The sequence below is a fragment of the Pongo pygmaeus genome, chromosome Y, assembly GCF_028885625.2.
Source record: "Pongo pygmaeus isolate AG05252 chromosome Y, NHGRI_mPonPyg2-v2.0_pri, whole genome shotgun sequence".
In the NCBI taxonomy this organism is placed as follows: Eukaryota; Metazoa; Chordata; class Mammalia; order Primates; family Hominidae; genus Pongo; species Pongo pygmaeus.
The window spans coordinates 15,793,412-15,865,500 of NC_072397.2; the positions used below are offsets into that span (position 1 = coordinate 15,793,412).

The following is a 72,089-nucleotide window of genomic DNA, read 5'->3' on the forward strand; positions in this document are numbered from 1 at the left end:
ACTCATTTCTTTTTTTCCCTATTTTTTTAAATTATACTTTAAGTTTTACGGTACATGTGCACAACGTGCAGGTTTGTTACATATGTATACAAGTGTCATGTTGGTGTGCTGCAGCCACTAACTCGTCATTTACATTAGCTATATCTCCTAACGCTATCCCTCTCCCCTCCCCCCCACCCACAGCAGGCCCCGGTGTGTGATGTTGCCCTTCCTGTGTCCACGTGTTCTCATTGTTCAATTCCCACCTATGAGTGAGAACATGCGGTGTTTGGTTTTTTGTCCTTGCCATAGTTTGCTGAGAATGATGGTTTCCAGCTTCTTCCATGTCCCTACAAAGGACATGAACTCATCATTTTTTGTGGCTGCATAATATTCCATGGTGTATATGTGCCATATTTTCTTAATCCAGTCTATCATTCTCGGACATTTGGGTTGGTTCCCAGTGTTTGCTATTGTGAATAGTGCCGCCATAAACATACGTGTGCACCTGTCTTTATAGCAGCATGATTTATAATCCTTTGGGTATATACCCAGTAATGGGTTGGCTGGGTCAAATGGTATTTCTAGTTCTAGATCCCTGAGGAATTGCCACACTGACTTCCACAATGGTTGAACTAGTTTTCAGTCCCACCAACAGTGTAAAAGTGTTCCTATTTCTCCACATCCTCTCCAGCACCTGTTGTTTCCTGACTTTTTAATGATCACCATTCTAACTGGTGTGAGATGGTATCTCATTGTGGTTTTGATTTGCATTTCTCTGATGGCCAGTGATGATGAGCATTTTTTCATGTGTCTTTTGGCTGCATAAATGTCTTCTTTTGAGAAGTGTCTGTTCATATCCTTCACCCACTTGATGATGGGAATGTTTGTTTTTTTCTCGTAAATTTGTTTGAGTTCATTGTATATTCTGGATATTAGCCCTTTGTCAAATGAGTAGATTACAAAAATTTTCTCCAATTCTGTAGGTTGCCTGTTCATTCTGATGGTAGTTTCTCTTGCTGTGCAGAAGCTCTTTAGTTTAGTTAGATCCCATTTGTCAATTTTGGCTTTTGTTGCCATCGCTTTCGGTGTTTTAGACATGAAGTCCTTGCCCATGCCTATGTCCTGAATAGTATTGCCTAGGTTTTATTCTGGGTTTCTATGGTTTTAGGTCTAACATGGAAGTCTTTAATCCATCTTGAATTAGTTTTTGTGTAAGGTTTAAGGAAGGGATCCAGTTTCAGCTTTCTACATATGGCTAGCCAGTTTTCCCAGCACCATTTATTACGTAGGGAATCCTTTCCCCATTGCTTGTTTTTGTCAGGTTTGTCAAAGATCACATAGTTGTAGATATGTGGCATTATTTCTGAGGGCTCTGTTCTGTTCCATTGGTCTATATCTCTGTTTTGGTACCAGTACCGTGCTGTTTTGGTTACTGTAGCCTTGTGGTATAGTTTGAAGTCAGGTAGCTTGATGGTTCCAGCTTTGTTCTTTTGACTTAGTATTGTCTTGGCAATGCGGGCTGTTTTTTGGTTCCATGTGAACTTTAAAGTAATTTTTTTCCAATTTTGTGAAGAAAGTCATCGGTAGCTTGGTGGGGATGGCATTGAATCTATAAATTACCTTGGGCTGTATGGCCATTTTCACAATATTGATTCTTCCTACCCATGAGCATGGAAGGTTCTTCCATTTGTTTGTATCTTCCTTTATTTCATTGAGCAGTTGTTTGTATTTCTCCTTGAAGAGGTCCTTCACATCCCTTGTAAGTTGATTCCTAGGTATTTCATTCTCTTTGAAGCAATTGTGAATGGCAGTTCACTCGTGATTTGGCTCTCTGTTTGTCTGTTATTGGTGTATAAGAATGCTTGTGATTTTTGCACATTGATTTTGTATCCTGAGACTTTGCTGAAGTTGCCTATCAGCTTAGGGAGATTTTGGGCTGAGACAATGGGGTTTTCTAGATATACAATCATGTCATCTGCAAAGAGGGACAATTTGACTTCCTCTTTTCCTAATTGAATACCCTTTATTTCCTTCTCCTGCCTGATTGCCCTGGCCGGAACTTCCAACACTATGTTGAATAGGAGTGGTGAGAGAGGGCATCCCTGTCTTGTGCCAGTTTTCACAGGGAATACTTCCAGTTTTTGCCCATTCAGTATGATATTGGCTGTGGGTTTGTCATAGATAGCTCTTAATATTTTGAGATACGTCCCATCAGTACCTAATTTATTGAGAGTTTTTAGTGTGAAGGGTTGTAGAATTTTGTCAAAGGCTTTTTCTGCATCTGTTGAGATAATCATGTGGTTTTTGTCATTGGTTCTGCTTATATGCTGCATAATGTTTATTGATTTGTGTATGTTGAACTATGGCCATACCACCCTGAATGCGCCCGATCTCGTCTGCCTTACTTACTTCTCATGTGGCCTTAGCATGTCCCTAAAAAACAACTCTTAGTGAGTACTGCATGCCATTTCTCAGAAATGCTTGAAAGTCCTAATTAAAATCACAGTAACTTCCTTCAGTTTAATCTTTTCTATAGGCCAAAGTAATGTTTAAAAACAGTTCAGCTCATAACTCTATTTAAAATTTACATGGCTTTTGTTACTTGGTGGAAGATCTTAAATCCCTTCCAAGATCTCTTTCAGCCTCTTAGCCGATTTTCCCTACCTTGAGACTTCTTTTGTTATTTCTGGTCCTAAACCATTTTCCCCAGATCTGCATATGGGTGCTTGCTTCCTAGTATTTTGAGGTTAGTCAAAATTTCTTAAACTATTCATTCCCCTTGAAAAGTCTAAGTACCACCTTTATGTCCATTCTTAATACTTAGGTACATATAACATATACATATATATATATATATTCATACAATAAACTTTGTGAGATGTAGTAATTTAGAAATCACATCTACACAAATTACCTGTATTCTGCTTGAAAACTAGTGGAAAAAATTATCATAGATTACTATACATAGATCAAAATTACCTCCAGTCCTGACTCCATGCCGTGAACCAAAGGTAACTTTCAAGTTCTACCACACCTTCAGATGCAGAAGCGTAAGAATGAATAAAAATGTACTGTCTGCTGTGTACCTGGAATTGTGCTACATGTAACAGAAATAAAAGCAACTATGAAAATTTAAATATGTACTAAAGGCAATTTAACAATCAAGAGATACGTTATGCATGGTACAGGGAATACAAAATACCTCTTATATTGAATGAGGAAGAAACTATAAGTTCTAGGTTGTGTTTGAAGGATCAATTGTTATTTCTGGGACATTTACAGAGAACAGTAATGCTCATGAAGTTCAAGAAGGCATATTCAAGATGGCGTGAGGGGTAACAGAAACTACAATCAGTTTGTGATAATGTTATAAAACATAAAAAGCTCCTAAGGGTCCAGAATGGAATGATCTTGACAGCAACGTAAAGGAATTCCGTAGTTAATAGTATTACAGAAAAGTTTAAAGCTGTAATAAACAAACAGTCCCTTGAATGTTAAGACTCAGTAGGACAAGGGACCATTGATAGTATCAAAACAAGTTATCGGACACACTGGGAAAAGCAGTAATTACGTACGCATGTTACATAAACCACTCTGATGACTAAAGACGTTCTTAGGAGAAAAGGGCAACAATGGGGCAAAAATGCCGGTTCCTTGTTCTGTTATCCAACTTCAATGTCCTCATATTATTTTCTGTTTTCAATTTCCTAACACTTCCTTAAATGAAAATGTCTTCATTAAATATACTTTCTCTAGAATATATTTTCAGAGAGTGGGAAAGAATGTTTCCACCTTGTGATTCTGTCTAGGTGTCTTCCGCAGAACATTTCTTCTTGTAAGTCCGTGTCTATCCACAGTGTGTGTATGCTACAGAATTATTTCTGTAAATTGGAAATAATTCCCTTACTAGCATTTAATAAAGATTGACTTATTTCTCTCATTTTCCTGAGGGTTTCTTCCAAGTTTTAAAGCTCTTTGTAAGCTTTGAAAACCTGTTGACACTCCTGTTGAAATACAAACATGGAAACAGGATTACCATATACTAATTTATATAATGTTTATTCCTATGTCCTTTCAACTACACCTGCAGTTATACAGCAAAAGGAAGAGGGTGGCTAAAGCATTTCGGTTCATATGGCATTCTGCTATCTTCAAAAGTTCAGTCATACTAAAAAGACCTAGTAATACTGTTAATTGAAAGATAGAGTTAGGATATTATTCACTAGGGACCCTTAGCTTTCCATTCGTATCTTTGGCAGAATTCTTAGTATCTGCAGGGTTCTCACAGTTAATAAATGTGAAGCCTCTGCACTTGTGGGTTCGATCTTTCTTCAAAGGAACTAAAATATATGAAAACATTTTACATTTATATAACGGAATCACTATAGTACTAACCATCTGAAAAACCATCTGAAAGTTACATCAAACCAAAAAAAAAAAAAAATGCATTTTACATCATTAATGTGATTCTTAAGATTCTTAATACTAAGTCACCCATACAGTCTGCATATTTTATTTCATTTTGTTTGCTACCTGCACAAATAATGGACTTTTTCTTGTTTTCCTTTTGCAGTAGTAGGTGACTCTTAGCACAGACACTTCACCTGCAGGCCACGAGAATTTTTCAAGTATCAGATTGAAACTTCAAACCAGCAATTTAAACGCACACACAAAAAATCACTTTGAATGTATGTATTCAAGCAAATATATTGAGTATGTGTTTACTGGGGTAAAAAACATATACAGAATATACGAAAATGTATGTTGGTGTTAAGAGTTACCTTCCGACAAGGGACCCTGTTTCCCAAGTACTGCCTTAAGTGTCCTTTCATTGGCCTCTCTACTTAGACAACAAACAAACAGCTTGCCAGGCTGATCCGCTTCCATCATTTTGCTGTAAATGGTAAAAAATTATCTACATTTAGATAACGATAAGGAAGCCCAAAAGATAAAATTTTATTACATAGAGTGTTGAAAACTCAAGTGAAATACCTTTACAGAGGCTGACATCTCCTTAGTATTTCTTCCTTGAAATATGAAAACTGTGTAATTACGTATGCATGTTACATAAACCACTCTGATGATAACATACGGAGCAAAAGAAGCACTGACTTCATGGACAAGTGCGGCATTTTACTATGAACCTCACAAACTTGTTTGTGCAAATTAGACAACAAAAGCCTTGTGATTTTCTAAAGTTGCAATACACAGGAAGCCCATTTAAATACTTTAATTTGAAAATTATGCATTTAGAAGGTACAATGTGATTTTGTTTGTTTTCTTTTTTTTTCTTTTTTCCCACCTAGAGACTTCAATTTCCTTCAGCCAAAGTGCACTGCCCACTGAAGCGTCCTCCGCCCAGCCTCAAGTGATCATGCCACGTCTCAGCTTCCCAAGTAGCCTGGAATACAGGCTCTCGCTACCTTAGCTGAGTGTGTGTGTGTGTGAGTGTGTGAGTGTGTGTGTGTGTGTGTGTGCATATTGTAATAGACACAGGTTTCCCCATGTTGCCGAAGCTGGTCTCAAACTCCTGGGCTCCAATGAACCGCTGGCATGGGACTATAAAATCGATGGGATTTCAAGGGTGAAACACCACGCCAAGCCTGGTATTTTGATAAATGATTAAATTTACCTAATCAATGTACATGCTTTCTTGCGGAGAATATTTCAACTATTTTACAAACTTTCAGTGATTTGAAATATACGAGAGATCAGGGATCCCCGAACACTGGCCTCCAACGGGTACCTGTCTCTGGCCTTTTAGCAACCTGGATGCAGAACAGGTGGTGAACCACTGGCACTGCCTGAGCCCCGCCACCTGTGGGATTAGCGGAGGCGTTGTATTCTCACAGGAACCCTACTGTGAACTGCGCATGCAACAAGTCTAGGTGGCGATCTCCTTATGGAAATGTAATGTCTGAGGATGACCTAAGGTGGAACAGTTTCATCTGGAAACCATCCTACCTATCCTCCCGCTGCCACACCCTGTGCTCCTCACAGATCCCCTGCCCAATTCCTGCCCCCATCACACTGCTGTGACCCGCAGCCCCACCACACGCTGTGCGCACTGGAACCCTGATGCCCACACCCTCCCCAGCGTGTCCAACTCGCAGCCTTCTCCCCCTACCCACCCCTTGTCTGGGGAAAAATCATCTTCCACTAAACAAGTCCTTGGTGCCAAAATGGCAACAGATTAAATGAGCTCATTATGTTACACAGGCTGGTCCCCATCTCCTGACCTCAAGCCATCCTCCCACCTTCACCTCCCAAAATGTCAGGATTACAAGAGTAAGTCAGTGTGCCAGGTTAATAAAATAACTTAAGCACGTATATTTTGCTTCCGTTTTAGGGTGTCTATCGCCGTTTATCTTGATTACACTCACTTATTCGGTTTAAATCATTTACGATACCAGAGATACAGGAAACACGTTTCAAATACTGTCATATAAGGAGGGAGACAATTCAAGGCTTTACAGGGGCAAATTTGAACTGTGATTATTTATGGTCCCAGACTTCTACGTACACTAACGGAATGCAATTTACGTCAAAAATCCACAATTTCTGTCAAGCAAACCAGCAATTTGACAAATGCTGACTAAAAGGACAAGTTTTTAATCACAGTGGATAAGTAGATTGCCTGTCTATTTAAATTATGGCCACATTCACAAAGGAAAACCACCTTAATAAAAAGTGCACATGAAAACGATGGCGCCATAACTCGTTGTCCCACAATTTGCCCACCCGTCACATATGGCCAACAGTAAAAGGAAGAATCCTCAAGAAACAGACAATGAGTTTACAAAAAAGTTTCTTAATGTCACTAGCTATTTCTTTCTCTATAGGCTCCTCCCATAATTCAACACAGACACATTACAAACCCATCCTGTTTTGTAGAAAACACCCAAAAACCTTGCTGTCTCTGTATTTTTGCAAAGAGAACAACCTGACAGAGAAATAGAAAATAAAGGTGCTTTAGAGTAGGACAAACAGCCTCTGGGTCACGGGGCCCTCACGGCGCATGCATCTGGCTTGGGGACCACGGCTGGCCGACTGCGGAGTAGGGGGCCACATCCATACTATACCTAAAGGATGCCGAAAGTGCTGGAAAATCCACCCTCTCTCCGAGGCTGATCGTGCGAGGGCAGTGGGCATCTTCTGGGGCTCCCCGCGTCCGCATCCTGGTGGCCTGCTGTTCCACCCTCCTGGGGAAAGACTCCTGTGAGAAGGCATCAGATCAGAGCTTGTACCAGGCGGCGCCGGCAGCGTGCGCTTTGGAATTGGGTGCTTGGAAGTCCTACACCCTAACTGGCATCCTGACAGTTGCAAACCATTGTCCCACAGTGAACACATGAAACATCTCCCTTCCTTAGGCAGGCCAGGCAGATGGTACTGAAAATTGCCGATCTAGAGGAGAGAGAGAGGGACCAGCGCTGGTTGCTTGGGCGTCTTGGGTGCAGTGGACCTGGGCAGGAGTGTGGCGGGAAAGTCACCTTGTACAGTGGAATTCCCCAGCTCCTCAGGCCAAGACCTCTGCGGGGACTCTCGCAGGTCTAGGCAAATAGAGTCTCCCAGTACCATGGTTCCTCCCTGAGCATGATACCATGCTGAACTCCCAGGAGCATCCTGAAGGACCTCTTGTCCAGTGCCCTGGAAACACCGGAGGCCAGCAGCCAGGGACGCCCATGGATGGCAAGTGTGGACACTGCTGTGCACTGCCTTGCCGCCCCCGAGGCTCCTGGAAGCACAGAGGTGCCTACGATGCTTGCTGGGAGGGCTCTGCAAGACCAGGACTTTGGCCTATGGCTCTTAGACTTCTGTATGCAGCAGACCGTGCTGTGGCCCAGGGTCCCGCAGACAGTGCAGCAGGCCACGGGCATGGCGGGGCTTCCCAGGAAACCTGGGTCAACGTAGGTGTGGCAAAGGATTGTCATCAGGGGACGCCCACGGACCTCCATGGGAGCAGCCCCCAGAGGCCAGGAGTTGCGATGGTGTGGGGTGGGAGGAGTAGGTCATGGTATGCGGGAGCTCCGGAGGAGGGCGCCCCGTTCAGCCCTGAGGCAGGGGAGGGCACCCGGGGTGCAAAACAAAGAGGCAGCCTTGGGGGACGATGCAGTGCTGGTGGTGGACAACATAATGGCGATGGTCAAGCTGGTGGCCGGGGAGGAGGCCGATGAGAAGTGGCAGAAGGACCAGAGGCCACAGCATGGCCTTGGCCCCAGCCGGCAACAGACTCTCTAGACATCCATCTCTTGGAGGTTGGCTATGTGAACACCCCAGGCCCCAGGGCATCCCTGGTTTCTGGACCAGATCCTAAACCTTGCAGCTGCCCATTCGGTACGGCTGGCAGCTGGGGCTGGGTGTTAGGCTTCCCAAGGCAAGATGGAGTGAGGCCGCGCTGGAACCATAGGGGGTCAGCCAGAAGACAGGGGATGGAGGACAGAGGAGAAACCAAGTCCAGGCTCTTGTAGATAGGAGGGCAGCTTGTTTGCGGGTGCCATGAGCGCACGTGGTAGGTACGGGTAGCCAAGAACATCACTAACCATGGAGAATAATGGCACCAAGGACCCTTCGCACACAGCACAATGTCGAAGGGCATTTTTCTCTTGGAAGGTCCCTGGAGGAAGGGGAGTCTGCATGCGGATGCCAACCATGAAACCATCCTCACTCCCCATGTCTGTTTCTAGCAGGCTCACCCCAGAAACCCAAGTTGCACGCCCAGAAGTCGGCCCGGATCACAGAGCATGAAGAAGTCCTGCTTAGCTACATGATGGAATTGCATGTCAGGCCGTGGAGACTGGGTCTGGGGAAGGGGTCGGGTTTCTGAGGTACCACCACCCTGGTACCTCGGGGTGTCTCAGCAGGAGAGCTGAGAAGAAGAAAAGCATGCTTCACCCCAGCTAGCAGGCCACCTCAGCCCATCTAGATGAAATGGTCCCTTTGAGTTTCTCCTCTTTCTCCTTCTTAGCCAGGCAGGTGGAGGAACTCAGCCATCCCAGGTACCAGGGCAGGATGAAGATCTCCTCTTGTCACAACACTTACTCCTACGTTGAAGTGATCGTTAAGGAGCATCGCGTTGGCGTCCTCCTAAAGGAATGCCTCCCAGCAAGGTAGGGAAGGTGGTATGTCTGCCACGAGCCTTTGGGACTTCTCTCCCTCTAGGATGCAGGGTTTCTCCTTCCACTGCAGTCTAGGGGTTCTGGGATCATGAAGGTCAAGCCCCCAGCTACAGGCAGGACACCGCCTAACTGAGTTCTTCAGCTGGTTGGCTGACCGTGACTACTCATGGTCTGGCAGCCTTGCAAAGGTGGGGCCGCTGTGGGGCCTCACATGAAAGGAGCTTGGGCGTTATTCCTTGGCCTCTGGGGAACTGGCTTTGAGGCAAGAACTGACCTGGCCTGGAACCCTTTCCCCAGTCCCCCCAGGGCCTGTAGCTCAATCCCCTGTAGCACTACCTGAGGGAGTTAGGGCCTCAGATAGGGAACAGAGGGGAGGCCAGGGCTGGGAGCTGAGAGGCCTGTGGGTGCTGGAGCTGGGACACTCCTGGACAATGCAAAGCTCAGGGAAGAGACTCCAGTGAGCAAACCCAGGCCATCCACGGGCTGAGGCAGAAATGCCCATCAGGGAACGGTAACGTCCACATGACAGGACTGTGGAACCTTCAGCCACCTTAGAGGCATAAGCAAGTGTCAGTGGATAGCTGCTTCATCATGCCTTAAAGGCTTCCTTTCTTGCCCTGAGGCCTGCTACAACCTGAGGCTTACTTTGGGTTCAACTAGGGCCCTCTCACCCTCTATGCTGATGTCCAACCCAGGCTCTTCTATGTCTGTGTGCTTTCAGAATGGCTCTCCCAGGCCAGTCATATACTTTTACAATGACCCCAGGCTTTCTTAACATGTTTTCTCCCCGCTGCAATCCTCACTCACCCTGCCATGGCAACGCAGACAAGTCAGGCCACTGCACAGGGAATCTGGGTGACCATACTAAGCTCACAGAAGGGAGGGAATTGAAGAGATGTCCAAATGTCAGGGGACAATCTGTGTGTGTCCAGGGATGGAAGCTGTCTGCACGTTACGGCCCTCCTAAGCACTGATGTGAATACCCAGTGTCACTTGTCCCTAAGCATGTGCACCCAGCCACAAGGATTAAACGACATTTGCATCAGTACCACCTAAGTGACCTACAGAGTCTACGCAAACCCTTTAAAAATATCAACAACCGTTCCTCATACAAAAGCAAACTGAAAATCCTAAATTTCCTATGAAATTGAAGAAGACGCTGCAGAGCCAGAGCAATCCAGTAGAAAGCACAAAGCTGGAGGCATCACACTACCTCACTTCACAATACTCTGCAAAGTTTTACTTACCAAAATAGCACAGCACTGGAGGAAAAGAAGACAGATGAGCTAAAGAAAAACAATAGGGGAGCAGAACTAAGTCACTGCTTTTGCTTCTCGTGACCTTTTTCCAAGGAAGCAAGAACGCACAACGCAAAATCGAGTTTCTTCCATAAACAAGGTGAGGAAGAATCTGAATATCTACGTAAAGGATTTTAAAATTAGATTATTTTGGCCATGTGTAGTGGCTCACGTGTGAGATTCCAGCCCTGTGGTAGGCCAAGGTGGGCGGATCATCTGAGGTCAGGAGTTCGAGACTAGGCTGCCTATCATGGTAAAACTCTGTCGCTACTAAAAATACCAAAAAGAAGCCAGGCATGACCGCAGGTGACGGGAATCCCAGCTCCTCGGGAGGCTGAGGCAGGAGAATTTCTTCAACCCGGCAGGCGAGGTTGCAGGGCACCAAGATCTCGCCACTGAAGTCCTGCTAGAACAATAAGAGCAAAACTCTGTCTCAAAAATAAATGAATAAATATGTAAAAAATAAAAGAGTAGATAATCTCCCACCAGTCTCCAATGTCAGGAATGCAACGATAAAAATACCAGAAGAAATAAGAAGGAAGAAGCTCCATGACAAGTGTTTGTAATGATGATTTCAAAGTGACTGCAAAAGCACAGTAAAGAACATCACAAATAGAGAATGGGGTTATATCAAACTAAGATGCTTCAGAACGCCACAGGAAACTAAACAGAAAGAGGACACATCCTACAGGATGGGAGAAGTTATTGGATCACCATACATCTTACAATAAGTGAATATTTACAGTACATACACGACTCAAATGACTAAATAGCATGAAAATGAATGGGCTAATGACGTGAATACTCATTTATTTTAGTAAGACATACAGTTGCCCAGCACACATACTACAAAGTGCTCATCATCCCTAATCCATCAGGCAAATGCAAATCAAACCCACGGTGAAATGTCATCTCACTTCAGTCAGAACGGCTCTTATCCAAAAGGCAAAAGAAATGCATTTCTGGTGAGGATGCAGAGTAAAGGATATACGTGCACCCTTTTGGTGAGAATGTAAATTAGTGCAGGCCTCACACAGAGCTTTATGTCAATTTAAGTATGGAGAGTCCTAAGAAGTCTACAAGCAGAACCACCCATCATATGATCCAGCAATCCAAGTAGTGGGGCAACACCATGTGTTTGGTTCCCTTCTTTCTAGCATATTTCCTCAGTGGACATTATTTAATGAGTCCCTATGTTGGAGACCAATTTTCCTTAAGGGGATTTTTCCCATTTGCCTGGTCTTTATGGAAGATTCTCTCTCTATATCACTATGTCTATGACTGTGTATGTCTATGTCCACGTCAAGGTCTATGTCTATGTCGTCTATGTCTATGTCTATGTCTATGTCTATGTCTATGTCTATGTCTATGTCTATGTCTACGTCTATGTCTTTGTCAAGTCTACGTCTTTATCTATGTCTATCTCTATCTCTCTGTCTGTGTCTCTGTCTGTATCGGTAGGTATCTCTATCTCTCTTTCTGTCTCTATCTCTATATCTCTCTCTCTTTATCTCAATTAAAGCTGTCTGACACCTCTTTGTTCTTTATTTGGATACTTGCCTCTGCCATGAGACTCTCTTAGTCAACTAAAACCCATCTTCTTGAACCCTGGTGAATTTAGGCTTTGCTAAATAGACATCCTTGTTGTTGGGATGCTTTTGTAAGGATACTTTGGAACTTCAATGATCTTTGAGAAACTTAACATCTCACTACACTGGTGCGTTTTGACGTCTTCCTGCCTATTACTCGTGTTCCTTGCTTGTCCTCTTACTATCTTCTATCTACTATTCAGCTCCCTTGAATTCTTTGACATATCCTACTTTAAACCTCTCATTGTCCATCCTTCTATCCACTAAACAAGGCTTTTTCTATTTCAGCCTCTCAGCCCACTATAGTCACAAGAAATTTAGGCTCTCTAAATCAGAGGCTCTTCAGGGACTCAACGATCTTCCCCACCCTCCAAAAAATTATCTGACTGAAGCGGAAAGAAAAATAGCTAATTAGAAGAGATTGAGCATTTTAATTGCCCAGCTTTTGGAGGTATTCAGACTGTCACTGGATGTATATTATAAGTAAAATGTAGTCCTCTGACTCACTAGATTCAATCCTATGGCAAAATATTCTCAGAAAATTCTTCTTTACCAATACGGACGCAAAGTATTAGACCTCCTATGGAATAGGTAACCTTGTCTCATTTTGCCGAAGCACAGTTTAGATTAAATATCAAATGGATATAAACCAGTGAGATTTCTATTACCCTATTGCTTAATTCATGGCTACATTTGAGGAGAGCTGTAAACTCTGTTTTCCGCTATCTATACTTTTTGCATATACATTATGTGTGTGTGATATATTACTACCTCTGGATGTGATTACCCTGTTAATTTTGAATATCACTTAAAAGGGTGCCATATTAATTGGCTTAGAGATAAGTAAGCACTATTGTGAATTACATACTCTTAAAAATCCCAGAAATAGAAGGCCAAGTTCACATGATTCATGCAAATATTTAGTAAATGAGATTAGTTTAAAATGGTTTATTGCACACAGCCACATGTGACGAATTGCTGTTATTATTAAGTGCAGGGATACATTTGTGGGCCAGGCATGGTAGCTCATGCCTGTAATCCCTGCACTTTGGGAGGCCAAGGCAGGTGGATCCTCTGAATTCAGGAGTTTGAGACCACACCAGCCTGGGCAATATGGCAAAACTCCATCCCTCCTAGAAATACAAAAGTCAGCCAGGAATGGTGGCGCACACCTGCAATCCCAGCTATGCAGAAGGCTGAGGCAGGACAATTCCTTTATCCCAGGAAGCAGGGGTTGCACTGAGTTGAGATCTCACCACCGCACTCCAGCCTGGGCGAAAGAGGGTGACTCTGCCAGTGAAAAGAATAAACAAACAAACAAACACACAAACAAAAAACCTTAAAAAGGAGAATACATTGGGATTCTTCTTGGATGTACTAATTCACTAATTGAGCTGCATTACATTCACTGGACGTTTAATATTTTATAAATATTTTTATGACAATAGAGGCATTTCTTCTGTTCAGTACAAAAGTGTCCTTTTTTGAACTGAATGTTCTTGGGAACTGGTTTTATTGCCAAGCCTCATCTGAAATATCAAACACATTTAAGAATGATTTCCATAGAATCAGACATAACAAGGCAGCATTAAAAACTAAAGTTGACTGTGGGGACAATACTTATAAAGCCCTCTTGGGAAAAGCGGCCTCATAATCGGTTACAGAGTTCCTAGCCCAAGAGATGAGAAAAACAGGTCACTTCTGGGCAAGTTCTGGAACCTCACGATATTTGGGGACTCTGAGAGGAGACGAATTCAACCCAATCTACAGGTTCTCGTAGAAAAGCCTGGTGGGAAGTTCCTGGCTTAGCATCTAGTCTCAAGGCTTTAGAAAATATAAGCTGAGCCTAATTATAGAAAGGTCACAGGCCCGGTGTGGTGGCTCACGCCTGTAATCCCAGCACTTTTGGAGGCCGAGGTGAGTGGATCACGAGGTCAGGAGATTGAGACCATCCTGGCTAGCATGGTGAAACCCCGTCTCTACTAAAAGTAGAAAAAAAAAAAAAACAACTTTGCCAGCCGTGGTAGGGGGAACCTGTAGTCCCAGCTACTCAGGAGGCTGAGGCAGGAGAATGGCGTGAACCTGGAAGGCAGAGCTTGCAGTAAGCTGAGACTGAGCTACTGCACTCCAGCCTGGAGACAGAGGAAGACTCCGTCGCGAAAAAAAAAAAAAAAAAAAAAAAAAAAAAAAAGACACTTGGTTCTCACAAAGCAAACTGGAAAGGCCTCTGTGGCCAGGCATGGTGGCTCTCACCCGTAATACCAGCACTCCCACAGGTCAAGGTGGGAGGAACACTTGAGCCCAGGAGTTCACATCTAGCCTAGGCAACATGGTGCAAGACAATATCCCCAAACAAACAAACAAACAGAAATACAAAATTAGCCAGGTATGATGGTGTGTGCCTGTGGTCTCAGTTACTTCGGAGGCTGAGGTGGGAGGACCACTTGAGCCCAGGAGGTGGAGGCTGAAATGAGTCAGACACTGTTTCTAATTTAGAAAGGAATAGTGAATACATGAAGAAATAAATAAATAAAGGCCTCGGTGGTCAATGACCATTCTTACTGCATTTAGATAAATAATGACAAAACTAGTAAGACCAGACTTATTTTGTGAATAAGAGTCAGGAGAAGTAACTGCAGAGAGAATTATATTTCAGTGGAAAACTACAGAACATCCACATGAGATGTCTTACAAATTTTATTAGTCTCCATTTTCAATTCTTCTTTTATTCAATACATAGCTACAACTCCCCAAACTCAAACTTCAACTTTGTGTCCCCCTTTCATGATTTAGCATCACTGACAACTAAAACTGCCCAATTATCCCCAAAACTTGTAACCTGAAGCCAGATGACTATGTATGAACATTTTAAAAAATCATCTTCATGCCTCTAATAACTGATGGCAACACCAGAGACACTAAAAACTGCAAACCAGGGAATTCATTCAGTCTTCACTGCCATCCTCACTCCACCATCTAAAATATACATTAAGCTCAACATAGAGAAATGTCAATTGGCTGCCCTCTGGATGGGGAACAGGGCCTTTGATTAGAACTGATGAGGTCAGGAAGACAGCACCCTCATAAATGATATTAGTACCCTCCTGTAAGCAACCCAAGAGGTCCCAAGCCCCTTCTACCATGTGTAGACTCAGCAAGACGGCTGTTTAAAATCCACAAAGTGGGCCCTTGCCAGAACACTGTATTTGCTGATGCCTTCATCTTGGGCAGCTCAGGCTCTAAGATTATAAGAAATGTTTGTTATAAACCACCAAGTCTAGGTATTTTCTCATAGCAATCCTAGCAGACACAGATCGTAAAATGTATCCTATTATTCATTAAAAAGTACACTTTTCCTATGAAAATTAAGGAAGAAGTCTTTAGCTCTTGTTATATGAAGGCTTTTCACCATTTACTCTAACTTGCTGAAACACAGCCCCTATTCCAGGGTTGATAAATTGTATCTTACAGGTTGTGCTTCTGTTCCCCATTCCTTTAAGTCATTATGACAGAATGGCTCAAGAAGATAATTTGGGTTAAAAGTTCCCAGGGTCAGAGTATCATAGACACTTTTATTTATTTTTATTTTTTGACAGGGTCTCACTTTGTCACCCAGGCAAAAATGCAGTGGAGCAAACATGCTCACTGCAGCCTTGTCCTCATGGCCACAAACGATCCTCCCTCCTCAGTTCTGAGGGAAGGGGACTGCACTGATGCACTACCACATCCAGCAATTTTTTGTCTATTTTATAGGGACAAGACTGCTGCATGTTGCCAAGGCTTGTCTCAAACTCCTGAGCTAAAGAGATATGCCCACCTCAGCCTCCCTAAATGCGGGGAGTAAAGACCTTCACCATCACATCTTGAAAGACACTATTTCTTATGAGGCCACTGTGAAGATACTAGGGAGTTTCATCTTTTCATTTAATCCTCACGGTCCTACATTAAAGGTGAAGGAAAACATAACTTCATGAGATAAATAACTCACTTGAAAATCAAAGTTGGTAACTTCCTGTTTAAAATTATTTGCAGCCTTTCCCTTTAAAAATTGATGATTCTGTCAACGTTTTCTCATGAAGATGCTTCCTCTTCGCAGATTATTTTGCTACTTGAAGAATTACAGACTATAAAACTTATGGAACTTTGTATATTCCATTCTGTACACTGCCTGTTCAGGAAAGCTAAATGGTTTACCTGTTTGGTTCCTATTCTTTATGTATTTATCATTAGATAATTTATTAAATCTTTAAGCCATCCCCTATCTGAAATTTTTTGCTGTTGTTTTATACACTTCACTTTACAAAAAGCATAAGGTTTAAGGTATTCCTATTCATACCTTCAATGATATCTGATAGGCTCAGCGTGATGGCTCATGCTTGTAATCCAAGCACTTTGAGAGGCAGAAGAGGGTGGATCAGGACTTTTAGAGAAGCCTGGCCAACACAGTCAAATGCTGTCTGTATTAAAAATACAAAATTTCAGCTAGCTGTGGTGGCACACACCTGTAATGCCAGTTACTCGGGATGCTGAGAAAAGAGAATAGCTTGAACCCAGAAGGTGGAAGTTGCAGTGAGCCAAGGTCCAGTCACTGCACCATGGCTTAGGTGATAAAGCCAGACTCTATCTCAAAAAAAAAAAAAAAAAAAAAAAAATTGATAAATTCCCAACCCTCCTAGATTATTCCTATTTGTAAGAATATATTGCTAAAACATTGCTTACAACATTCATTGTCAAATATTTGAAGACAATATTAATGTGAGTACCTCCCAAAACTAAACACTCATTTTTCACTATGTAAACTAGGACCATTTAATTTCATTAAGCTAAGTACCTAGGAAACTTAGCAGGTTCAGTTTGATTTCAGTGGAAAATATGTTTCCATTACCACTGTCCCGCTTCAGTCACAGAATGCTTCAAGAAGAATGTTCTGGATGTTTTAAACTCTAGTTTCAACAGTATCTATTACTTTTTGACCTTTACTATTCCTCTGAAGGACAAACGTTTCAGGGTGAGGCAGACAGCTTCTGAGGGCTTCTGAAACTTGAATTTGTGATTTGTCCACCTAGGTCCCCCAAAGAGAAGAGATTATGGGCGTGAGCCACCTTGCACAGCTGAAGCTGGTAAGTTTTTTAAAAGAAACGCAGCCTAATTAGGAAACTTGTGCAGCTTCCAAGGAAGACTGCAATTGCGCCTACTTTTGTATGTTTTTATGTGCAAACCAACAAACGCAAGTTTTTACAAACAACACAGTTTACTCTGCTATTGAATTTGCTTTTGAGCACGTGTAGCAATAAAATCAGGCACTTTGCATTCCATGTATAGATTTATTCTGAAAATTTTACTACACACATTACACCTAAACAGATAGCTTTCAAATGGTATTAAAAATAATGAAATTACTTTGATAAAGATTCCTTTTCAGCTCAAAAAATTCATGGAGGAAGTTAATAGCTACCTCTCCCTACAAAACTAACTTATTTCTAGTAGTGGTACTCAGGTAATAATACAGAGACAACATTGTAATTTTCGATACCCACGGAAGAACTCTTATTTTAAATATCTGCTTCAGTCTCCTTTTTCAGATCAGCTTCCCCCAACACCTTTTCTAGAAGCCCTGTAACTTGAGCTCCCATATTCTTCACGAGGATCACGGTGCACCCTATCCACTGAAGGTGGATAGGTTTGTTCTTTTCTGCCACTGTGCCCACGACCACTGGAATAGGAATCACGATGGCTCCTTGAGTAACTCTCCCGGCTTCTGTCATATCTATCTCGTGTATTGTTATAATCACGGCGACTGCTTCCACTGAAAGTCATCCGAGGACCTGGTGCAGGTGGTACACCACGAGAGGTCCCTGCAGGGTTGATAAAATAATAGCACTTATGTTGAACTACATTGAAACATTTTTACTGGTATCACTAAACCACGAATCAGTTAAAGTTCTATTTGGAAATACCTGCTTTCCTCTGCCTCTCTTGACAGGATATTAATTGTGACTGCAATAGTCAAAATGTTTTATTTAAAAGAAGTGTCAGTGTAGTATTTTGAAGCTTAAGAAAGTCTATTCTAAAATAAAGGTTGAGTCACGTTTTCTGTAAATGAATTGAAGTTCTAACCTTCCTATAGATCCCTAGGCTTTACACTGTTAACCTTTCCCAACATTTAAACATGTTATGGTTTTCCTTTGTAATTTTCCCTAAAATTTTGTTACAGCAATGATCTGGTCTACTAAATATAATTGTATAATTTACAAAACATACCTGGACGCTTACTATAACTCTGACATGCATGTCTGTAGGAACGTCCACTTGGACGTTCTGAATCATCTCTACCATGGCCGTCATGATCACTATTAAACAAAAAACAAAACAAAACAAAACAAAAAACCTCTTCGTTAGTGTCAGAATGAACAATTTAAGACGTATATTGGAGAAAACCAGAAAATGTTATAGTACCCATATCGTCTAGAAGAATGTTCATCACGGAGAGAACGACCATAATCACGCCATGCACAGTCTTTACGTGGCGGAGCATAACACCTGGTGTCTCGGGAACTTCGATGATTTATGCTTGCATAAGTTTTAAAGAAACAAATTTTAAATGATCAACTTCTAGTATCCAAAACATAACCTGTTTACAACTTTAAAAAAAAAAAAAAAAAAAAAGGCCAGACATCTAAACAGACATTTCTTCAAGTACAATATATTCAAATACCCAAAAAGTACGGGGAACTGATACTCCTTATTAGGGATTCAGAAAATGCATTTCTAAGCCAAAATGTGACACCATACTTCCCACATACTGGAATGCCTATAAATTGTAACAAGCTGGAAATATCAAGTCTTTCAGAGGATGTAGGTAAACTGGAACCCTGATACAGTGCTTGCTGGAATGGAAAATGAGGCAGCTACTATGGAGACATGTGGTGGGTCCTGAAGAAAACAAACATAATTATCATATGATCAAGCAACTCCACACATACATAGCCAGAATTGAGTAAGTGTACTCAAGCTAATATTTGTGCCTAGAAATACTGCGGTGGAAACAACCCAAACAAAATAATGGGTTAACAGCCTGTGTAAGGAGTGAAGTGCGATGACGTAAACGAACCTTCAGGACATCCAGCAGAAAGAAAAGAGACAGACAAAAAAGTCGTGTAGTGTTTGAGCCCATTACAAGGAAATGCCCACAACAGGTAAGTTCATAAACAGAACACAGATTGATGTTTCCTGGTGGCAGCGGGAAGGGAGAAAAGGAAAGGGACTGCTTAACTGATAGTGGAGCTGTAGTCCGGAGTCATGAAAATGTTTTTTTTTTTTTTTTTTTTTTTTTTTTTTTACTAAATAGAGGTGGTTGTTACACAACACAGAATGCATTTAATGCCATTTAATTGTTAACCCAAAGATGTTTAATTTTGGTATGTGCATTTCATCACCACAACAAAAAACCAACTATTTTTTCAATTTTCCTTTACCTATCTTTAGTTGCATAAGCATCATCTCTTGCTGAGGTACTGTTCTTTCTCCGGGAGGAGGATGGCTCTCTGCGTGAAAGACCTGCATAGTTCTCTCTTCCACGTGAAATGGGACCTTTAATTTAACATGATGACATATTACGTAAAGTACAGAAAATTTGAAGAACTATCTTTTCTACTCTAAAACAACTTTAAAAATTATTTCTCCCATGACTCTCCTTCTCTTTCCCTGATTTACCAGACATTCATGACACCTTCAGCATAGCTTACAGCTTTGTATAATCTCTTGGCTCCTAAAAGGCCAGTTCCTCTTAAACACAGTTTAAGCTAAACATTAATTCTCAGGTTAACAGTTCATTTTTAACTGGAAATAACTAGTTAGTTGTTATCTTCCTTTTCATGTGAATTACTGATGACTATTAATGACACAGGGAAAATGCATAAAACCGTCAAAATTTACACTGATTTTAAAGTTTGCATATGGTGTCCTATCTCAGCCAAAGAAAGTACATTTACCCATCTTGTTCAATCTGTCTCACACACACACACAAGTAGTGCAACCCATGAACTACTGAATGTGAAATCTGTACACAAAAGTTCTTCTTTATCTCCAAGTGGTTGGCTCTATCTTAAATGAGGACAAATTAAAATATGCTCCTCCAGCTTTTCTAACGATGGCTAAGATTTATTTTACATGGAATAAGAAATACTGGTAAAAGAGTCATTACATCATTGTGCCTCATTCAAAATAGAACAGTTTTTCCTTTAATACAGGCTTCACGTGCTATTTCTGACAGGTCAGTCTCTCACCTATGATGTGTTCACTGGCTAATCTTTAAGTGGAAATGTGCTAGCTTAAGTATTGTGAACTCAATTACTACCTAACTTCACCAATCCTCTAATACGAAATGTAAAATTGAAAACAGAAGGTTTCCATTTCCTCCATATTATGATGCATGCCTTAGTAAGAATTTTAATTTGCTCTGCTTAAACTTCTTTGCTGAGAACGGTGACTTTTTTATCGTGCTTTCTTCTGTTCCATCTGAAATCTTACCCTTCTCCTCCTTCTCAAGATTATTACTTCTATTCAATCCTACTGCTCACCTCGTGTTGCTTAGTTCTAAATTCTCTCCTCAAATAATTTCAAATCCTGCACTAAGGATCTCGCGTTAAGGTTTAAACATCCCCGTACAATCTTAATGATAAATGTACAGCCCCTGAACTTCACGACTCTGCATTTCTGTGATATCAACTTAGCTGAAAAATGTTGGACTCCTTCATGTCTACATTTCAATCCTTACTTATCTTGTTAAACAGTATTAAAGCCCAGTGACTGCTTTTCTGCTAAATGCTCTTGTAGTATCCTCAAAGAACCAGCAAGAACACCTTGCACACAAGCATTACCGAGGTCACAGAAACTGTCTGGCCAGGCCCAGTGGCTCACGCCTCGAGCCACTGTGGAAGGCTAAAGCAGGTGGACTGCTTGAGCCCAGGGCTTTAGTGTCAGCTATGACAATGTAGTGAGATCCTGTCTCTACAAAAATAGGGAAAGAAAAATTGGATAGGTGTGGTGGTGCATGCCATGAGTCACAGCAACTCAGGAGGCTGAAACAGGAGGACTGCATGAGCTCCGGAATTTGAGGCTGTAGCAAGCCATCATCTCACCACTGCAGCCTGGCCTGGTGACAGCAAGACTCTAACCTGACAAAGAAACTGAACACACAATTTTTAGATTGGAACACCAGGGGTCAAATAGAAAGGGATCTAGGATATGCAAGGATTCATTAGACTAAGAAGCCTCCCATCAAAGAATACTGCTGGGAACTTTGAGAAAAATTAAGAGGAATTCTCTAGCAAACAAAGCATTAAATGGAACGTTTGCCTCTTTGTAATCGCTTCTTTGATCTGCAGTTAAAAGGTCAAGTATTTCTTCACCATAAATCTGAAATTCACCTAGCGAGATTCAAACTAAAATAAAAGCTATCAATCAATAAGTATGTCCATGTATGTGTCAATTCTAATGTGTTACTCAATCTTAAATTAAGCATTCAGGTAAATAGCTCATTTTCAGTCATACAAAAACTACGGTCTGGCTCTCAGGTAGCATTTACCTTGGCCTCCTATCCCACTATTGCTTCTTGCCACAGTTGAAGGAGCAGATTTTTTAGGAGGAGGACTTCCAATTCTTGAAGATGGAACTCTTTTAACTCCAAACGTTCCCCTAGAAGAACTCATGTGGAGATCAAGAGTGTATCCACCATCACCTGTATTTCATACAAAATCTTTTTAGTTGAGAAACGTCGCTGTTTTTTAAATGGCTAAATATTAGATGTGTATAAATCTTTCCTGCAGATTGTAATTGTAAAATTGCACAATTATCTAAACTAATAACCTTTAGTATTTCTATATGAAATTAGTTTAATTCAAGCAATAAAAGTCCATTTAGAAAATCTACAAAAATAATCAGGAATCATTTCATATATTGGTGTGAGAGAGAGATGTGGGATAAGTGGAGAGTGAAGAGAGAGCAGAAATCTATCATTCAAATATCTAAATATAATCTAGATCAAGAAAAACATATTAGGAGATCAGTAATAAATGGCTGCTCATATCATTCTGGTATGAAGAAAGCTTCGTGAAAACATATCATAAAATTAAACCAAATTCCACTCAAAGGAACTCAAATAATTACAGAATCAAAAGGTGACACCTTAGAAAAGTACATGATCTCTAAAACTTGTTAACATAATTTAGATTCTTAAACTTCCCTTATGTAATAGTAATTTTCAGCTTGGGCTATGCTCAATTTTAATAATCTTTAAGAATTGCATAATAAATAATGAAAAAATTTATATATGTGTGTGTGTATATATATACACACACATATAAATATATGTATATATACACACACATATAAATATATGTATATATACACACACATATAAATATATGTGTATATACACACACATATAATTATATGTGTATATATACACACATATAAATATATGTGTGTATATATACACACATATATAAATATGATTTATATGTGATCTTTAGACTTTTCCTGAGTCACAGACTCTTTGAAGAAATTAGAGTTCTACATTCCTTAAACGGCAGATGCTATATGGCAGGCCAATGCGCAAGTTCTCCATATGAAATGAAAAATAAAATAGATTTGCTTAGATGCTTGCACATGTATAGACAGAAAAACAAATATAGTTGAATCAATCCTAAAATACTGAGTTACAGCCAGGTGCGGTGGCTTACGCCTGTAATCTCAGCACTTTGGGAGGGCGAGGCGGGCGGATCACGAGGTCTGGAGATCCAGACCATCCTGGCAAACACGGGGAAACCCCGTCTCAATTAAAAACACAAAAAGATTAGCCTGGTGTCGTGGTGGAGGCCTGTAGTCCCAGCTACTCGGGAGGCTGAGGCAGGAGAATGGCATGAACCCAGGAGGTGGAGTTTGCAGTGAGCCAGGATCGCACCACTGCACTCCAGCCTGGGCGACAGAGCGCGACTCCGTCTCAAAAAAAAAAAAACAAAACAAAACTGAATTACAGACATTACATCTTAACAGACAGTTTTCAAATAGCATTCAAAATTATGAAATTACTTTGAAAAAATTCATTTTCATCAGTATACCTCAAAAAATTCATGGAATAAGACAGTATCTACCTCTCCCCACAAACCAACCTATTTCTTTTACTGGTACTCAGCTAATAATGCTGAAACAACATTTTAATTTTCGATATGTGAGAAAGAATTGGTATGCAAGAACTATTATTTTAAAGATCTGCTTTAGTCTCCTCCTTCACATCAGCTTTCCCTACCACCACCTCTAGAAGCCCTGTAACTTGAGCTACAATGTGCTTCACAAGGAGGATGGTGCACCCTATCTGTTCCTTTCTTCCACCGTGCTCACCATCACGGGAACAGAAATCACCACGGCTCCTTGAGTAACTCTCCAGACTTCTGCCATGTCTATCTCATGTATTGTTATAACCGTGGTGACTCCTTCCACCCTAAGTCATCAGAGGCCCTCCCTCATGTGGTGTACCACGGGAGGTCCCTGCGGTGTTGATAAAATAATAGAAAGTACGTTGAGCTACATTTCAACATTTTTACTGGTATCACTAAAGCATGAACCAGTTAAAGTACTATTTGGAAATATCTGCTTTCCTCTGTCTTTGGGGTCACGATATTCATTATGCCTGCAATAGTCAAAAGGTTTTATTTAAAAGAAGTGTCAGAGTAGGATTTTGAAGCCTAAGAAAGACTTAAACTTAGATATTTCCTGAGTCACAGACTCTTTTGACTAATTAACGTTCTACATTCCTTAAGTGGAAAATGCTTTATGGCAGCCCACTATGCAAATTATCCATATCAAAATATTTGCATCCATGTGTGCACGTGTATACACAGAAAAATAAATGTTGTGCAAGCAATCCTAAAATACTGAGTTTCTACTGTCCTTCTGGAAGGTTTTCAAGATTTCACTGTATTTTGACAATGCAACATCTATGAACTACGGGGCCCCAAAGAGAGAAACTCTAAAGTATTACGAATGTGAATGAGTTCTGCAGAAAACCTGTGGAGTACACACAATCATCATTCATAAACTCAGTTCAGTTGAAATTTATGTTATTTCCGTGCAAAGTAATTAAGATTTTAAAACAACTTTTAGATATTAGTTCAATCTTTCCTATAATACGTCTTTAGCACTTACAAATGATTTTGCTTATCAACAAGAATTTACTTTTCCTGGGAAGTAAATAAAATTGAGAAATTTCTACATCTTCCAACACTGTCTTTCAGTCCTATGGTTCCATCTTTATATTGTAAAACATTACCCAAGTGTCCTCCACGTGAGTGATGCCACCCTCTTCTTCCTCCACTGCTTCTTCTTGTAGACCTCAGACTTCCCGAAGGGCTTCTGTGTCTTGAAGGAGGTGGTGTTCTCCGCGTACCACCACGTTGAAAGGATGGTTTATTGGCTTCTTCTACTTTTATTGCTTTTCCATACAAATACTGAAAGAATAAAGTATACAATCGAGAAAACTGTCACAGTTAACCTAAACACATTTTACAGATGTTTTACATCAACTCTATTTCAGTTCTACACGTTTTCACCAAAGACAAACATTTTTCTTTTTTTTTTTAATTTTTTTTTTTTTTTCCTGAAATGATCGCGTCCTTCACAATGTGAAATTTGAGACATTTGCTGAGCACATGCCTTCCATGAAGGGATAAACAGAAATTCTATTATTCAGTTTCCTTGAAAGGCCTCCAATATTAAAAAATAACACCTCAAAAAATTAACCCATCACACATTCTGCCAGACAATGTGGCACATGTTCTTTACAATACATAATTTACTTCACCTTTGCATCCACGTCACTTATTTAAAAGCCTCAGTGTTTCAAGTGTATATAAAAGAATGTGTCATTTTAAAAAGTAAGGTTATTTATTCAAAGGCATTAGTTACATTATTCATTTTGAATTGTTTCCTGTTTATTGTGCTCATACTCACATACAAGGTCCCAGTATAATTTACAATTCTGTATTTACTCTACTTCTGTTTCCTTAAATGTGATATAGGGTTGGTCTCCTTCATGTCTTCTGCCTTACTAATTTCTTATTTGGCCTTAGACGTGTCCCTGTAAAACAACTCGTAGTAGAGTACTGCATGCTGTTTCTCAGAAATGCTTAAATGTCCTAATTAAATTCACGATAACTTTCTTCAATTTAATCTTTTCTATAGGCCAAAGCAATGTTTCAAAACAGTTTAGCTAAGAACTCTATTTCAAAATCACATGGCTTTTGGTAGTTGGGGGAAGATCTTAGATACTTTCCAAGATCTCTTGCAGCCACGTAGCCAGTTGTTCCTACCTTGAGACTTCTTTTGCTACTTCTGGGCCAAAAATATTTTCCCCAGATTTGCACATGGCTGCTCGCTTCCCAGTATTCCAAGGTCAGCCAAAATTTCTTAAACTCCTCATTCGTCCTGAAAACTCTAAGTACCTCCTTATTTCCGTTCTTAATAGTTATGTGCATATAACACTTATATTTATTTTTATACAATAAAATATGGGAGATGAAGTGATTTAGAAATCACAGCTACAAAAACTACCTCTTCTTCTGCTTGAAAACTAGCGGAAAAAATTATCATAGATTACTATACAAAAGTCAAAATTATCTCCAGTCCTGACACCATGCCATGAAGAGAAAGCAGCTCTCGTGTTCTACCACACCTTCAAACACAGAAGTATAAGAGTGAATAAAAATGTACCGTCTGCTGTGTACCAGGAAGTCTGCTAGATATAACAGAAATGAAAGCAACTAGGAAAGTTTAAATATGCACTAAAGACAATTTAACGATCGAGAGATTAATACATGGTACAGGGAGTACAAAATACCTAGTATATACGATGAGGAAGAAACTCTAAAATCTAAGTTGTTTTTGAAGAATAAATTATTATTTCGTAGACATTTACAGAGAATGGTAACGCTCACCAAGTCCAAGAAAGCATACTCGAGATAGCACAAAGGGTAACAGAAACTACAATCAGATTGTGATAATGTTATAAAACACAAAAAGCTCCAAAGCGTCCAGGATGGAATGATCTTGACTGCAACACAAAGGAATTCGGTAGTTAACAGTATTACAGAAAAGTTTAAAGCCGTAGTAAACACACAATCCCTGGAATTTAAGTCTCAATAGGACAAGAGTCCATGGATTGGATCAAAACAAGTCCAACAACACACTGGGAAAATCAGGAATTAGGTATGCGTGTTACATAAATCACTCTGGTGACAGACTAAAAATGTGCTTAGGAGAAAAGGGCAACGATGGGACAAAAATGTCAGTTAGTTGCTCTGTTATCCAAATTCAATGTTCTCATATTATTTTCTATGTTCAACTTCTTAACACTTCCTTCAGTGAAAAGGTCCTCTTTAAATATACTTTCTCTAGAATACATTTTCAGGGAATGGACAAGAATGTTTCCGTCTAGTGAGTCTGTCTAGGTGTCTCTTTACGGAAGACTTCTTTCTTGTAAGTGTGTCTAGGTATATATCCACGGTTTGTCTACGCTACAAAAGTCTTTCCAGGAATCGGACGTAACTCCCTTAATAGCATGTCATAAATATTGACTTCTTTCTCTCATATTCCTGACGGTTCTTTCTAAGTTTTAAACCTCTTTGTAAGCTTCTGAAAATCTACCTACGCTCATATTGAAGTACAAACATGGAAATTGGGTTACCATAGAGTAATTCATACAACGTTTATTTCTATATCCTTTCAAAAACACTTGCATCTATGAGGCAAAAAGAAGAGGATGGCTAAAGCATTTCAGTTCACACGGCATTCTGCTATCTTCAAAAGTTTAGTAATACTAGAAAGACCTACTAATACTGCTAATTGAAAAACAAAGTTAAAACATTATTCACTAGGGACCCTTACCTTTCCATTCATATCTTTGGCAGCATTCCTAGCATCTGCAGGGTTCTCAAAAGTAATAAATGCGAAGCCTCTACACTTGTTTTTTCGATCTTTCTTCCAAACAACTAAAATACATGAAAACATTTTACATGTACATAACTAACTCACCATAATAACACACATCTTAGAGTTACATGAAATCAGAAAATAATTACATTTCACATCATTACTACGATTCTTAATACTGAGTCACCCATATAACCTGCCTATTATATTTCATTTTGCTCTCCAGCTGCACAAATAATTTACTTTTGCTCATTTTCCTTTTGAAGTAGTAGGTGACCCTTTCCACAGACCCTTCAGCTGCTGCCATGAGAATTATCCGAATATCAAACAGAAACTTCAAAACAACAGTTTAAAAACAAACAAAAAAAATCATTTTAATTTAAGAATTCAAGGAAATATTTTCAGTGTATGTCTACTTTGGTAAAAAAATAAATATAAAATATACAGAAATATATGTTGGCATCAAGAGTTACCTTCCGACACGCGACCATGTTCCCCAAATACTGCTTTAAGCGTCTTTTCATCGGCTTCTCTACTTAGCCCACCAACGAAAAGCTTGCCAGGCTGATTCGCTTCCATCATTTAGCTGTAAAGGATGAAAATTTATCTATATTTAGATAACAATAAGAGAGCCCAAAACATAAAATTTTATTACATACTGTGTTGAAACCTCAAGTGAAATACCCTTACAGAGGCTGACATCTTCCTAGTATTACTTACTCGAAATATGAAAAATGTGTAACATACAGAGCAAAAGCAGCACTGACTTCATGGGAAAACGCTGCATTTTACTACAAACCTCACAAAAACTCCTTTATAAAACTTAGATAACAAAAGCCATTGCGATTTTATAAAGTTGCAATACTCAGGAAGCCCGCACTTAAATACTTTGATTTGGTAACTAAACATTTAGGAGGTACAATGTGATTTTGTTTGTTTGTGTGTTTGTTTTCTTTTTTTTTTTTTTCCAGAGACTTCAATTTCCTTTAGGCAAAGTGTACGTCCATTAATAGCATTTAATAAATACTGTCTTCCTTCTCTCATATTCCTGAGAGGAGGACTGAAGCGTCCTCCAACCAGCTTCAAGTGATCGTGCCACATCTCAGCTTCCCAAGTAGCTGGGCGTACAGGGGCTGGCGATCTCAGCTGGGCATGTGTGTGGGTGTCTGTGTGTGTATAGAAACAGCTTTCCCCATGTTGCCGAAGCTGGTCTCGAACTCCTGGGCTCAAGTGATCTGCTTGCATGAGGCTATGAAACCGATGGGATTTCAATGGTGAAACACCACGCCAAGACTGCTATTTGGATAAATGATTAAATTCTCCTAATTAAAGTACATGCTTTCTTGGGGGAGTATATTTTAAATATTTTACAAACGTTTAGTGATTTGAAATATACGAGAGATCAGGGATCCCCAAACACGGGCCTCCAACGGGTACCTGTCTCTGGCCTGTTAGTAATCCCGACGCGGAACAGGTGGTGAACCACTCGCACTGCCTGAGCCCCGCCACCTGTGGGATCAGCAGAGGCATTGCATTCTCACAGGAACCCTACTGTGAACTGCCCATGCGAAAAATCCACGTGGCGCTCTCCTTACGAAAACGTAATGCCTGAGAACAACCTAAGGTGGAACAGTTCCATCTAGAAACCATCCCACCTATCCTCCCGCTGCCACACCCTGTCCTCCTCACAGATCCCCTGCCCGGTCCCTGCCCCCTGTCACACCGCTCTGACCCGAAGCCCCGCCACACCCGGTGCCCGTTGGGGCCCCGACACCCACCACCCACCCCAACGTGTCCAACTCGCAGCCTTCTCCCCCTACCCACCCCTTGTCTGGGGAAAAATCATCTTCCACTAAGCCCGTCCTTGGTGCCAAAATGGCAACAGATTAACGGAGCTCATTATGTTACACAGGCCGGTCTCCATCTCCTGACCACAAGCCATCCTCCCATCTTGACTTCCCCAAATTGCCCGGATTACCAGAGTACGTCTGCATGCCAGGTTAATAAAGTAACTCAAGCGCGATTATTTCGTTTCCGTTTTAGGCTATCTATCGCCATTTACCTCGATTACACTCACTTACTCGGTTTAAATTATTTACGATACCAGAGATACAGGAAACATTTCCAATAGTGTCTTACAAGGAGGGAGACATTTCAAGGCTTTACAGACACAAATTTAAACTGTGATTATTTATGGCCCCAGACTTCTACATACACTAAAGTAACGCAATTTATGTCCAATGTTGATCATTCCTGCCAGACAAATCAGAAATTTGACACGTGCTGACTAACAGGACAAGTTTTTCATCACAGTGGTTAAATTAAAGTGCCTGCATATTTAAATTATGACCACATACCGAGAGAAAAACCGCTATAATAGAAAGTGCACACGAAAACAATGGCGCCCTAGCTCGCTGTCCCACGACCTTACCCACCGGTCAGACATGGCCGACAGTGAAAGGAAGACTCCTCAAGAAACAGACAACGAGTTCATGAAAATTAGTTTCTTAATAACACTAGCGATTTCTTTCCCTCCTTTGTCCTCCCCTAATTCAACACCGACACATTGAAAACCCATCTGCTTTTACAGACAACATCCAGAAACCTCGCTGTCTTTGTATTTTTGCTGAGAGACCAACCTGAGCAGAGAAACAGAAAATAAAGATGCTTTTGAGTAGGACAAACGGCCTCTGGGTCGCGGGGCCCTCACGGCGCATGCATCTGGCTGCCGCACAACGGGTGGCCGACCGCGGCCTAAGATGCCACAACCGGACCGTGCGCCAAGCACGCCGGAAGTGCCGGAACAGCCAGCCACTCTCCGCGGCTGATCAGTGCGTGGGCGGAGGGCGTCTTCCGGGGTTTCCCGCATCCAGTGGCCCACAGCTCCACCATCCGGGGGAAGGCCTTCCGCGAGAAGCCGCGAGAGCTTGTAGCAGGGGGCGCCGGCAGTGTGCGCTTTGGAAGTGGGTGCTTGGAAGTCCTACACCCTAACTGGCATCCTGACTGTCGCAAGCCGTTGACCCACAGTGAACACATGAAACATCTCTGTTCCTTAGGCGGACCAGGCAGATATTACTGAGAACTGCCGATCTAGTGTATAGAGAGAGGGACCAGCGCCGGCGGCTTGGGCGGCTTAGGCACGGTGGGGCCGGGCGGGAGCGTGGGAGGAAAGTCGCCTTCTTTTACAGAAGTACAAGAATTCCCCTGCTCTTGAGGACAGAACGCTTGCAGGGACTCTCGCAGGTCTAGGCAAATGCAGGCTCCCAGTATCATGCTTCCTCCCTGAGGATGCTGTTCTCCCAGGAGCATTCCGAAGGACTTCTCATCCAGTGCCCTGGGTACACTGGAGGCCAGCAGCCAGGGATGCCCATCGATTGCCTTCGTGGACGCTGTTGTGTACTGCCTTACTGACCCAGAGGCTCCCGCAAGCGCAGTCGCGGCCGCGATGCCCGCTGGCAGGGCTCTGCAAGACCAGGACTTCTGCCTATGGCTCCTAGATTCCTGCACGCAGGTGACCCTGCAGTGGCCCATGGCCCACGGCGAGTAAGGCGGGCTGCGGGCCCGGTGGGGCTTCCCGGGAACACTGTGTCCACGTAGGTGTGGCAAAGGATTGTCAGCAGGGGACGCCCGCGGGCTTCCGGGGAAGCGGCCCCCAGAGGCCAGGTGTTGCGGAGGTGTGGGGAGGGAGGAGTAGGCCGTGGTCTGTGGGAGCTCCGGAGGAGGGCTCCCGTGGTCAGCCTTGAGGCAGGAGAGGGCGGCAGCGGTGCAGAGGGAGGAGGCGGCCTTGAGGGAGGATGCGGTGCTGGTTGTGGACAACATAATGGCGGTGGTCCAGGTGGTGGCCAGGGAGGAGGCCGACGCCAAGTGGCAGGAGGAGGATCAGAGGGAACAGCCTGGCCCTGGCCCCAGCTGGCAAAGGACTCTCTGGACATCCTTCTCTTGGAGCTGGGCTACACGAACACCCCAGGCCCCAGCGCATGCCCAGTTTCTGGGCCAGATCCTCAACCTTGCAGCTGCCCATTCGGGCTGGCTGGCAGCTGGGGCTGGGTGTTAGGCTTCCCAAGGCAAGATGGGGTGGGGCCAGGCCAGAGCCGCAGGGGCTCAGCCAGAAGACAGAGGATGGAGAACGGGAGGGAAACCGAGGTCAGGCTCCTGTAGATAGGAAGGCAGGTTGTTTGTGGGTGCCATCAGAGCACGTGGTAGGGACGGGTAGGCAAGCTCATCAGGAAGTGGGGAGAATATCCGCGCCAAGGACCCGTCACACACAGCACAATGTTGAAGGGCACTTTTCTCTTGGAAAGTCCCTGGAGGAAGGGGAGTCTGCATGCCAATTCCAGCCATGAAACCATTCCGGCTGCCCATGCCTGTTTCTAGCAGGCTCATCCCAGAAACCCAAGGTGCACACCCAGAATTCGGCCCGGATCACAAAGCGTGAAGACGTCCTGCTTAGCTACCTGAGGGAACTTCACCTCAGGCTGTGGACATTGTGTCTGGGGAAGGGGTGGGGTTTCCGAGTCAGGTTGGTGTCACCTTGGTACCACAAGGTGTCTACGGGGAGAGCTGAGAAGAAGAAAAGCATGCTTCACCCCAGCTAGCAGGCCACCTCCGCCCATCTAGATGAAAAGGTCCCTTTGAGTCTCTCCTCTTTCTCCTTCTTAGCCAGGCAGGTGACCGGAATTCAGCCATCCCAGGTACCTACCGGAGGCAGGATGAAGCTTTCCTCTTGTCACAACACTTATCTCTGCATGGAAGGGATCATGAAGGAGCATCGTGTCGGCGTCCTCCTAAAGGAGCGCCTCCCGGCATGGTAGAGGAGGTGGTATGCGGAAGGGTACACCTGGCATAAGACTTTGGGACTCCTCTCCCTGGAGGATACAGGGTTACTCATTCCACTGCAGGCTAGGGGTTCTGGGATCATGAAGGTCAAGCCCCCAGCTACAGGCAGGAATCTGCCTAACTGAGGTTCTTCAGCTGGTTGGCTGACCATGAATGCCCAGGTCTGCAGCCTTGCTAAGGTGGGGCCGCTGTGGGGCCTCATGTGAAAGGAGCTTGGGGGTTGTTCCTTGGCCTCTGGGGAACGGGCTTTGAGGCAAGACCTGACCTGTCATGGAACACTTTCCCCAGTCCCCTGGATCATCAGCCAGGGGCTGTAGCTCAATCCCCTCTAGTACTACCTGAGGGAGTTAGGGCCTCAGAGAGGAGGCCAGGGCTGGGGGCTGAGAGTCCTGTGGGTGCTGGCGCTGGGACACACATGGACAACCCAAAGCTCCGAAAAGAGACTGCAGTGAGCAAACCCAGGCCATCCATGGGCTGAGACAGAAATACCCATCAGGGAACTGTAACACGCACATTTCAGGGCTGTGGAACCTTAAGCCGCCTAAGTGGCCTGGGTGGCTAAGTTCAGTGTGTGAGAAGCAGGTCTCAATGGATAGCTGCTTCAGCATCCCTTACCGGCTTCCTAAACCCACCCTTAGGCCTGCTACAACCTGAGGCTCAGTTTGGGCTCCACTAGAACCCCCTCACCCTCTAGGCAGATGTCCACCCCATGTCCGTCTATGTCTATGTGCTTTCAGAATGGCTCTCCCAGCCCTCTCGTGTACTTTTCCGATGACCCCAGGCTTTCTGGCCCAGCCCAGTTGACAGTGAACAGCTCTTCTGGTGGCAGTCCCAGCTCACCGGGGCTGACCAGAGATGAAGGACTGACCCCCATCTTTTACCGCAGCCAAGCGAGCCCAGGCCCTCTTCTCTCAGCCGGCCAGCCTCCTGTCCTTGCGGCCCGAGTATGCGCTAATCACTGTCTCTGTTTCCTCTCTCCCCCATCCCTGCCTTCTCCTGCTCCAGGCTTCTCCAGCTCTCAGAGGAAGCCCAGGAGGAAGGTAAGTGGGATGCGAGGCCCTGGCCCCCATGTCTCCTCCCCAGCGTTCCTGCTCCAGAAGACGTTGACCTCCACGCCACCTCTAAGAATTGCCACGTGTCCCTGTCTAACCCTCTCCTATCTCCCCCTGCCACCCGCAACCCCCAGCTCTCATCCACTGCAGAAATCCATGAGGAAGGTACGAGAACACAGGACTTCTGGTCCCCAAGAGGGGCCCAGGGCCTGGCTTGAGCCCGTGTGGGGGTGTGGGAGAGGGTGGGGAAGCCACGAGGTACCAGCCAGCCAAGGGGTCCCCACAAGTGGACCTAATGTAACCCACTAACCATGGCCAATGCTTGACCAGAGACAGCATGGAGTCTCGAGGGTGGGACGCCTTCCACGCAGTCCCCCAGGAAGTAGCAGGGCCAGGGACTCCCCAGGCAGGTGTAGGCTAGGCTCTTTGTCACCAGGGCATCCGCAGGCATGGGCCAGAGGGGACGCTTCATGGCCAGAAGTAGGCCCACCCCAGCTTCCACCCCAGGGCGGGAAGCCGAGAACCCGTGGTGGCATTGAGCCCTGGGCCTGGCCGGGACCCCAGCCACATCGTGGGACAGTACAGGGTCGGGGGAGGGAAGGCAGCTGGGGGCAGAGCCACTGTCGGGTCCCTTGTGCACATGCCCTTGCCACCCCCCTGTCGCCAGGCCCCCTCACAGCCTTCTGCTGTGAGACCCTTGTGGTGCACACGGCCTGGGGGCAGATAAGAGGGCTGGGGTCTCATGCCCAGATCAGCAGGCAGAGATGTCATTAGCACCCTGGGCTGCCAGTACCCTCGGAGGGTGGAAAGAATCCCATCAGGGACTGAACGAGTGGGCCCTCAGCTCTTGGGATGGCAGGAGGAAGTGGGGGTCCTGGGGACACCTCCCATAGCCCATCTGTGGCTCTGCCTCCCAGGGCTACCAGCCCTGCCCTTGTGGGCCCCTGGTGCTGCCCAGCCAGGTTAGAACCTCATGCATGGGCCTTGGCGCCCCGGCCAAAGGCACGGACCCCCTTCTGGGGGCACCCCCGGACAGAAAGGGGATGGGGTCTAGCAAAGGAAGGTCCAGCCCCAGTGCCGAGCCTCCTCCACCCAGGGCAAGAGCCACAGCTCCTGGCCACCCTCTGAGGCTCCGTTTTCCCATCTAGGGTTCTCCCGGATGCTGAGAGCAGGGTTTGGGGACATGGGACTGGGGCCGTGCTGGTGCCTGGGCCAATTCTGACCGTGTCCTGCTGGCTCCCCGCACACACCCCACCCTCGGGCTGCAGTGGTGACGGGCCGCTTTTCCATTCACCTGGGACCCTTCTCCTTTGACCTCTGACCCACGGTTTTGCCTCTTGTTCAGTGGCCTCCTTGTCCCATGAAGTTCATGTACCAGGTACTTGCGTGACTTCAATGCCATGTGGGCGCAGGTGTGGCCATCTGGGGGGTGCAGGACCCAAGAAGGAACAAGAGGGGCCGTGTAACCCCGCACGGCCTGGCCTGCTTGCCCCATCACCTCGACCCTCCCCTCCCCTCCTCTGTGTGCTGCCACCGCTCACACTGGTTCTCCCTCCCTCCTGCCCTTTCTGCCTACCATGATGCTGCGTCTGCAGAGGAAGTTCAAGAAGGTACGCCGGCGCTCCTCAGCCTCCAGGCCAGAGCCCCCGTCCTCCCTTTTGTCCTCTCTCGCTTCCTCCCTCTTGCCCACCCCTTGTGCAGTTTGGACCAACAACGTAACCCGATCTGGCCTCTGGGCTCGGGACAGAGTGAGGACCCTGGCTTAGGAAGGGCTGGCCGATGGAATGCAGACTTCCTCTGGGTCTCCCAGGCAGAGAGGATTCATTCTGTAGCTTGGGGACCAGGAGGGTGTTCCTGGGCCGCCAACAGGAAGATGGGAGGTGGGGGTGGCCAGCCTTGAGTCTAAGGCAGAGCAGGCCTTGGTAGGACGGTGCTGGGGTCCACTGGGACTCTCTGGATCCACCGGAGTGGGGTGGGAAGAGCTCAGGACGAGAGGCCTCCACCCTGCCCCGGTTAGCAAGCCAGAAGCAGGAAGGTAGGGAGGGGTGACGTGGAAGGGATTGTGGAGGGGCAAGTGGAGTGAAGCAGAAAGGCAGGCTGAGGCCCAAGCTGGGAACGCTGGGGACCCGAAACAGCTGTGGGCCACGTGTGCAAAGGCCCAGTCAGGTCCCAGCATCCCACCCAGCGCCTGGGCCCGAGCCAGACACACCCGGTGCGAGGACGCCCCCTGGGTGGGCCTGGCCTCGCTGGCAGTGGGGCTGGCAGAACCCCTGGGTGGAGGTTGGAAAGCTGAAGATTCAAGTCAGGGGCCCCAGCTGGGGAATGCTTCTCAGCTTCCGCCGTTCATGAGCCTGTGGGGCTGAGGGGCTCCTCCCTGTTGGGACTGAGCTATTGCATGACTCCAGCCTCAGAGAGTCCCCTGAACAAGAAAGTGCATGCTAGGCGGGGGATGGGGCTCCAGCTGTGCAGGGAGAGGGTGCCCAGGAGATGGCCTGTGGGGGTGACAGGGCTGCCAGGTCACTCTGGAAGCAGCACTGAGGCCGACAGATAGACAGCAAGGCAGAGTGGCGCAGGAGCAGAGGAGGCAGGGCCGCCAGGAGAGCTTTGCTGCTTGGCTATGTGGTCGCTCCCCCCAAGCACTCAGGCACTCAGCCTCCCACCACATCCTGCCCTTCTTTCTGGCTGGCCTTCCCACCCCGAGGGGTTCCTCCTCAGCCAGGCGCTGCGTCCAGCAAAACCCCTAAGTCAGCAAGGCCGGGGCCGGCATCCCATTCATCGTCCTCACCACACCATTCCTTCTGGGCCCTTGGCCAGACTTTGGCGCTCAGGATATCCCAGTGCTCACTCCCCATGCACACGCACCCACCAAGGTATCTGGAACGGGGGACCTCAGGGCCCCCGGCAAAACCAAGAGTGCTGGCAGGCTCTCTGTGATGTGCAGGGGGCTCCCAGGCAACCGAGGGATCTGCCAGCCTGGACACTCGAGGCCCACCGGGCCCCGGGCTGGGCACTGGCAAGGCAGGATCCCTACCCCCACCCCGGGGCCCAGGCCTGCTGGCATCAGCCAACTGCAGAGGAGGGCGTTGGTTCAGACTCGGAGGGCCGAGGGCATCTTTCTCTTCCCCTGACGCCTGGGCCTCGGAAGGCCAGGCCTTGCTGCTCCACATGGTGCCACCGGGTTCGGGCTGTCAGGGCCTCGCAGATGCCAAGGCTCTGAGCTTCTGCCACACAGCAGAGGGGGAAGTGGCAGGACCACCCGGCAGCGCCAGAGCCCCGGCAGGTGCGCCCCCTCTCCCCTTTCTCCCGAGCCTCTTCCTTCCCCATCTTCTTTCCAAGCCCCTATCCTCTTTCCTCCCACTCCTCCCTTCCCAGCCTTCAAAGACTCTGCCTGTCTAGCTCCTATTTCTTCCCTTCCTCTTCCTCACCCTCCCTCCCGGCTCCAGGCCCTGTGCTCTTCCCCTTCAAAGCCCTTCAAAGGGGCTTTTGGAGGCCTAGAGCAGAAACTGGGCTGTCTTATTTCTGGGGGGTGGGGGTACACCCAGCTGAAAAGGAGGGCCGCCTTCAGCAGGGGGATCCCAAGGCCCCCGGCCTCCGAGTCTCACGCGAGCTTTCTCTCTCCCTCTCCCCACGCTGATGGTGTGCTGACCAAAGGAGAGGCCAAGGCCCAAGTGAGTGTGGGGTCCTGGCAGACCTGGTGCTGAGTGTGTTCCGTGGTGGAGGTAGGGGAGCAGGCCAGGGCCCGCTGCCTGGAGCCTGCACTCAGAGAGATGCTCGGAGGGATGCTCAGACTGCAAGGTGGGAGGGATGAGGCTCACCTGGAAGATGGGCTTGGGAGTCCCAGAAGGGTGTGATTTTGCCCAAGGTGATGCGGTGCAAACAAGGAGGGCTTCCTGCAGGAGGAGGCTACAGACAAAGAAGGGAGGAGACGGGGGTGGGAGAGAGTCGAGGAAGGAAGGCGGGGTGCAGGGAGTCGGGCCACCACAACACCCCACGGCCTTCGGTGGACTGCACCATGCCCCACTATACTTTGAGGACTCCCAGAGCCCTAGATGTGAAAATCGACAGGAAAGTGAGTCAGGAAGTGGGAGAAAGGTGGGGGACTCACCCCAGAAACTCACTGCAGAATGACACCTTGACCGTGTCTAAAATAGCTTTGGCTGTGCAGGGGCCCCTGTTCCCCTTTTGGGCAAATTTGGAGGCTCTCGTCCTCAGCGTAGCTGCTTGTCAGCACTTCGTAGATTTGTTTTTTTTACTGCAGCTCTTGCGAATTTTCTGCTTTTGATCAGTACTCAGAAGCCACAGCACTCACTATATGATTCATCTCTTGAGTGCTTTTGCCGTCGTTTTTCTCTGCACGAGGAGCAATCTTAGAGCATCTTAGCACACACTCACTGTTGGCTCCCACTTGGGGAGCACTGCAGAGTCTCAGAAGAAGAGTGAGCGCATCTAAAGGGTATAGCCGGCCTATTTCCATCCTTTGCGTTTTATTTGTCAGTGATTTTAAGAAAAGTAATGCCAGATCACGAGATATTTTCTCCTTTTAGAGAAAACGTTTGTTTATTCATTAAGAAAATAAAACACCTCATGAAGGAACATTTGGAAATATATAAAAGTCAAAGGAGAAAAGAAAAGTCACCTATAATTCTCCCACCCAGCCAGCCCGACTGTGGAAAAGAGCAGAAGGAACTAAAAAGCCTTATCTCTTCCTTTTTTCCATACATAGGGCTGGGAAAAAAAGATTTCAACTTGGCGCTGTTTTTCAAACATCATACTGTCTATACAGCCTTGAATTCTGCTTTTTAAAAAATTTAGCACTATTCATAAGTATTTTTCCAAGTTTTCACACTGTCTTCTTAAATACTTTGAATAGCCACATGATATTCCACCAATGGACAAACCATAATTTTCCTAACCATTCCCCTATTGCAGGCTTTCCCCAATATTTTACTATCATAAATAACGCCGGTTGGAAAGCATTTTCCATCTTTAGGGTTATTTCCCAGAACTGGAATTACAGCGTGAAAGACGATGAATGATCTTAAGTCTGTGACATCCACTGCCAAATTGCTTCCCACAAGGCCTGGCCAACACTGTCTTCTACCGTGGGATGTGAGCAGGTCTGTGTCCCACACCCTCCTCACCCAAGGACAGAAATGTGCTTTCATGTCGCAGCCTCGGATGGATGAGAAAGGGCACCTCGTGGTTGTTTGGCTTTGAGCCCCAGTAGTCACTCGGGGCCAACGATTCCCTCTGTTTGTGGATGGGTGGTCTCTTCTCTGAGAACTGGTAGCTATGGCCGATGCTCATTTGCCTCATGGTAGAGGTGTCTCTGTGTTTTCTTAGTCATCAGCTTGCCTAAGGTTATAAGTCTTCTCTGTATTTGCTGAAAATATATTTTGAGTCTTTTTTTTTTTTTGGCCTACATATTGTTCTTTTTTTTCACGTACAGAAGTTTTTCATTTGTGTGGCATCATGTGGCCTTCCTTCCCTTAGAGCCACCTTCTGCTGCTTCTGAGCCTAGGAAACCTTTTACTGCTCCAGTTTTTGATTGATATTGTTGAAAAAAAAAAAAGTGTTGTTTTAACTCTTTACTGCAACTGCAGTATATTGGTTAGAGGAGGGGATCGCACACTGAACCGGAGAGGGGGCCTCATTTCCCCTTCAGATTGCTTCCTTCCCAGCCTCGACTCCTCTTTCCTTTGGACCCCAGAGAGGAAGATGAAAGAGGGGCTGGGGAAAAGGAGGGGCTGGAGAAAAAGAGGGGCTGGGGAAATGCCCAGGCTCGCAGCAGCCATTCTTGCCCAGGGAGGCCACCGCACCGTGGCTTCTCACACGACCTGGCTGCCTTTGTTTTTCTGTTTGAGAAGGAAACAGAGGTACCCTCCCTGGTATCTGTGGTGCAGCGACACTTGCAATGGAAAGAAGCTGAAAGGCAGACAGGGGCGCTGGAAGGTGAGGCCTTCTTGACGAGGCTCAAGCCACTCTCAGGATGGTGGGCTACAAACCTCAGAAGCATAAAGCTGGGGCAAACCTGCCGTTAGGCAGGGCATCCTCAGTTGGAGGCCAGAGCAGGAGGGCACCAGGGTCAGGAGGAGCCAGGCAGAGAAAGGCACCAGGCTGACCCTCTGGGTTGGCTTCCCGTGTCTCTGCTCATCGGCCTCTCTGTCTGCTCTTGAGACTCACAGCTCCTAAGATCCCAGAAAAGGAGAAAGGAGACTTCCATGTAAGTTTATAGGACTCTGGTCAACATGGCCACAATTTCCCCACCACCCAGGTTTTGGGCTCCAGGCCAGGCCTCAGGAGGTCACTTCCTCCCAAGTACTCAGAGCTAGGGACCCCTGGGTCTGGGCAATTCTACCGTAACCTATTCCTGGACCAGAAGAAACCCCTCTAAAAAGAAACATCTCTCTACCCTTCTCCTCCATCTATCCTTCTATCCATCCATCCACCCACCCACATAAGCACCTTCCCATTCACCTACCCATCAATACACTCACCCATCCACCCATCCATCCACCCAACCATCTATCCCTCATTCATCCGTCCATCCACCTACCAACTTGCCCACCCATGCAACCCCCTAACCATTGATCTCTCCATCCATCCATCCACTGACCCATCCACCAACCCATTCGCCCTTCAACTCATTCATCCATCCGTTATCCACTCACCTATGCAATCACCCACCCACCCACTCATCCACCCATTCATCCATCCATGGACCCTTACTTCCATCCACCCAACCAGCCACGTATCCACTCACTCATTCATGGATCCATCCACACACCCAATCACCCATGCATAAACTCACCCAACTATCCACCCACTGTTGTATCCATTCACCTATCCATCCACCTGTCCATCCCCCATTTCTCCAATCATCCATCCATCCATCCACTCACTCATCTGTGTCCATCCTGTATCATTCATCCACCCATCCGTGAGTTCATCTGTTCAAATTCCCATCTATTTATCCAACGAATTTCTGTCACTCAGCAGTCTTTTCTCTGACAGGTCCATTCAGGGAATCTCTGAGGTTGATGACAGAGCCAAGTCTGAGCCAGTCCACCCCAGTGATGCTGAGGACCTTGTGGCTGGGCACCATCCCGGCCGTGTGGCTCTGAAATCAGGTCACCCTTGGCCCCTATGAGGATAGCAGCCATGGCAATGTGAAGAAGGCAAAGCATTCCTTGCCACTTGCCATTTTCATGGTGGCCGAGGGAGACAGGGCTTCTCTGCTGGAGCAAAGGAAGGGGCCTCTTGCTGCAAGGCAGGCCAGGCAGGGCAGAGGTTGGAGAGAGGGGTGGGGCTGATGCCCACTGCCCCTGCCCACAGGACATCCAGAAGAAGTGTCAGAACAAAGACCTAATGGAGCTCCAGGCCCTCATTGATGGACACTTTGAGGCTCAGAAGAAGGAGGAAGAGAAGCTGATCGCTCTCAAGGAGAGAATTGTCAGTGGGGCAGTTCAGGTTGCAGCAGGGACTGGGGGGAACCATGGGAGCAGTTGGGGAGAAGGCCCAGCAGACCCCCTTTTCTGGCCACACCAGAAGCACCGTGCAGAGAGAGCAGAGCAGCAGAGGACTCGTGCAGAGTAGGAGAGGGAACGCCAGAGCAGACTGGCGGTGAGGAGTGCACCGTCCCCACCCGTGCCTCATCAGCAAACGAGACCCAGGCCCAGAGAAATGCAGGGTGCTGCGACCTTCCTTCTCCTGGGTTTCCCATTGTCATTGGCAGCTGATCAGAGCCAGTGACTAAGGCCTCCACACCCTGCAGAAACCCGTGCAAGAGAACGAGTCCTGGCCAAGACCTGGAGCTTCCTTCCAGACAGTTCTAAGCCCAGGATGGGTCCCTAAAAACTGCCCAGGAAGCACAGCACTCCCTCCATCCCTGAGCATCTTGGGGACAGGGTGTCCACTGGAGGAAAAGGCCAGAAGGGAGGAGGAGGACACCACGAGGAGGGCAGAGGACGATCTGAAGAAGAGTAAGGCTCTGTCTTCCATGGGAGCCAACTAGAGCAGCTATCTGGCAAAGGTGCATACCGCTGCTAGGAGCATGGTGGCAGCCTTCAGTGTGGGCTGCACCCAGTGACCTCCAGAGACTGGGCCCCTCTCTTTGGGCCTGCACCCTACAGGCTGACCAGAAGAGGGACAAGAAGCGGACAGCCTTTGAAATGAAGAAGATTCTCACTGAGAGATGCAAGCCCTCTCTTTGGGCCTGTCCCCTACAGGCTGACCAGAAGAAAGGCGAGAAGCAGACAGCCCGCAAACTGAAGATTCTCACTGAGAGATGCAAGCCGCTCAAGATCAACCACCTCAGTGAAGACAAACTGAGGTGAGGGGTAGGTGTTGCCAGACTCAGCGCCAGGGTGTAGCCCTGCAGGACCTGGCGACTGCTACCCAGGCTACCAAAGTCCCTGTTTGTCCATGGCGGGAGGAGGACACCAGGCGCCTGGCCTTACCTTTGGGGCTTATTTAACAAAGCCTCACCATTTCCTCTGCCCCAAAGACAAGGCTGAAGGGAGCCAGAGTTCGTAAGGAGGTGTCCACAGGCCTCACCTGCACCCTCTCCCCATCCATGCTCCAAGGCCCCGGCCCCACATCCTGCCACAGGCTAACGGTAAGTGGCCAGGTCCAGGCTTCCATGTGTGGCAGCCCAGTCCGGTACAGGCCGGTGAGAGTAAGTCCAGGCACGAGCCAGAGGGCCAAAGGATAGTGTCCCCCTGCACAAAGAGCCAGGAGGCAGTAAGGGAGCCAAGGAGCCCTAGTGGTGTCCCAGCAGCTCCACCCACCCTGCGGTGGAGATGAGCCTTTGCCCGACACACACAGGCCTGGCCCTCGGCTCACCACAGTGACTCATTCGTGTTTTTCACAGATCACCACGCTCAGGAGCGGCATCTACCAGGCCCAGAACCAGTGAGTAGCCCTGCCGTCCTTGCTCCGTGCTGCGCACAGGGGACCTCCGCACCAGCTGCTGTAGCCAATCCCTAACAATGGCTGGTGGTGGCTGGCCTCAGTAGGACAGAATTGAGACTAATTTGGCCAGGTCACTTGGGACAGCATGTGCAGGCCTGTGGCCAGGGACCCGGAGCCTCCTTCCTCTCCTGCACCCAGAGGAGCCCTAGGGGATAGCAAAGCCAGGAGGAGGGTGCCCAGTGGGACTCGCCCATCATGCCCTCACCCTGAGTCTGGCAATGGCTGCAGGGAGAAGGTAGCCAGGGGACCTCCAGATGGGGCTGCAACGGCGGCCTTTGGTGTGGCCAACCTGGGCCCCGGGTCATCCCTCGAGCGTCCCACCCTCCAAGGGACCTAGGACAGGAAATTAAGCAGCCAGGGCTTCATCACCAGCCCCTCTGTTACACTGGCCAAAATCATGGACTCCTCAGGATGATGATGATGCCTCTTCCATAAAATCGTGTCCCTGCAGGCTGTGGCATCCCTTGGCATAGCTACTCGATCACCTGCATGGGGCTGCACCCAGGTGCTTCCAGTGATGCCACTCTGGGGGTCCTGTCACCGAGCCCAGTGGTGCAGCCAGTTCCATTTCCCCAAGGATTGCAGTGTTTGGGGCTACTTGGGGTTTTGATGTTTTCTGGGATCCCTCTCCCTCCTCCTGTGGCCCTGGCTTCCTTGCAGCACCCAGGGCAGTGTCTTCCATGGTGCACATGACCTCAGAGCTTCCCTGTTGTGTCATCAGGGATCCTTGCAGGTCCCTCTGATGGCAGGCAGTTGACATGGTGGGCAGGCGCCTGCCTGTGTCCATGTGCTGAGGGTGCTCAGGAACACGTGAGAAGGCACAGCCTTTGCCAGCCATGTGTCCTGCTGAACAGCCTGTCTGTAAGGGGCCCGCCTGGCAGGCTGGTGCACTCCTGTCCCCTGCCTGCCTCCATGGCTCACCGGCACCCAGCTCTGCCTCACTCACGGCCATGTGAAGGGCTCAGACAAATGGGGCAGGCTCCTGGGACTGCCAGACCTCGGAGGCCACCGCCTGGAGGGGCATGAGCTCTTTTGAGGCCTGGGAGGATTATCATTATCTGCAAAGATCGTCTTTCCCAGCTCGGGGCTCTGTCTGCAGTGGTACCTCAGGCAAGGAAGGGAGGACAGAGGGAGGGTGTCCCAGGCTCACGTGCCAGCCCCCTAACCACACTAATGACCTCTGTCTGCCAGGCACAGGTGAGTGTGCACTACCTGGACTGAAGCCGGGGGTGTGCCCTGAGAACACCCTGGCGTCGGGCTGACAGTCCTCCCAGTGTGGGGGAGCAGGAGGGACACGGCCAGAGGCCCTGAACCTCAAGGACCACTTGCTTCCCATTTGCAGCAGCAAGAAGGTTGGTTCCTGGGCCAAGGGAAAAGTGGGTGGGCGCTGGAAGTAGAGAGGCCAGAGAGGCCCCTCGAGGCAGAGACCCTCCACCACTCGTGGGACTCCACATCCTCCAGCCCCCACAGTCTTGTAGGGGCTCCCTGACAATCCTGGGGGTGGAGAGGCCATCCTGGAGCACCATCCCATCCCCGTCGTCTCTGTCCTTGCTGCCTCCATCCCCTGGGGCCTGTGAATAAAGACTCAGACCCCCCTCCACAGTGTGCTCTTGTTTCTGCATGTGGGCCCCAGGGAACATGGTCTGAGGGAGGGTAGGGGCTGCCCAAGCTCAGAGCATCCTGGCCACCTGCAGGCTAGCTGAGGAGAGGACTGGCCAGCACAGGCCACCTGCTGCTACAGCCAGGGCGGTGCCCGGATGCCCATCAGACGCTGCCCATGGCTTTTCCTTCTAAAACGCGGGCTTCATCCCCACCAGAGCCTATAGGACCCCTCTGCTGTCCACTTCCATGGGGTCTTCATGCAGGAGGGATCTGCAGGCTTCACCCCCAGCCCCCCACCCTGTCCGTCAGTAACAGCTCTCAATCCATTGCCTCGGGAGGAGGTGAGGGAGGAATACAGGGCTGTGAGGGAGATTTTGCCGCCCCCAAGAAAGGCGGAGCCAGGCAGGAGGGGATGCCATGTCAGGGGTGCACCCCAGGCCCTGGTCAGGGAAGAGCAGTGCAAGAGAGCAGCGCACTCCCAGCAGACAGCAGGCAGGCCAGACACAGACGGCCTTCTCTGGAATGCATGACAGCAGAGCGCATGCGGGTCATAAATCTGAAAATCCTGACCAGAGAGAATTATGGAAAGTATAAATCACAACAACACAGCAATTGGATCAAGACACTGACTTGTACAGCAAAATTTTCACAGAGGAAAGTATGGAGTACAGAAGGCGGCCCAGAAAGTCTCAGGGCCCGGCAGCCTCCTCTGGGAGTTCTGCTGCTGCGGTTGACCGGAAAATGCAGGGTGGGTGGCAGCGCAGCCCCCCTTGGTCTGCGATGGGGATGGGGACAAGGCCAGGAACCGGAGGACAAAACAGAACTTCCAGATAGCATCACACACGTGTGCAGACCCTGAAACCCACACACACAACACTCCCCACAACACACACACACACACACACACACACACACACACACGCGCTGAAACATCATCTCAGGGGTGTGACCCCACAACACACACACACACGCATGCAGAAACATCATGTCAGGTGTGTGACCCCACAACACACAAACACACACATGGAAACATCATCCCAGATGTGTGACCCCACAGCACACACACACAGCAACATCCCAGGTGTGAGACCCCACAACACATACACACAAAGGATCACCCTTCCAAAACACACACACACACACACACACACACACAGCAACACAGTCCCAGGTGCGTGAGATCCCACGACACACACACATACAAAACATCACCCCTTCACAACAGAGACACACACATACAAATGTCACCTCATGTGTGTGACTGCAGAACACACACACACACACACACACACACAGAAACATCATCCCAGGTGTGTGAGAACCCCCAACACACACACACACACACACACACACAATCATCCCAGGTGTGTGACCCCACAACACACACACAGAGGGAAATATCATCCCAGGTGAGTGACCATGTAATTTACACACACACGCACACACACACACACATGTGTTAAAGGTTCTCCGTGCTATTTCTTGGAGGTCAGTCTTTCACCAGTGTGTTCACTGGCTAATCTTTTAGTGGAAATGTGCTAGCCTGTGTATTGTGAACTCAATTATTACCTAACTTCACCAGTCCTCTAATAGGAAATGTAAAACTGAAAATGGAAGGTTTCCATTTCCTCCATATTATGATGCAGGCTTGAGTCAGAATTTTAATTTGTTCTGCTTAAACTTCTTGGCTGAGAACTGTGACTTTTGTGTCTTCCTTTTTTCTGCTCAGTCCAAAATCTTACTCTTCTCTTTCTCAAGAGTATTCCTTCTATTTTATCCTACTGCTCACTTCATGTTGCTTAGCTCTAAATTCTCTCCTCAAATAATTTCAAATCCTGCACTAAGGATCTTGTGTTAAGGTGTAAACTTCCCTGTACAATCTTAATGATAAATATACAGCCCCCTTGGGTTTCACAACTCTGCGTTGCTGTGATATCCTCTTAACTGAAAAATCTTGGACTCTTCCGTGTCTACCGTTGACGACTTACTTTCCATTTCAAATAGTATTTAAGCCCAGTGACCGCTTTTCTGAGCAATGCTCTTGTACTTCTTAGTATCCTCACATAACCAGTAAGACTGCCTTGCATGTAAGCATTACCAAAGTCACAGCAACTGTATGGCCAGGCAAAGTGGCTCGCGCTGGAGCCAGTGTGGAAGGCTGAGGCAGACGGACTACTTGAGCCAGGGCTTTAATGTCAGCTATGACAATATAGTGAGATGCTGTCTCTACAAAACTATAGACCAAAAAAAGCATACAATTGGATAGGTGTGGTGGTGCATGCCACTAGTCACAGCAGTTCAGGAGACTGAAACAGAAGAATTGCACTAGTCACAGCAATTCAGGAGACTGAAAAACAGAAGAAGTGCTCAGGAATTTGAGGCTGCAGTGAGCCATCATCTCACCAATGCACTCTGCCCTGGTGAGAGCAAGACTCCAAACTGACAAAGAAACTGAACATGCAATTTTTAGATTGGAACACCAGGGGTCCAATATAAAGGGACCTAGGAAATGGAGGATTTGATTAGGTTAAGAGGCCTATCATCAGACAATACTACCAGGAACTTTAAGAAAACTTAAGAGGAATTCTCTAGGAAGCAAACCATTAAATGGAGTGTTTGCCTCACTGTAATCACTTCTTTGATCTGCAAGTATTTCTTCACCATGGATCTGAAATTCACCTGGTGAGATGGAAAGTGTAATAAAAGCTATGGATCAAAAATTTGTCATGTATGTGACAATTCTAATATGTTTCTCAATCTTAAAGTTAAGCATTCGGGTAAATAGCTCATTTTCAGTCATACAAAACCTACGGGCTGCCTCTCAGGTAGCATTTACCTTGACCTCCCATCCCACCATTTCTTCTTGCCATAGTGGAAGGAGCAGATTTTTTAGGAGGAGGACTCCGAATTCTTGAAGATGGACCTCTTTTAACCCCAAATGTTCCCTTAGAAGAACTCATGTTGAGATCAAGAGTGTGTCCGCCCTCATCTGTATTTCAAACAAAATCTTTTCAGTTGAGAAATATCACTGTTTCTTAAATGGCTAAATTTTAGATGTCTGCAAATCTTTCCTACATATTGTAATCTTAAAATTGCACATTTCTCTAAATAAAACTTAGCATTTGTGTATGAAATTAGTGTAATTCAAGCAATAAAATTCTGTTTAGAAAATCTACAAAAATCATCAGGAATCATTACACATTGGTGTGTGAGAGATGGGAAGCAGAAATCTATCAGTTAAATATCTAATTATAATCTAGATCAAGAAAAACCTATTAGGAGATCAATGATAAATGGCTGCTCATATCATTATGGTATGAAGAAAGCTTCTTCAGAACATCAGAATGTTAAACCAAATTCCACTCAAAGGAAATCAAATAGTTACAGAATCAAAAAGTGACACCTCAGAAAAATAGATTAGCTGTAAAATGTGTTAACAGAATTTAGAATTCCTACAGTTCCTTTATGAGATAGTAATTTTCAGCGTGGCTATGTTCATTTTGATAATCTTTAAGAATTGCATTTTAAATAACGAAAAATGTTTTATATGTCTACAAAAAATGTAGAAATATTCCAGTTCCCTTGTGGTGTCACAGATATCAACAGGGACATTCTCGTACATGGCAGAGTATTATTAAACTTCACCTTCAAGATCAGTTGAGACTAAAAAGGACACAAAGCTCTCTCTTAGAATGGAACATACACTGCAACTTCAACCTGAGAAAACATCTCCAATGAATTACACATCTAGTTGTTCAAACTCCAAATGACACGTTAGGTTTTTGAAGGTTGGTTAATAGACAATACAATGCAACCAATAGGTATAGTTTTAATGCATGATTCGCTTTTTTTTTTTTTAAGTAAAAATTGACCCCTCATTCCTATCAAGTTAATCTCTCATAAAAACCATTTTCAGTGACTCATCTTCCAGTGAGGAACTACAAACTTATTTGTGAAGCAGTGGTTTTTAGACTTTTCCTGAGTCACAGACTCTTTGGAGAAATTAAAGTTCTACATTCCTGAAATGAAAGATTCTGCACGGCAGGCCAATGTGCATCTTCTCCACGTCAAAGTGAAAAAGGAATAGATTTGTGTATGTGTATGCACGTATATTCACAGGAAAACAAATATTGTGAAATCGATTCCAAAATACTGAGTTACGAATGTTCTTTTGGAAGGTTGTCATGATTTCGGCGTATTTTGACAATGTAACTTTTATGAACTTGGGGGCCCCAAAGTAAGAAACTCTAAAGTATTATGAGTGGGAATGAGTTCTGCAGAAATCCTGTTGAGTACAGAAAATCAGCAATCATAAACTCAATTCAGTTTGAAATTTGCATTATTTCTATGCAAAGTAATTCAAATTTGAAAACAATTTTTAGATATAAGTTCAATCATTCTTATAATACTTCTTTAGTGCTTGCTAATCATTTTGCTCATTAACAAGAATTTTTACTTTTCATAGGAAGTCAATATAATTCAGAAATTTCTACATCTTCAAACACTGTCTTTCATTCGTATGGTTTCATCTTTATATGTTAAAATATTATCCCAGTGTCCTCCACCTGAGGGATGCCATCCTCTTGTTCCTCCACTACTTTCTCTTTTCAATCTGAGACTTCCTAAAGGGCTTATGTGTCTTGAAGGAGGTGGTGTTCTCCGCATACCACCACTTTGAAAAGATGGTTTGTTGCCTTGTTCTACTTGTATTACTTTTCCATACCAAAACTAAAAGTACTAGGTATACTATCAATAGAATTGTTACATTTAACCTAAACATATTTTACAAACATTTTTTCAACAACTGTGTTTCAGTTCTAGATGTTTTCTTTGAAATACACTTTTTTCTATTTTTTTTTCCTGAAATGACCACATCGTTCACAAGGTGAAACTTGAGACATTTACTGAGTACATGCCTTCCTTGAAGAAATTCACACATATTCTATTATTCAAATTACTTGAAAGGCCTCCAGTATTAAAAAATAACACCTCAAGAAAAATTAACCTATCATAAATTCTGTAAGACAATGTAGCACATCTGCGCCTTACAATACATAATTTACTTCATCTTTGCATCCACATCACTTATTTAAAAACTTCAGATTTAAAAACTTCAGTGTCTCAGGTGTATATGAAAGAACGTCTCAATAGAAAAGTAAGGTTATTGTGTGGGCGTGGTGGCTCAGGCCTCTAATCCCAGCACTTTGGAAGGCTGAGGCAGGCGGATCATGAGGTCAGGAGATCGAGATCTTCCTGGCTAACACAGTTAAACCCCATTTCTACTAAAGAAAAGAAAAAGTAACGGGGCGTGATTGCGGGTGCCTGTAGTCCCACCGCTAGGGAAGGCTGAGGCAGGAGAATGGCGTGAACCTGGGAGACAAAGCTTTCAGTGAGCCAAGATCACGCCACTGCATTCCAGCCTGGGCGAGAGGGAGATCCCCTCTCAAAAAAAAAAAAAAAAAGAAAGAAAGAAGAGAAAAGAAAAGAAAAAAAAAATTGAGGGGAGGTTATTTAGTCAAAATGATTAGTCACATTATCGATTTTGTATTATTTCTTGTTTATTTTGCTTATAGATACGTACGATGTATGTGTGATTTAAAATTCTATACTTATGATTCTATATTTATGATTTAAAATACGTACAATATATATATGATTTAAAATTCTATATTTACTCTACTTCTGTTTCCTTAAATGTGATCCTTCGTTGGTCTCATTCATTTTTCTGCCTTACTCATTTCTTTTTTTCCCTATTTTTTTAAATTATACTTTAAGTTTTACGGTACATGTGCACAACGTGCAGGTTTGTTACATATGTATACAAGTGTCATGTTGGTGTGCTGCAGCCACTAACTCGTCATTTACATTAGCTATATCTCCTAACGCTATCCCTCTCCCCTCCCCCCCACCCACAGCAGGCCCCGGTGTGTGATGTTGCCCTTCCTGTGTCCACGTGTTCTCATTGTTCAATTCCCACCTATGAGTGAGAACATGCGGTGTTTGGTTTTTTGTCCTTGCCATAGTTTGCTGAGAATGATGGTTTCCAGCTTCTTCCATGTCCCTACAAAGGACATGAACTCATCATTTTTTGTGGCTGCATAATATTCCATGGTGTATATGTGCCATATTTTCTTAATCCAGTCTATCATTCTCGGACATTTGGGTTGGTTCCCAGTGTTTGCTATTGTGAATAGTGCCGCCATAAACATACGTGTGCACCTGTCTTTATAGCAGCATGATTTATAATCCTTTGGGTATATACCCAGTAATGGGTTGGCTGGGTCAAATGGTATTTCTAGTTCTAGATCCCTGAGGAATTGCCACACTGACTTCCACAATGGTTGAACTAGTTTTCAGTCCCACCAACGGTGTAAAAGTGTTCCTATTTCTCCACATCCTCTCCAGCACCTGTTGTTTCCTGACTTTTTAATGATCACCATTCTAACTGGTGTGAGATGGTATCTCATTGTGGTTTTGATTTGCATTTCTCTGATGGCCAGTGATGATGAGCATTTTTTCATGTGTCTTTTGGCTGCATAAATGTCTTCTTTTGAGAAGTGTCTGTTCATATCCTTCACCCACTTGATGATGGGAATGTTTGTTTTTTTCTCGTAAATTTGTTTGAGTTCATTGTATATTCTGGATATTAGCCCTTTGTCAAATGAGTAGATTACAAAAATTTTCTCCAATTCTGTAGGTTGCCTGTTCATTCTGATGGTAGTTTCTCTTGCTGTGCAGAAGCTCTTTAGTTTAGTTAGATCCCATTTGTCAATTTTGGCTTTTGTTGCCATCGCTTTCGGTGTTTTAGACATGAAGTCCTTGCCCATGCCTATGTCCTGAATAGTATTGCCTAGGTTTTATTCTGGGTTTCTATGGTTTTAGGTCTAACATGGAAGTCTTTAATCCATCTTGAATTAGTTTTTGTGTAAGGTTTAAGGAAGGGATCCAGTTTCAGCTTTCTACATATGGCTAGCCAGTTTTCCCAGCACCATTTATTACGTAGGGAATCCTTTCCCCATTGCTTGTTTTTGTCAGGTTTGTCAAAGATCACATAGTTGTAGATATGTGGCATTATTTCTGAGGGCTCTGTTCTGTTCCATTGGTCTATATCTCTGTTTTGGTACCAGTACCGTGCTGTTTTGGTTACTGTAGCCTTGTGGTATAGTTTGAAGTCAGGTAGCTTGATGGTTCCAGCTTTGTTCTTTTGACTTAGTATTGTCTTGGCAATGCGGGCTGTTTTTTGGTTCCATGTGAACTTTAAAGTAATTTTTTTCCAATTTTGTGAAGAAAGTCATCGGTAGCTTGGTGGGGATGGCATTGAATCTATAAATTACCTTGGGCTGTATGGCCATTTTCACAATATTGATTCTTCCTACCCATGAGCATGGAAGGTTCTTCCATTTGTTTGTATCTTCCTTTATTTCATTGAGCAGTTGTTTGTATTTCTCCTTGAAGAGGTCCTTCACATCCCTTGTAAGTTGATTCCTAGGTATTTCATTCTCTTTGAAGCAATTGTGAATGGCAGTTCACTCGTGATTTGGCTCTCTGTTTGTCTGTTATTGGTGTATAAGAATGCTTGTGATTTTTGCACATTGATTTTGTATCCTGAGACTTTGCTGAAGTTGCCTATCAGCTTAGGGAGATTTTGGGCTGAGACAATGGGGTTTTCTAGATATACAATCATGTCATCTGCAAAGAGGGACAATTTGACTTCCTCTTTTCCTAATTGAATACCCTTTATTTCCTTCTCCTGCCTGATTGCCCTGGCCGGAACTTCCAACACTATGTTGAATAGGAGTGGTGAGAGAGGGCATCCCTGTCTTGTGCCAGTTTTCACAGGGAATACTTCCAGTTTTTGCCCATTCAGTATGATATTGGCTGTGGGTTTGTCATAGATAGCTCTTAATATTTTGAGATACGTCCCATCAGTACCTAATTTATTGAGAGTTTTTAGTGTGAAGGGTTGTAGAATTTTGTCAAAGGCTTTTTCTGCATCTGTTGAGATAATCATGTGGTTTTTGTCATTGGTTCTGCTTATATGCTGCATAATGTTTATTGATTTGTGTATGTTGAACTATGGCCATACCACCCTGAATGCGCCCGATCTCGTCTGCCTTACTTACTTCTCATGTGGCCTTAGCATGTCCCTAAAAAACAACTCTTAGTGAGTACTGCATGCCATTTCTCAGAAATGCTTGAAAGTCCTAATTAAAATCACAGTAACTTCCTTCAGTTTAATCTTTTCTATAGGCCAAAGTAATGTTTAAAAACAGTTCAGCTCATAACTCTATTTAAAATTTACATGGCTTTTGTTACTTGGTGGAAGATCTTAAATCCCTTCCAAGATCTCTTTCAGCCTCTTAGCCGATTTTCCCTACCTTGAGACTTCTTTTGTTATTTCTGGTCCTAAACCATTTTCCCCAGATCTGCATATGGGTGCTTGCTTCCTAGTATTTTGAGGTTAGTCAAAATTTCTTAAACTATTCATTCCCCTTGAAAAGTCTAAGTACCACCTTTATGTCCATTCTTAATACTTAGGTACATATAACATATACATATATATATATATATTCATACAATAAACTTTGTGAGATGTAGTAATTTAGAAATCACATCTACACAAATTACCTGTATTCTGCTTGAAAACTAGTGGAAAAAATTATCATAGATTACTATACATAGATCAAAATTACCTCCAGTCCTGACTCCATGCCGTGAACCAAAGGTAACTTTCAAGTTCTACCACACCTTCAGATGCAGAAGCGTAAGAATGAATAAAAATGTACTGTCTGCTGTGTACCTGGAATTGTGCTACATGTAACAGAAATAAAAGCAACTATGAAAATTTAAATATGTACTAAAGGCAATTTAACAATCAAGAGATACGTTATGCATGGTACAGGGAATACAAAATACCTCTTATATTGAATGAGGAAGAAACTATAAGTTCTAGGTTGTGTTTGAAGGATCAATTGTTATTTCTGGGACATTTACAGAGAACAGTAATGCTCATGAAGTTCAAGAAGGCATATTCAAGATGGCGTGAGGGGTAACAGAAACTACAATCAGTTTGTGATAATGTTATAAAACATAAAAAGCTCCTAAGGGTCCAGAATGGAATGATCTTGACAGCAACGTAAAGGAATTCCGTAGTTAATAGTATTACAGAAAAGTTTAAAGCTGTAATAAACAAACAGTCCCTTGAATGTTAAGACTCAGTAGGACAAGGGACCATTGATAGTATCAAAACAAGTTATCGGACACACTGGGAAAAGCAGTAATTACGTACGCATGTTACATAAACCACTCTGATGACTAAAGACGTTCTTAGGAGAAAAGGGCAACAATGGGGCAAAAATGCCGGTTCCTTGTTCTGTTATCCAACTTCAATGTCCTCATATTATTTTCTGTTTTCAATTTCCTAACACTTCCTTAAATGAAAATGTCTTCATTAAATATACTTTCTCTAGAATATATTTTCAGAGAGTGGGAAAGAATGTTTCCACCTTGTGATTCTGTCTAGGTGTCTTCCGCAGAACATTTCTTCTTGTAAGTCCGTGTCTATCCACAGTGTGTGTATGCTACAGAATTATTTCTGTAAATTGGAAATAATTCCCTTACTAGCATTTAATAAAGATTGACTTATTTCTCTCATTTTCCTGAGGGTTTCTTCCAAGTTTTAAAGCTCTTTGTAAGCTTTGAAAACCTGTTGACACTCCTGTTGAAATACAAACATGGAAACAGGATTACCATATACTAATTTATATAATGTTTATTCCTATGTCCTTTCAACTACACCTGCAGTTATACAGCAAAAGGAAGAGGGTGGCTAAAGCATTTCGGTTCATATGGCATTCTGCTATCTTCAAAAGTTCAGTCATACTAAAAAGACCTAGTAATACTGTTAATTGAAAGATAGAGTTAGGATATTATTCACTAGGGACCCTTAGCTTTCCATTCGTATCTTTGGCAGAATTCTTAGTATCTGCAGGGTTCTCACAGTTAATAAATGTGAAGCCTCTGCACTTGTGGGTTCGATCTTTCTTCAAAGGAACTAAAATATATGAAAACATTTTACATTTATATAACGGAATCACTATAGTACTAACCATCTGAAAAACCATCTGAAAGTTACATCAAACCAAAAAAAAAAAAAAAATGCATTTTACATCATTAATGTGATTCTTAAGATTCTTAATACTAAGTCACCCATACAGTCTGCATATTTTATTTCATTTTGTTTGCTACCTGCACAAATAATGGACTTTTTCTTGTTTTCCTTTTGCAGTAGTAGGTGACTCTTAGCACAGACACTTCACCTGCAGGCCACGAGAATTTTTCAAGTATCAGATTGAAACTTCAAACCAGCAATTTAAACGCACACACAAAAAATCACTTTGAATGTATGTATTCAAGCAAATATATTGAGTATGTGTTTACTGGGGTAAAAAACATATACAGAATATACGAAAATGTATGTTGGTGTTAAGAGTTACCTTCCGACAAGGGACCCTGTTTCCCAAGTACTGCCTTAAGTGTCCTTTCATTGGCCTCTCTACTTAGACAACAAACAAACAGCTTGCCAGGCTGATCCGCTTCCATCATTTTGCTGTAAATGGTAAAAAATTATCTACATTTAGATAACGATAAGGAAGCCCAAAAGATAAAATTTTATTACATAGAGTGTTGAAAACTCAAGTGAAATACCTTTACAGAGGCTGACATCTCCTTAGTATTTCTTCCTTGAAATATGAAAACTGTGTAATTACGTATGCATGTTACATAAACCACTCTGATGATAACATACGGAGCAAAAGAAGCACTGACTTCATGGACAAGTGCGGCATTTTACTATGAACCTCACAAACTTGTTTGTGCAAATTAGACAACAAAAGCCTTGTGATTTTCTAAAGTTGCAATACACAGGAAGCCCATTTAAATACTTTAATTTGAAAATTATGCATTTAGAAGGTACAATGTGATTTTGTTTGTTTTCTTTTTTTTTCTTTTTTCCCACCTAGAGACTTCAATTTCCTTCAGCCAAAGTGCACTGCCCACTGAAGCGTCCTCCGCCCAGCCTCAAGTGATCATGCCACGTCTCAGCTTCCCAAGTAGCCTGGAATACAGGCTCTCGCTACCTTAGCTGAGTGTGTGTGTGTGTGAGTGTGTGAGTGTGTGTGTGTGTGTGTGTGCATATTGTAATAGACACAGGTTTCCCCATGTTGCCGAAGCTGGTCTCAAACTCCTGGGCTCCAATGAACCGCTGGCATGGGACTATAAAATCGATGGGATTTCAAGGGTGAAACACCACGCCAAGCCTGGTATTTTGATAAATGATTAAATTTACCTAATCAATGTACATGCTTTCTTGCGGAGAATATTTCAACTATTTTACAAACTTTCAGTGATTTGAAATATACGAGAGATCAGGGATCCCCGAACACTGGCCTCCAACGGGTACCTGTCTCTGGCCTTTTAGCAACCTGGATGCAGAACAGGTGGTGAACCACTGGCACTGCCTGAGCCCCGCCACCTGTGGGATTAGCGGAGGCGTTGTATTCTCACAGGAACCCTACTGTGAACTGCGCATGCAACAAGTCTAGGTGGCGATCTCCTTATGGAAATGTAATGTCTGAGGATGACCTAAGGTGGAACAGTTTCATCTGGAAACCATCCTACCTATCCTCCCGCTGCCACACCCTGTGCTCCTCACAGATCCCCTGCCCAATTCCTGCCCCCATCACACTGCTGTGACCCGCAGCCCCACCACACGCTGTGCGCACTGGAACCCTGATGCCCACACCCTCCCCAGCGTGTCCAACTCGCAGCCTTCTCCCCCTACCCACCCCTTGTCTGGGGAAAAATCATCTTCCACTAAACAAGTCCTTGGTGCCAAAATGGCAACAGATTAAATGAGCTCATTATGTTACACAGGCTGGTCCCCATCTCCTGACCTCAAGCCATCCTCCCACCTTCACCTCCCAAAATGTCAGGATTACAAGAGTAAGTCAGTGTGCCAGGTTAATAAAATAACTTAAGCACGTATATTTTGCTTCCGTTTTAGGGTGTCTATCGCCGTTTATCTTGATTACACTCACTTATTCGGTTTAAATCATTTACGATACCAGAGATACAGGAAACACGTTTCAAATACTGTCATATAAGGAGGGAGACAATTCAAGGCTTTACAGGGGCAAATTTGAACTGTGATTATTTATGGTCCCAGACTTCTACGTACACTAACGGAATGCAATTTACGTCAAAAATCCACAATTTCTGTCAAGCAAACCAGCAATTTGACAAATGCTGACTAAAAGGACAAGTTTTTAATCACAGTGGATAAGTAGATTGCCTGTCTATTTAAATTATGGCCACATTCACAAAGGAAAACCACCTTAATAAAAAGTGCACATGAAAACGATGGCGCCATAACTCGTTGTCCCACAATTTGCCCACCCGTCACATATGGCCAACAGTAAAAGGAAGAATCCTCAAGAAACAGACAATGAGTTTACAAAAAAGTTTCTTAATGTCACTAGCTATTTCTTTCTCTATAGGCTCCTCCCATAATTCAACACAGACACATTACAAACCCATCCTGTTTTGTAGAAAACACCCAAAAACCTTGCTGTCTCTGTATTTTTGCAAAGAGAACAACCTGACAGAGAAATAGAAAATAAAGGTGCTTTAGAGTAGGACAAACAGCCTCTGGGTCACGGGGCCCTCACGGCGCATGCATCTGGCTTGGGGACCACGGCTGGCCGACTGCGGAGTAGGGGGCCACATCCATACTATACCTAAAGGATGCCGAAAGTGCTGGAAAATCCACCCTCTCTCCGAGGCTGATCGTGCGAGGGCAGTGGGCATCTTCTGGGGCTCCCCGCGTCCGCATCCTGGTGGCCTGCTGTTCCACCCTCCTGGGGAAAGACTCCTGTGAGAAGGCATCAGATCAGAGCTTGTACCAGGCGGCGCCGGCAGCGTGCGCTTTGGAATTGGGTGCTTGGAAGTCCTACACCCTAACTGGCATCCTGACAGTTGCAAACCATTGTCCCACAGTGAACACATGAAACATCTCCCTTCCTTAGGCAGGCCAGGCAGATGGTACTGAAAATTGCCGATCTAGAGGAGAGAGAGAGGGACCAGCGCTGGTTGCTTGGGCGTCTTGGGTGCAGTGGACCTGGGCAGGAGTGTGGCGGGAAAGTCACCTTGTACAGTGGAATTCCCCAGCTCCTCAGGCCAAGACCTCTGCGGGGACTCTCGCAGGTCTAGGCAAATAGAGTCTCCCAGTACCATGGTTCCTCCCTGAGCATGATACCATGCTGAACTCCCAGGAGCATCCTGAAGGACCTCTTGTCCAGTGCCCTGGAAACACCGGAGGCCAGCAGCCAGGGACGCCCATGGATGGCAAGTGTGGACACTGCTGTGCACTGCCTTGCCGCCCCCGAGGCTCCTGGAAGCACAGAGGTGCCTACGATGCTTGCTGGGAGGGCTCTGCAAGACCAGGACTTTGGCCTATGGCTCTTAGACTTCTGTATGCAGCAGACCGTGCTGTGGCCCAGGGTCCCGCAGACAGTGCAGCAGGCCACGGGCATGGCGGGGCTTCCCAGGAAACCTGGGTCAACGTAGGTGTGGCAAAGGATTGTCATCAGGGGACGCCCACGGACCTTCATGGGAGCAGCCCCCAGAGGCCAGGAGTTGCGATGGTGTGGGGTGGGAGGAGTAGGTCATGGTATGCGGGAGCTCCGGAGGAGGGCGCCCCGTTCAGCCCTGAGGCAGGGGAGGGCACCCGGGGTGCAAAACAAAGAGGCAGCCTTGGGGGACGATGCAGTGCTGGTGGTGGACAACATAATGGCGATGGTCAAGCTGGTGGCCGGGGAGGAGGCCGATGAGAAGTGGCAGAAGGACCAGAGGCCACAGCATGGCCTTGGCCCCAGCCGGCAACAGACTCTCTAGACATCCATCTCTTGGAGGTTGGCTATGTGAACACCCCAGGCCCCAGGGCATCCCTGGTTTCTGGACCAGATCCTAAACCTTGCAGCTGCCCATTCGGTACGGCTGGCAGCTGGGGCTGGGTGTTAGGCTTCCCAAGGCAAGATGGAGTGAGGCCGCGCTGGAACCATAGGGGGTCAGCCAGAAGACAGGGGATGGAGGACAGAGGAGAAACCAAGTCCAGGCTCTTGTAGATAGGAGGGCAGCTTGTTTGCGGGTGCCATGAGCGCACGTGGTAGGTACGGGTAGCCAAGAACATCACTAACCATGGAGAATAATGGCACCAAGGACCCTTCGCACACAGCACAATGTCGAAGGGCATTTTTCTCTTGGAAGGTCCCTGGAGGAAGGGGAGTCTGCATGCGGATGCCAACCATGAAACCATCCTCACTCCCCATGTCTGTTTCTAGCAGGCTCACCCCAGAAACCCAAGTTGCACGCCCAGAAGTCGGCCCGGATCACAGAGCATGAAGAAGTCCTGCTTAGCTACATGATGGAATTGCATGTCAGGCCGTGGAGACTGGGTCTGGGGAAGGGGTCGGGTTTCTGAGGTACCACCACCCTGGTACCTCGGGGTGTCTCAGCAGGAGAGCTGAGAAGAAGAAAAGCATGCTTCACCCCAGCTAGCAGGCCACCTCAGCCCATCTAGATGAAATGGTCCCTTTGAGTTTCTCCTCTTTCTCCTTCTTAGCCAGGCAGGTGGAGGAACTCAGCCATCCCAGGTACCAGGGCAGGATGAAGATCTCCTCTTGTCACAACACTTACTCCTACGTTGAAGTGATCGTTAAGGAGCATCGCGTTGGCGTCCTCCTAAAGGAATGCCTCCCAGCAAGGTAGGGAAGGTGGTATGTCTGCCACGAGCCTTTGGGACTTCTCTCCCTCTAGGATGCAGGGTTTCTCCTTCCACTGCAGTCTAGGGGTTCTGGGATCATGAAGGTCAAGCCCCCAGCTACAGGCAGGACACCGCCTAACTGAGTTCTTCAGCTGGTTGGCTGACCGTGACTACTCATGGTCTGGCAGCCTTGCAAAGGTGGGGCCGCTGTGGGGCCTCACATGAAAGGAGCTTGGGCGTTATTCCTTGGCCTCTGGGGAACTGGCTTTGAGGCAAGAACTGACCTGGCCTGGAACCCTTTCCCCAGTCCCCCCAGGGCCTGTAGCTCAATCCCCTGTAGCACTACCTGAGGGAGTTAGGGCCTCAGATAGGGAACAGAGGGGAGGCCAGGGCTGGGAGCTGAGAGGCCTGTGGGTGCTGGAGCTGGGACACTCCTGGACAATGCAAAGCTCAGGGAAGAGACTCCAGTGAGCAAACCCAGGCCATCCACGGGCTGAGGCAGAAATGCCCATCAGGGAACGGTAACGTCCACATGACAGGACTGTGGAACCTTCAGCCACCTTAGAGGCATAAGCAAGTGTCAGTGGATAGCTGCTTCATCATGCCTTAAAGGCTTCCTTTCTTGCCCTGAGGCCTGCTACAACCTGAGGCTTACTTTGGGTTCAACTAGGGCCCTCTCACCCTCTATGCTGATGTCCAACCCAGGCTCTTCTATGTCTGTGTGCTTTCAGAATGGCTCTCCCAGGCCAGTCATATACTTTTACAATGACCCCAGGCTTTCTTAACATGTTTTCTCCCCGCTGCAATCCTCACTCACCCTGCCATGGCAACGCAGACAAGTCAGGCCACTGCACAGGGAATCTGGGTGACCATACTAAGCTCACAGAAGGGAGGGAATTGAAGAGATGTCCAAATGTCAGGGGACAATCTGTGTGTGTCCAGGGATGGAAGCTGTCTGCACGTTACGGCCCTCCTAAGCACTGATGTGAATACCCAGTGTCACTTGTCCCTAAGCATGTGCACCCAGCCACAAGGATTAAACGACATTTGCATCAGTACCACCTAAGTGACCTACAGAGTCTACGCAAACCCTTTAAAAATATCAACAACCGTTCCTCATACAAAAGCAAACTGAAAATCCTAAATTTCCTATGAAATTGAAGAAGACGCTGCAGAGCCAGAGCAATCCAGTAGAAAGCACAAAGCTGGAGGCATCACACTACCTCACTTCACAATACTCTGCAAAGTTTTACTTACCAAAATAGCACAGCACTGGAGGAAAAGAAGACAGATGAGCTAAAGAAAAACAATAGGGGAGCAGAACTAAGTCACTGCTTTTGCTTCTCGTGACCTTTTTCCAAGGAAGCAAGAACGCACAACGCAAAATCGAGTTTCTTCCATAAACAAGGTGAGGAAGAATCTGAATATCTACGTAAAGGATTTTAAAATTAGATTATTTTGGCCATGTGTAGTGGCTCACGTGTGAGATTCCAGCCCTGTGGTAGGCCAAGGTGGGCGGATCATCTGAGGTCAGGAGTTCGAGACTAGGCTGCCTATCATGGTAAAACTCTGTCGCTACTAAAAATACCAAAAAGAAGCCAGGCATGACCGCAGGTGACGGGAATCCCAGCTCCTCGGGAGGCTGAGGCAGGAGAATTTCTTCAACCCGGCAGGCGAGGTTGCAGGGCACCAAGATCTCGCCACTGAAGTCCTGCTAGAACAATAAGAGCAAAACTCTGTCTCAAAAATAAATGAATAAATATGTAAAAAATAAAAGAGTAGATAATCTCCCACCAGTCTCCAATGTCAGGAATGCAACGATAAAAATACCAGAAGAAATAAGAAGGAAGAAGCTCCATGACAAGTGTTTGTAATGATGATTTCAAAGTGACTGCAAAAGCACAGTAAAGAACATCACAAATAGAGAATGGGGTTATATCAAACTAAGATGCTTCAGAACGCCACAGGAAACTAAACAGAAAGAGGACACATCCTACAGGATGGGAGAAGTTATTGGATCACCATACATCTTACAATAAGTGAATATTTACAGTACATACACGACTCAAATGACTAAATAGCATGAAAATGAATGGGCTAATGACGTGAATACTCATTTATTTTAGTAAGACATACAGTTGCCCAGCACACATACTACAAAGTGCTCATCATCCCTAATCCATCAGGCAAATGCAAATCAAACCCACGGTGAAATGTCATCTCACTTCAGTCAGAACGGCTCTTATCCAAAAGGCAAAAGAAATGCATTTCTGGTGAGGATGCAGAGTAAAGGATATACGTGCACCCTTTTGGTGAGAATGTAAATTAGTGCAGGCCTCACACAGAGCTTTATGTCAATTTAAGTATGGAGAGTCCTAAGAAGTCTACAAGCAGAACCACCCATCATATGATCCAGCAATCCAAGTAGTGGGGCAACACCATGTGTTTGGTTCCCTTCTTTCTAGCATATTTCCTCAGTGGACATTATTTAATGAGTCCCTATGTTGGAGACCAATTTTCCTTAAGGGGATTTTTCCCATTTGCCTGGTCTTTATGGAAGATTCTCTCTCTATATCACTATGTCTATGACTGTGTATGTCTATGTCCACGTCAAGGTCTATGTCTATGTCGTCTATGTCTATGTCTATGTCTATGTCTATGTCTATGTCTATGTCTATGTCTATGTCTACGTCTATGTCTTTGTCAAGTCTACGTCTTTATCTATGTCTATCTCTATCTCTCTGTCTGTGTCTCTGTCTGTATCGGTAGGTATCTCTATCTCTCTTTCTGTCTCTATCTCTATATCTCTCTCTCTTTATCTCAATTAAAGCTGTCTGACACCTCTTTGTTCTTTATTTGGATACTTGCCTCTGCCATGAGACTCTCTTAGTCAACTAAAACCCATCTTCTTGAACCCTGGTGAATTTAGGCTTTGCTAAATAGACATCCTTGTTGTTGGGATGCTTTTGTAAGGATACTTTGGAACTTCAATGATCTTTGAGAAACTTAACATCTCACTACACTGGTGCGTTTTGACGTCTTCCTGCCTATTACTCGTGTTCCTTGCTTGTCCTCTTACTATCTTCTATCTACTATTCAGCTCCCTTGAATTCTTTGACATATCCTACTTTAAACCTCTCATTGTCCATCCTTCTATCCACTAAACAAGGCTTTTTCTATTTCAGCCTCTCAGCCCACTATAGTCACAAGAAATTTAGGCTCTCTAAATCAGAGGCTCTTCAGGGACTCAACGATCTTCCCCACCCTCCAAAAAATTATCTGACTGAAGCGGAAAGAAAAATAGCTAATTAGAAGAGATTGAGCATTTTAATTGCCCAGCTTTTGGAGGTATTCAGACTGTCACTGGATGTATATTATAAGTAAAATGTAGTCCTCTGACTCACTAGATTCAATCCTATGGCAAAATATTCTCAGAAAATTCTTCTTTACCAATACGGACGCAAAGTATTAGACCTCCTATGGAATAGGTAACCTTGTCTCATTTTGCCGAAGCACAGTTTAGATTAAATATCAAATGGATATAAACCAGTGAGATTTCTATTACCCTATTGCTTAATTCATGGCTACATTTGAGGAGAGCTGTAAACTCTGTTTTCCGCTATCTATACTTTTTGCATATACATTATGTGTGTGTGATATATTACTACCTCTGGATGTGATTACCCTGTTAATTTTGAATATCACTTAAAAGGGTGCCATATTAATTGGCTTAGAGATAAGTAAGCACTATTGTGAATTACATACTCTTAAAAATCCCAGAAATAGAAGGCCAAGTTCACATGATTCATGCAAATATTTAGTAAATGAGATTAGTTTAAAATGGTTTATTGCACACAGCCACATGTGACGAATTGCTGTTATTATTAAGTGCAGGGATACATTTGTGGGCCAGGCATGGTAGCTCATGCCTGTAATCCCTGCACTTTGGGAGGCCAAGGCAGGTGGATCCTCTGAATTCAGGAGTTTGAGACCACACCAGCCTGGGCAATATGGCAAAACTCCATCCCTCCTAGAAATACAAAAGTCAGCCAGGAATGGTGGCGCACACCTGCAATCCCAGCTATGCAGAAGGCTGAGGCAGGACAATTCCTTTATCCCAGGAAGCAGGGGTTGCACTGAGTTGAGATCTCACCACCGCACTCCAGCCTGGGCGAAAGAGGGTGACTCTGCCAGTGAAAAGAATAAACAAACAAACAAACACACAAACAAAAAACCTTAAAAAGGAGAATACATTGGGATTCTTCTTGGATGTACTAATTCACTAATTGAGCTGCATTACATTCACTGGACGTTTAATATTTTATAAATATTTTTATGACAATAGAGGCATTTCTTCTGTTCAGTACAAAAGTGTCCTTTTTTGAACTGAATGTTCTTGGGAACTGGTTTTATTGCCAAGCCTCATCTGAAATATCAAACACATTTAAGAATGATTTCCATAGAATCAGACATAACAAGGCAGCATTAAAAACTAAAGTTGACTGTGGGGACAATACTTATAAAGCCCTCTTGGGAAAAGCGGCCTCATAATCGGTTACAGAGTTCCTAGCCCAAGAGATGAGAAAAACAGGTCACTTCTGGGCAAGTTCTGGAACCTCACGATATTTGGGGACTCTGAGAGGAGACGAATTCAACCCAATCTACAGGTTCTCGTAGAAAAGCCTGGTGGGAAGTTCCTGGCTTAGCATCTAGTCTCAAGGCTTTAGAAAATATAAGCTGAGCCTAATTATAGAAAGGTCACAGGCCCGGTGTGGTGGCTCACGCCTGTAATCCCAGCACTTTTGGAGGCCGAGGTGAGTGGATCACGAGGTCAGGAGATTGAGACCATCCTGGCTAGCATGGTGAAACCCCGTCTCTACTAAAAGTAGAAAAAAAAAAAAAACAACTTTGCCAGCCGTGGTAGGGGGAACCTGTAGTCCCAGCTACTCAGGAGGCTGAGGCAGGAGAATGGCGTGAACCTGGAAGGCAGAGCTTGCAGTAAGCTGAGACTGAGCTACTGCACTCCAGCCTGGAGACAGAGGAAGACTCCGTCGCGAAAAAAAAAAAAAAAAAAAAAAAAAAAAAAAAGACACTTGGTTCTCACAAAGCAAACTGGAAAGGCCTCTGTGGCCAGGCATGGTGGCTCTCACCCGTAATACCAGCACTCCCACAGGTCAAGGTGGGAGGAACACTTGAGCCCAGGAGTTCACATCTAGCCTAGGCAACATGGTGCAAGACAATATCCCCAAACAAACAAACAAACAGAAATACAAAATTAGCCAGGTATGATGGTGTGTGCCTGTGGTCTCAGTTACTTCGGAGGCTGAGGTGGGAGGACCACTTGAGCCCAGGAGGTGGAGGCTGAAATGAGTCAGACACTGTTTCTAATTTAGAAAGGAATAGTGAATACATGAAGAAATAAATAAATAAAGGCCTCGGTGGTCAATGACCATTCTTACTGCATTTAGATAAATAATGACAAAACTAGTAAGACCAGACTTATTTTGTGAATAAGAGTCAGGAGAAGTAACTGCAGAGAGAATTATATTTCAGTGGAAAACTACAGAACATCCACATGAGATGTCTTACAAATTTTATTAGTCTCCATTTTCAATTCTTCTTTTATTCAATACATAGCTACAACTCCCCAAACTCAAACTTCAACTTTGTGTCCCCCTTTCATGATTTAGCATCACTGACAACTAAAACTGCCCAATTATCCCCAAAACTTGTAACCTGAAGCCAGATGACTATGTATGAACATTTTAAAAAATCATCTTCATGCCTCTAATAACTGATGGCAACACCAGAGACACTAAAAACTGCAAACCAGGGAATTCATTCAGTCTTCACTGCCATCCTCACTCCACCATCTAAAATATACATTAAGCTCAACATAGAGAAATGTCAATTGGCTGCCCTCTGGATGGGGAACAGGGCCTTTGATTAGAACTGATGAGGTCAGGAAGACAGCACCCTCATAAATGATATTAGTACCCTCCTGTAAGCAACCCAAGAGGTCCCAAGCCCCTTCTACCATGTGTAGACTCAGCAAGACGGCTGTTTAAAATCCACAAAGTGGGCCCTTGCCAGAACACTGTATTTGCTGATGCCTTCATCTTGGGCAGCTCAGGCTCTAAGATTATAAGAAATGTTTGTTATAAACCACCAAGTCTAGGTATTTTCTCATAGCAATCCTAGCAGACACAGATCGTAAAATGTATCCTATTATTCATTAAAAAGTACACTTTTCCTATGAAAATTAAGGAAGAAGTCTTTAGCTCTTGTTATATGAAGGCTTTTCACCATTTACTCTAACTTGCTGAAACACAGCCCCTATTCCAGGGTTGATAAATTGTATCTTACAGGTTGTGCTTCTGTTCCCCATTCCTTTAAGTCATTATGACAGAATGGCTCAAGAAGATAATTTGGGTTAAAAGTTCCCAGGGTCAGAGTATCATAGACACTTTTATTTATTTTTATTTTTTGACAGGGTCTCACTTTGTCACCCAGGCAAAAATGCAGTGGAGCAAACATGCTCACTGCAGCCTTGTCCTCATGGCCACAAACGATCCTCCCTCCTCAGTTCTGAGGGAAGGGGACTGCACTGATGCACTACCACATCCAGCAATTTTTTGTCTATTTTATAGGGACAAGACTGCTGCATGTTGCCAAGGCTTGTCTCAAACTCCTGAGCTAAAGAGATATGCCCACCTCAGCCTCCCTAAATGCGGGGAGTAAAGACCTTCACCATCACATCTTGAAAGACACTATTTCTTATGAGGCCACTGTGAAGATACTAGGGAGTTTCATCTTTTCATTTAATCCTCACGGTCCTACATTAAAGGTGAAGGAAAACATAACTTCATGAGATAAATAACTCACTTGAAAATCAAAGTTGGTAACTTCCTGTTTAAAATTATTTGCAGCCTTTCCCTTTAAAAATTGATGATTCTGTCAACGTTTTCTCATGAAGATGCTTCCTCTTCGCAGATTATTTTGCTACTTGATGAATTACAGACTATAAAACTTATGGAACTTTGTATATTCCATTCTGTACACTGCCTGTTCAGGAAAGCTAAATGGTTTACCTGTTTGGTTCCTATTCTTTATGTATTTATCATTAGATAATTTATTAAATCTTTAAGCCATCCCCTATCTGAAATTTTTTGCTGTTGTTTTATACACTTCACTTTACAAAAAGCATAAGGTTTAAGGTATTCCTATTCATACCTTCAATGATATCTGATAGGCTCAGCGTGATGGCTCATGCTTGTAATCCAAGCACTTTGAGAGGCAGAAGAGGGTGGATCAGGACTTTTAGAGAAGCCTGGCCAACACAGTCAAATGCTGTCTGTATTAAAAATACAAAATTTCAGCTAGCTGTGGTGGCACACACCTGTAATGCCAGTTACTCGGGATGCTGAGAAAAGAGAATAGCTTGAACCCAGAAGGTGGAAGTTGCAGTGAGCCAAGGTCCAGTCACTGCACCATGGCTTAGGTGATAAAGCCAGACTCTATCTCAAAAAAAAAAAAAAAAAAAAAAAATTGATAAATTCCCAACCCTCCTAGATTATTCCTATTTGTAAGAATATATTGCTAAAACATTGCTTACAACATTCATTGTCAAATATTTGAAGACAATATTAATGTGAGTACCTCCCAAAACTAAACACTCATTTTTCACTATGTAAACTAGGACCATTTAATTTCATTAAGCTAAGTACCTAGGAAACTTAGCAGGTTCAGTTTGATTTCAGTGGAAAATATGTTTCCATTACCACTGTCCCGCTTCAGTCACAGAATGCTTCAAGAAGAATGTTCTGGATGTTTTAAACTCTAGTTTCAACAGTATCTATTACTTTTTGACCTTTACTATTCCTCTGAAGGACAAACGTTTCAGGGTGAGGCAGACAGCTTCTGAGGGCTTCTGAAACTTGAATTTGTGATTTGTCCACCTAGGTCCCCCAAAGAGAAGAGATTATGGGCGTGAGCCACCTTGCACAGCTGAAGCTGGTAAGTTTTTTAAAAGAAACGCAGCCTAATTAGGAAACTTGTGCAGCTTCCAAGGAAGACTGCAATTGCGCCTACTTTTGTATGTTTTTATGTGCAAACCAACAAACGCAAGTTTTTACAAACAACACAGTTTACTCTGCTATTGAATTTGCTTTTGAGCACGTGTAGCAATAAAATCAGGCACTTTGCATTCCATGTATAGATTTATTCTGAAAATTTTACTACACACATTACACCTAAACAGATAGCTTTCAAATGGTATTAAAAATAATGAAATTACTTTGATAAAGATTCCTTTTCAGCTCAAAAAATTCATGGAGGAAGTTAATAGCTACCTCTCCCTACAAAACTAACTTATTTCTAGTAGTGGTACTCAGGTAATAATACAGAGACAACATTGTAATTTTCGATACCCACGGAAGAACTCTTATTTTAAATATCTGCTTCAGTCTCCTTTTTCAGATCAGCTTCCCCCAACACCTTTTCTAGAAGCCCTGTAACTTGAGCTCCCATATTCTTCACGAGGATCACGGTGCACCCTATCCACTGAAGGTGGATAGGTTTGTTCTTTTCTGCCACTGTGCCCACGACCACTGGAATAGGAATCACGATGGCTCCTTGAGTAACTCTCCCGGCTTCTGTCATATCTATCTCGTGTATTGTTATAATCACGGCGACTGCTTCCACTGAAAGTCATCCGAGGACCTGGTGCAGGTGGTACACCACGAGAGGTCCCTGCAGGGTTGATAAAATAATAGCACTTATGTTGAACTACATTGAAACATTTTTACTGGTATCACTAAACCACGAATCAGTTAAAGTTCTATTTGGAAATACCTGCTTTCCTCTGCCTCTCTTGACAGGATATTAATTGTGACTGCAATAGTCAAAATGTTTTATTTAAAAGAAGTGTCAGTGTAGTATTTTGAAGCTTAAGAAAGTCTATTCTAAAATAAAGGTTGAGTCACGTTTTCTGTAAATGAATTGAAGTTCTAACCTTCCTATAGATCCCTAGGCTTTACACTGTTAACCTTTCCCAACATTTAAACATGTTATGGTTTTCCTTTGTAATTTTCCCTAAAATTTTGTTACAGCAATGATCTGGTCTACTAAATATAATTGTATAATTTACAAAACATACCTGGACGCTTACTATAACTCTGACATGCATGTCTGTAGGAACGTCCACTTGGACGTTCTGAATCATCTCTACCATGGCCGTCATGATCACTATTAAACAAAAAACAAAACAAAACAAAACAAAAAACCTCTTCGTTAGTGTCAGAATGAACAATTTAAGACGTATATTGGAGAAAACCAGAAAATGTTATAGTACCCATATCGTCTAGAAGAATGTTCATCACGGAGAGAACGACCATAATCACGCCATGCACAGTCTTTACGTGGCGGAGCATAACACCTGGTGTCTCGGGAACTTCGATGATTTATGCTTGCATAAGTTTTAAAGAAACAAATTTTAAATGATCAACTTCTAGTATCCAAAACATAACCTGTTTACAACTTTAAAAAAAAAAAAAAAAAAAAAGGCCAGACATCTAAACAGACATTTCTTCAAGTACAATATATTCAAATACCCAAAAAGTACGGGGAACTGATACTCCTTATTAGGGATTCAGAAAATGCATTTCTAAGCCAAAATGTGACACCATACTTCCCACATACTGGAATGCCTATAAATTGTAACAAGCTGGAAATATCAAGTCTTTCAGAGGATGTAGGTAAACTGGAACCCTGATACAGTGCTTGCTGGAATGGAAAATGAGGCAGCTACTATGGAGACATGTGGTGGGTCCTGAAGAAAACAAACATAATTATCATATGATCAAGCAACTCCACACATACATAGCCAGAATTGAGTAAGTGTACTCAAGCTAATATTTGTGCCTAGAAATACTGCGGTGGAAACAACCCAAACAAAATAATGGGTTAACAGCCTGTGTAAGGAGTGAAGTGCGATGACGTAAACGAACCTTCAGGACATCCAGCAGAAAGAAAAGAGACAGACAAAAAAGTCGTGTAGTGTTTGAGCCCATTACAAGGAAATGCCCACAACAGGTAAGTTCATAAACAGAACACAGATTGATGTTTCCTGGTGGCAGCGGGAAGGGAGAAAAGGAAAGGGACTGCTTAACTGATAGTGGAGCTGTAGTCCGGAGTCATGAAAATGTTTTTTTTTTTTTTTTTTTTTTTTTTTTTTTACTAAATAGAGGTGGTTGTTACACAACACAGAATGCATTTAATGCCATTTAATTGTTAACCCAAAGATGTTTAATTTTGGTATGTGCATTTCATCACCACAACAAAAAACCAACTATTTTTTCAATTTTCCTTTACCTATCTTTAGTTGCATAAGCATCATCTCTTGTTGAGGTACTGTTCTTTCTCCGGGAGGAGGATGGCTCTCTGCGTGAAGGACCTGCATAGTTCTCTCTTCCACGTGAAATGGGACCTTTAATTTAACATGATGACATATTACGTAAAGTACAGAAAATTTGAAGAACTATCTTTTCTACTCTAAAACAACTTTAAAAATTATTTCTCCCATGACTCTCCTTCTCTTTCCCTGATTTACCAGACATTCATGACACCTTCAGCATAGCTTACAGCTTTGTATAATCTCTTGGCTCCTAAAAGGCCAGTTCCTCTTAAACACAGTTTAAGCTAAACATTAATTCTCAGGTTAACAGTTCATTTTTAACTGGAAATAACTAGTTAGTTGTTATCTTCCTTTTCATGTGAATTACTGATGACTATTAATGACACAGGGAAAATGCATAAAACCGTCAAAATTTACACTGATTTTAAAGTTTGCATATGGTGTCCTATCTCAGCCAAAGAAAGTACATTTACCCATCTTGTTCAATCTGTCTCACACACACACACAAGTAGTGCAACCCATGAACTACTGAATGTGAAATCTGTACACAAAAGTTCTTCTTTATCTCCAAGTGGTTGGCTCTATCTTAAATGAGGACAAATTAAAATATGCTCCTCCAGCTTTTCTAACGATGGCTAAGATTTATTTTACATGGAATAAGAAATACTGGTAAAAGAGTCATTACATCATTGTGCCTCGTTCAAAATAGAACAGTTTTTCCTTTAATACAGGCTTCACGTGCTATTTCTGACAGGTCAGTCTCTCACCTATGATGTGTTCACTGGCTAATCTTTAAGTGGAAATGTGCTAGCTTAAGTATTGTGAACTCAATTACTACCTAACTTCACCAATCCTCTAATACGAAATGTAAAATTGAAAACAGAAGGTTTCCATTTCCTCCATATTATGATGCATGCCTTAGTAAGAATTTTAATTTGCTCTGCTTAAACTTCTTTGCTGAGAACGGTGACTTTTTTATCGTGCTTTCTTCTGTTCCATCTGAAATCTTACCCTTCTCCTCCTTCTCAAGATTATTACTTCTATTCAATCCTACTGCTCACCTCGTGTTGCTTAGTTCTAAATTCTCTCCTCAAATAATTTCAAATCCTGCACTAAGGATCTCGCGTTAAGGTTTAAACATCCCCGTACAATCTTAATGATAAATGTACAGCCCCTGAATTTCACGACTCTGCATTTCTGTGATATCAACTTAGCTGAAAAATGTTGGACTCCTTCATGTCTACATTTCAATCCTTACTTATCTTGTTAAACAGTATTAAAGCCCAGTGACTGCTTTTCTGCTAAATGCTCTTGTAGTATCCTCAAAGAACCAGCAAGAACGCCTTGCACACAAGCATTACCGAGGTCACAGAAACTGTCTGGCCAGGCCCAGTGGCTCACGCCTCGAGCCACTGTGGAAGGCTAAAGCAGGTGGACTGCTTGAGCCCAGGGCTTTAGTGTCAGCTATGACAATGTAGTGAGATCCTGTCTCTACAAAAATAGGGAATGAAAAATTGGATAGGTGTGGTGGTGCATGCCATGAGTCACAGCAACTCAGGAGGCTGAAACAGGAGGACTGCATGAGCTCCGGAATTTGAGGCTGTAGCAAGCCATCATCTCACCACTGCAGCCTGGCCTGGTGACAGCAAGACTCTAACCTGACAAAGAAACTGAACACACAATTTTTAGATTGGAACACCAGGGGTCAAATAGAAAGGGATCTAGGATATGCAAGGATTCATTAGACTAAGAAGCCTCCCATCAAAGAATACTGCTGGGAACTTTGAGAAAAATTAAGAGGAATTCTCTAGCAAACAAAGCATTAAATGGAACGTTTGCCTCTTTGTAATCGCTTCTTTGATCTGCAGTTAAAAGGTCAAGTATTTCTTCACCATAAATCTGAAATTCACCTAGCGAGATTCAAACTAAAATAAAAGCTATCAATCAATAAGTATGTCCATGTATGTGTCAATTCTAATGTGTTACTCAATCTTAAATTAAGCATTCAGGTAAATAGCTCATTTTCAGTCATACAAAAACTACGGTCTGGCTCTCAGGTAGCATTTACCTTGGCCTCCTATCCCACTATTGCTTCTTGCCACAGTTGAAGGAGCAGATTTTTTAGGAGGAGGACTTCCAATTCTTGAAGATGGAACTCTTTTAACTCCAAACGTTCCCCTAGAAGAACTCATGTGGAGATCAAGAGTGTATCCACCATCACCTGTATTTCATACAAAATCTTTTTAGTTGAGAAACGTCGCTGTTTTTTAAATGGCTAAATATTAGATGTGTATAAATCTTTCCTGCAGATTGTAATTGTAAAATTGCACAATTATCTAAACTAATAACCTTTAGTATTTCTATATGAAATTAGTTTAATTCAAGCAATAAAAGTCCATTTAGAAAATCTACAAAAATAATCAGGAATCATTTCATATATTGGTGTGAGAGAGAGATGTGGGATAAGTGGAGAGTGAAGAGAGAGCAGAAATCTATCATTCAAATATCTAAATATAATCTAGATCAAGAAAAACATATTAGGAGATCAGTAATAAATGGCTGCTCATATCATTCTGGTATGAAGAAAGCTTCGTGAAAACATATCATAAAATTAAACCAAATTCCACTCAAAGGAACTCAAATAATTACAGAATCAAAAGGTGACACCTTAGAAAAGTACATGATCTCTAAAACTTGTTAACATAATTTAGATTCTTAAACTTCCCTTATGTAATAGTAATTTTCAGCTTGGGCTATGCTCAATTTTAATAATCTTTAAGAATTGCATAATAAATAATGAAAAAATTTATATATGTGTGTGTGTATATATATACACACACATATAAATATATGTATATATACACACACATATAAATATATGTATATATACACACACATATAAATATATGTGTATATACACACACATATAATTATATGTGTATATATACACACATATAAATATATGTGTGTATATATACACACATATATAAATATGATTTATATGTGATCTTTAGACTTTTCCTGAGTCACAGACTCTTTGAAGAAATTAGAGTTCTACATTCCTTAAACGGCAGATGCTATATGGCAGGCCAATGCGCAAGTTCTCCATATGAAATGAAAAATAAAATAGATTTGCTTAGATGCTTGCACATGTATAGACAGAAAAACAAATATAGTTGAATCAATCCTAAAATACTGAGTTACAGCCAGGTGCGGTGGCTTACGCCTGTAATCTCAGCACTTTGGGAGGGCGAGGCGGGCGGATCACGAGGTCTGGAGATCCAGACCATCCTGGCAAACACGGGGAAACCCCGTCTCAATTAAAAACACAAAAAGATTAGCCTGGTGTCGTGGTGGAGGCCTGTAGTCCCAGCTACTCGGGAGGCTGAGGCAGGAGAATGGCATGAACCCAGGAGGTGGA

The 72,089-nt window shown here is 44.3% G+C and overlaps 1 protein-coding gene and 2 pseudogenes across 2 annotated transcripts; 1 reads left to right on the top strand and 2 right to left on the bottom strand.

The window, feature by feature from the left end:
• Positions 1–17,289: 17,289 nt before the first annotated feature.
• LOC129025935 (RNA-binding motif protein, X chromosome-like) lies at positions 17,290–29,748 on the bottom strand. Of its 2 annotated transcripts, XM_054473480.2 has the most exons (10): positions 28,795–28,937; positions 28,408–28,479; positions 27,444–27,556; positions 26,926–27,029; positions 24,314–24,491; positions 21,572–21,724; positions 19,461–19,575; positions 18,442–18,555; positions 18,247–18,335; positions 17,290–17,840 (listed from the first exon to the last, which is right to left on the bottom strand). In XM_054473480.2, the coding sequence occupies exons 3-10, from the start codon at positions 27,550–27,552 to the stop codon at positions 17,569–17,571; spliced, it is 1,134 nt and encodes a 377-aa protein (XP_054329455.1). In that variant the 5' UTR covers positions 27,553–27,556; positions 28,408–28,479; positions 28,795–28,937; the 3' UTR covers positions 17,290–17,568. The 2 variants fall into 2 exon arrangements, with proteins under 2 accessions (XP_054329455.1, XP_054329453.1); XM_054473478.2 differs by lacking the exons at positions 28,408–28,479; positions 28,795–28,937 and adding an exon at positions 29,610–29,748.
• A 1,042-nt stretch (positions 29,749–30,790) lies between these two features.
• LOC129025694 (troponin T, fast skeletal muscle-like) lies at positions 30,791–41,194 on the top strand (annotated as a pseudogene).
• A 25,635-nt stretch (positions 41,195–66,829) lies between these two features.
• The window catches only part of LOC129025936 (RNA-binding motif protein, Y chromosome, family 1 member B-like), a 12,075-nt pseudogene continuing 6,815 nt past the window's right edge, over positions 66,830–72,089 (bottom strand).

What these genes read in the sequence shown, in the direction of transcription:
- LOC129025935 (XM_054473478.2), bottom strand. Translation starts at nt 27,552, where the DNA reads ATGATGGAAGCGAATCAGCCTGGCAAGCTTTTCGTTGGTGGGCTAAGT. An exon ending in ACATGGTCGCGTGTCGGAAG is followed by an intron (nt 27,030 to 27,443) that starts GTAACTCTTGAT and finishes CATGTATTTTAG; the next exon opens with TTGTTTGGAAGAAAGATCGA. An exon ending in CATTCTTCTAGACGATATGG is followed by an intron (nt 18,336 to 18,441) that starts GTACTATAACAT and finishes TTTGTTTAATAG; the next exon opens with TGATCATGACGGCCATGGTA.